The 72,089-nt window shown below is 37.4% G+C and overlaps 1 pseudogene; it reads right to left on the bottom strand.

The window, feature by feature from the left end:
* Positions 1-23,236: 23,236 nt before the first annotated feature.
* On the bottom strand, positions 23,237-61,375 carry LOC127161405 (NACHT, LRR and PYD domains-containing protein 12-like; annotated as a pseudogene).
* Between the last annotated feature and the right edge of the window lie 10,714 nt (positions 61,376-72,089).

Raw genomic sequence — 72,089 nt, 5'->3', positions numbered from 1 at the left:
CTTTACCCAAATACTTTACCTTCGCTTGGGCAAACTCACATTTTATTAGGTTCACTATAAGGTGTGCTTCAGCTAAACGCTCAAACAATGCCCGCAACCGCCGAAAATGCTGCTCCCAAGTGTCGCCAAAAATAATCACATCGTCTAGATAGATGGCGCACCCCTACAAACCAAAAACTATGCGATTCATTAACCTATGTTTCTGGCGCATTGCGTAACCCAAAACTCATAACAGAGTAGGAGTACAGCCCGGATGGTGTGATAAAAGCGGTAACTTCTTGGGCACGTTTCGTTAACGGCCCGTGCCAGTACCCTTTCAAAAGGTCTAACTTGCTCACGAACTTTGACGCACCCACTTAGTCGATGCAATCTTCCACAGGAGGCAAAGGAAATGCATTGGGTTTTACTATATTTAACTTCCAGTAATCAGTACAAAATTTGTACGTACTGTCCAATTTTATTTTTACCAACAAACAGGGCGATGCCCAGCTAGAGAATGAAGGTTGGGCTATTCCATTATCAAGCATATACTGGGACCTCTGTTTCTAACGCTCTTCGCTTCTCCACAGGAACCCGATAAAAACGCTGCAGTATTGGCGGTGCATCACCCACATCCACAAGACGGATATGGGTGATGAGAAAAATAAGGTTTAAGCAAATTCGCATGACACAGCTGATTAGATTTCTTTTGATCAGGCATCACAATTATATAATCTTGCTCAGATACCTTACGTTTTACTGTATATGGGCCAGAAAATCTCCACTTCCTCAACAACAATTCATCTTGTATAAAGTAGCCATTCACTACACTCTCCACCTCCTGAGGGGTCTCACAACAGCAAACAGAGATTGCAAAACAGGATCTTCCTGCTCCGCTGCTACTAAATCACTACGAGAAATAGGAGAAAAAACTGATCAACCAGGAATCTGAAATTTGGTTACTTCAAGAGATTTTGATGGTAGAGCACAACTCATTGCGTGCATCACAGCACAAGAAAGAAACACCTCAGGGAACTCTTGAACCAATTCATCAGCTTTCTCTTTCAAATGAGTAAACTAAACTATGGGTGGAGGAAGAATATCCAGCCATACTTGCCCCCCTGCCAAGTTATTACCCAGAATTATCAAAACACCCTTCACAGGTAATGATAGGTGCACGCGTCGGTCCAAGCATTACTTCTCCTTGAACCAAGTCAGATTTTAAGTGAACTGACAAAGTCTGCAATCCTTTCCCCCGTATTAACCCTCTGGGGTCTGAGGGTGTTTTGGGGCCCTGGAGAAGTTTTGACATGCCCTCACATTTGTGCTTTTTTCAGTATCTTAAAAACATATTAATGGCTAAAGTTTGATTACATTGTAATCAGCACAAACTGGTATACAATAATATGTAAGTAACATTAATGTACATGTTTGTGTTTTTGAGAAAACAACAAAAAACTAAAACCTTTAAATCACTGAAATAAGACCATGAAACACATTCAGAACATTTGTGCACAAGACTTTTGAGAACTGGATGTGGTTGTCTAGAGTTTTTTTCTACAAAAAGATGTGAAAATCATCTCATTTACGCATTTACAGAAAACAATATATTGATTTAAATTTTCTAAGACATGTTTTGTGACTGAAAGGGAATATGCGAGGGAGTGACAACGACCATGAATATTTAGTGATTCACACCTGAGAGACAAAAGACCCTCCTCTAATGGCCCATCAATGAGACCATGACTGTCAGGTAGAAACAATGAGAGATTCAGAGAATGGAGTTTTAGACTATTTGTATTTTATTTACAACACAGTATCATCAAAACATACATAATGAAGGTCAAAAGCACATTATTGACTACACTGATCAAACCATAGAGACGTGAACAGACTTTGAGTCATTCTTAAAAACTGTTTTCTGGATTATGTTCAACAAGTGAAACAAGTAAATTATACCTTATACCTTCTTTCCATGGATTTAAGAAACAAAACTAGTAGTCCAGGAAATTGTTTTACAATAAAAAAAAAAAAAATCAGTGTAGTTGAACATCTGATGTTGGTACAGCACTCTTCATGTAGCATTCATCTGTGGTGCAGGAATCAGATCACTAGAGAAAACAAAACAAAACAAAACAAAACAAAAAACATCTGTAAGCATATTAATATCAGGAGCATCTATAATATATACATATAGTATGTTTTTGTAGTCATAGACTCACACATGCTTTATACTATCTTTAAAAAATAGCATTTTATATCTGAGAAACTAATTATTATTGTTTAGCACCTTAAACATCCATTCATTAACATAGTATTAATAATAAACTAATAGTATCCTATTGTTATACAATAAATAAATAAATAAATATGATTTTATAGACATAAACACAAGCATGCTTTGTATGTCTTATACAATACAAAGTCATTTTACGTCTGAGAAACTAATGTATTATTATTAAGCACGTCATAAACATCGATGAAATGAAAAAAAGCACGTCATTTCGATGAAATGAAATGAAACATACTTCATAACGTTTCACTCGACTGCACGTGTAGTCAGGAATATCACGGTAACACAACTAATGCAAGTAGGCTAATGAAAGAAAGACTTACTCTTTCAGTGGATCTCGCTGTGCCTCACATCGCGCTCTTCCTTTGAGGGAAATATAAATCTTTCTCCTCACAGCGCGTCTTCTTCCAGTAACAAGATGAAGTAGCCGAGATGAACACTGAAGTGAAGTCTCCCGCTTTGTTGACGTGGGCGGTTTGCCGCGCGCGCTTCCACGTGGATGATTATAATAAAAAACCGAAAGTAGCTCGTGGGCGTGATCAAATTAAAAATAATTAGGTCGGACCCGAAAGACTGGACATGGGGTTGGTTTCATACAGATTACTTTAACACATGATATTTCCCAGCAAACATGCCCACGCGAGCCCGCTGCGGGTTTACTGTGGGACAGTGCGGGCAGAGCAAGCCCACGCTAAACCCGCTGTGGGCCCCCTGTGGGATAGCCCATGCGGGCCCACAGCGGGTTTGCCCTTTTGGGCCCTTATGATGGTTTTCTGTGGGCAAGCCCACAGTGGGCTTGCCCACACTAAACCCGCTGTGGGCCCCCTGTGGGCCATACCAGTTTGCTCAATTGGGGCCCAGTGGGGATTTTCTGTGGGCAGCCCACTGTGGGCAGTCCATCTTGTTAACAGCAAAGGGCAGCTAAAACTAAACTTTTTAAAAATGTTTTATGATTAGATTCTAATCAAAATTGTTGTTGTTGTTTTTTTTTTAATTATTTTTATATCTACATGCAAATGTTAATTAAAATTGTATTTCTGTGACAATGGCAGTAAAATGTAAACAATAAGTTGTCCATAACAAAAATGTAATACAGTTGTACTCATGAATTTACATACCCCTTGCAAACTAAATGTTAATAATTTTGACAAAATAAGAGGGATTATGAAAACTGTGTTATTTTTTATTTAGTACTGTCCTGACTAAACTATTTAACATGACAGATGTTTATATATACTCCACAAGACAAAAAAATTATATAATATTATATAACTGAAATTATATAAATGAGCCCATTCAAAAGTTTACATACCCTTTAATCTTAATACTGTGTTTAGTTTCCTGAATGATCCACAGCTGTTTTTATGTTTTGTGATAGTTGTTCATGAGTCCCTTGTTTGTCCTGAGCAGTTCATCTGCCTGCTGTTCTTCAGAAAAATCCTCCAGCTCCTGCACATTATTTGGTTTTTCCAGCATCTTCTGCTTTTTTGAACACTTTCCAAAATTGACTGTATGATTTTGAGATCCATCTTTCCACACTGGGAACAACAGAGGAACTCATACATGACTATTTCAAAAGGTGAAAACATTTACTGATGTTTAGGAAGGCAACACAATGCATTAAGAGGCAGGGGGTATAAACTTTTGAACAGAATAATGTTGTGTAAATTATATTTGTTAAGTATATTTTATTTACAGCTTTTGTTTTCTTCTTACATTTACTTCTGAAAAGGGTTCAAATATGCAGATGCTGCTGGAAAACCAAATAATGTGCAGGAGCTGGAGGATTTTTCTGAAGACCAGCAGGCAGCTAAACTGCTCAGGACAAACAAAGGACTCATAAAAAAACTATTACAAAACATAAAAAACAGTTGTGGATTATCCAGGAAAAAACACACAGAATTAAGATTCAAGAGTATGTAAACTTTTGAATGGAGTCATTTTTATAAATTAAATTATTATTTTGTCTTGTGGAGTATATATAAACAGCTATATAACATGAAATTTCCATGATCCCTCTTATTTTGTTAAAATTATTAATATTTTGAAGTTAAAAAATCCAACAAAATTACAAAAACTGTATATATGTGTATATATATATATATATATATAGAGAGAGAGAGAGAGAGAGAGAGAGAGAGAGAGAGAGAGAGATTTTGTTGTAATAATGTATTTATATTTGTAAATAAATACATTGTAGGCTATCATTAAATGAAATTAATGTATCTAAGACAATTAAATCATGTCACTAATCAGATCATTGTTTGTTATTCATTGTTACTGCTGGTATTGATTAGTATTAGTGACATAATCATTTATTAAATATTTCTAAAAGGAAAAATAAATATTTAATGATATAATACGTTAAACGGCGCGTTAGCTCTTCAGCACGTGATTAATTCTAGCCAATGAGAACTCGAACTGCTGGAACTCTGCATCGTTAATGAGCGCTCATTCAAGCTTCGACTGGTACCGCCCAGACTCAACTCAATCAGGTAAGATTTTAAATTTCTTGGTTAATTTCTTAATTTTCTATTAAAATTCGTCAAAATGTTGTGAATTAATTAATAGGAATTAAATTACACCCGTTTTAGTGGTAAATTTGATTACGAGTGTATTGTTGTCACTTGTTTAAACGACGAACGGTCATAATGGTCGAAAAGCCATTTTCTGAGGTAACCTTAATCTCTGAGGTAATATATCCTTCAAAACTGCACTTGAATTCACTGAATTAAGTTAGTTTACGTCCATTTTGGTGTTCATTTGGATTATTGTCGTTTTCCGTTGCCGTTTACGCGATGAATTAGTAATAGCCGAGCAAGAAGGAGCTAATTTGTGTTTTAAAGTCTTAAACAGCAATACAAACGGGGATTTATATATAGCACAATACAATACCTCGGCTACACGCTTATAAAATGTCGTTACATATCATTAATGTATCTGTTTATAACTGATAGACATAGGTAAATTCTCCGCGCTGACCGGAAACTGTTAATGTAGGACAGTGTGGCAAACAATATACATTTGCTTAAAGATTATTACAAAGATACAGCCATATTACTGTCATGTTATTGTTACTTAAAAATGATATATCATACGATTATATCAATACTATCTTTGTAGGAGTTGCATCTTAAGCTATGGCGTCCACCGAGAGAGTTTTCGATAAGACTTACTTCATTTAAAAATAGACATATCAGGCTTTCTATAGATATCTCTCTCATGTCTCTGTGTATGGCAAGCCGTTTTAACATTTAATCTATTTCCCGTAATAGTATCTATTTTCATGTTACTAGTACTTATTTTTTAGATACTAGTATCTTTTCCCTTAAGTACTAGTACTTATTTATTAGATACTAGTACTTATTCATTAGATACTAGTACTTTTTTTAAAAGATACTAGTACTTATTCATTAGACACTAGTTCTTATTTATTAGGTACTAGTACTCATTCATTAGATACTAGTACCTATTAAATAGATACTAGTACCTATTAAATAGATACTAGTACTTATTCATTAGATACTAGTACCTATTTAATAGGTACTAGTACTTATTCATTAGATACTAGTACTTATTAAATAGATACTAGTTATTATTTATTAGATACCAGTACTTATTTTAATAGTGACTGGTAACAATTCTGTTGTTACTAGTAAAAAAAAAATAATAATTTGCCATTGATTTCTATGGGATCTGTCATTGAGATATCAACTATTCAGTTTTGACTAGTATGTATTCCAGTTGTGACTAGTAGTTAATCATTAGGTACTAGTACTTATTAATTAGATACTAGTACTTAATTAATAGATACTAGTACTTAATCATTAGATACTAGTACTTAATCAATAGATACTAGTACCTATTTAATAGATACTAGTACTTATAAAATAGAAACTAGTACTTATTAAATAGATACTAGTATTTATTTAAAATATACTAGTACACATTTATTACATACTAGTACTTATTTGAAATGTTACTAGTAAGATTTTTTATTTTACTAGTAAAATGTTTAATTGAACTCTACTGTGGCCATTCGGACTAGTCATAACATAAGACGAGTAAAAAAGCTAATCTGACTAGTAAAATAACAATTGTTACTAGTAATAATTATAAAAGATACTAGTGTCTAATAAATAAGTACTAGTAACTAATGAATAATTACTAGTATCTATTAAATAGTTACTAGTATCTAATGAATTAGTACCAGTATCTATTTAATAAGTACTAGTATCTAATGTCTGCTTGCTAGTAATATCTAAATAGATACTAGTCACTATTGCAATAACTACTAGTCCGAAATTGAAAGATGATATCAAAAACAGAATAACTACTTTTCACTGTTCGTTTGGAGATATCTTTAACCTCATAAAGAACTAGTAAGAATTTATTTGGAGATATCTTCATTTAAACAGATCATTACATAAACATGAGTTCCTATCCACTGTCCAATCAGAGTTCACATGGTAATACAATACATAAATATGCTGAATTAATTTGATTGTTAAGTAGGGCTACATGGCTTTGTATATTAGCCTACCTTGCTAACTGGTTACCATGAAAACACAAGGAAAGATGCCAAATCTTTTGCCCAGCAAAAGTATTTTGACATGTTTTTACTCCAAATTCACTTCATAACATCAATCGAGCATTGGAAATAACTTCCTTTTGTGATCTGATATGGCTTTATTAAACAGAATGAGGCATAAAGCATGTCACCTTATAACAGTGTTAAAGGCTATGTCGATTAGCACTGTCTTTTAAATATATATATATATATATATATATATATATATATATATATATATATATATATATATTATTTATTCTCAAAAATACCAGAGATGGCTTGAAGAACACAGATAAAACCATAGGTTTTATCTTTCCAAAAGGTTCTAGTATCTAATTAATAAGTACTAGTATCTAATTAATAAGTACTAGTATCTAATTAATAAGTACTAGTATCTATTTAATAAGTACTAGTATCTAATTAATAAGTACTAGTATCTATTTATTAAGTAAACCATAGGTTTTATCTTTCCAAAAGGTTCTAGTATCTAATTAATAAGTACAAGTATCTAATAAATAAGTACTAGTATCTAATTAATAAGTACTAGTATCTATTTAATAAGTACTAGTATCTAATTATTAAGTACAAGTATCTAATAAATAAGTACTAGTAACTAATGAATAAGTACTAGTATCTAATGAATAAGTACTAGTATCTAATAAATAAGTACTAGTATCTATTTAATAAGTATTAGTATCTAATTAATAAGTACTAGTATCTATTTAATAGATACTAGTACCTAATGATTAACTACTAGTCACAACTGGAATACATACTAGTCAAAACTGAATAGTTGATATCTCAATGAGAGATCCCCATAGAAATCAATGGCAAAAATTTTAATTTGTTACTAGTATTAACTGAATAGTTACTAGTCACTATTTAAATAAGTACTAGTATCTAATGAATAAGTACTAGTACCTATTAAATAGATACTAGTATCTAAATAATAAGTACTAGTATCTAAATAATAACTACTAGTATCTATTTAATAAGTACTAGTATCTAATGAATAAGTACTAGTATCTAAAGAAAAAGTACTAGTATCTAAAGAATAAGTACTAGTATCTAAAGAATAAGTACTAGTATCTAATGAATAAGTACTAGTATCTTAAAAATAAGTACTAGTAACATGAAAATAGATACCAGTACGGGTAATAGAATTAATCTAAAAACGGCAACTACTAGGCTACATAAACACGGAAAGTTTAAGAGATTTCGTAGTCTCACTTGTGGAGTTTGTGCGTGAGGGCGCCCTCCAACGACAAGTATGAATGAAAAAGATATTACATTAATTGAGTACTCAAAAAGGTTAAAAAACCCTAATTTGGGTCAAAATAGCAAACATAATTAAGAACTTTAAGGTAATCATTTGCAAATCCTTACATTACATTTGTATTTTATCTTATGCACATTAAAATTGATAAACAGAAGCTCAAACATTCATGCCTAATGTGAGAATCAATTATTATTGTTTTCACACACATTTCTACATCAGTTATGACTTTCATCAGGTACATTTCTGGCTTTACAAGTTCACCATCTACCAATTAATAATGTTACAAATACAAAGTTTAAATAAACATTGTATGTTAAATGAACTGTAATTCATGTTTAGTGATGTTCTTATCAGGTGGTGGATAAGTTGTATTTACAATATGTCATTAAATGATACATTGAGTAGGAATTAGGACTGTCGGAAAATATATTTTTAATCTTAATAATTACATGATTTCCCCATTAATTAATCAAACTAGTCAAAAAATTCTAAATGCTCCAAATAAACAATTAAAAGATTAATTATTCTTCTAGACAGTGATGTTAAATAGACAACACAAAAAAAAAGTGGCCTTTCAAAACTTTAATGTTGTATGTTTTAATTCCATTAATTTCTCTGTCTGGAATATGTTTCTAGCCTCTGCATCACATCTTGCTCTTTCACCCAAAAGTGACAATTCTCTCATCATTTACTGACCCTCATGTTGTCCCAGATGTTTACGACTTTCTTTCTTCAGATGAACACAAGCAAAGATTTTTAGTCCTTATAATGCAAGAGGACCACTTCAGAAACCACATAAAGTGAACACGACAGTCAAGATTAAAATTTTTATTAATTATTTATTGGCCTTTTTTCTAAATAAAGAAAATGTTTGTCTGACGATAAGGTTTGTATTTTATGTGCCCTGTACAGAACATTCATGTAAAAACATTCAGTCTCTGTGCTATATAAAAAAAAAAAAAAAAAAAAAAAAAAAAAGTTTACGTACAGCCCTGATATATTTTTTATTGTTTTTACTGGAGGAAAACCAGGAAAATAATAGGTAATAAAATTGGTGTCTTATCTCCTTCCTGCCACCAGAGGTCACTCGATGAACCTCTTATTCTTAAATAGCCAAATAGTGTTATGTTTTTAATGTTTCGCGGTATCAGTAGTAATAATAATAACAACCATACTTTTTTTTTAGTTATACTGGTAAATAAAAACAACTCCAATGAATTACCAACATTATGAAACATGCGAACTGCCATTGAACTATGACAAAAAAAAACTAAATAGATGTCTTATCTGCATCCTGTCAATAGAGGTCACTCGTACAATGACCAACAAACATATTAGGCATCAGCTGTGCGCTTCCAATGTTTACCTGGTTTATCGATCGTTCAACATATTTGCATTTTCTACATATTTGTTCAAGTACTTCTGCCATTTTCACCTTCTGTCTTTCCCTTCTTCTTTCCGTCTTCTTATTTCCGTTTCCTGTGTAATCTCTTTCCCATATATGTTCCTGGTTCATTAATATTCAACATACGATTAGCATACTGGGCTGAAATGCAAATTTCAAAAGTACTAGTATCTATTAAGTTCAGGATATCTCTGGTCTAAAAAGGTATTAGTAACTAAAAAATAAGAACTAGTTCTATTTTTGCCATACAAGAAAAGTATAATTGCATACTAGTCACTATTAGAATACCTACTAGTATCTAATAAATAAGTACTAGTAACTTTACAAAAGACACTAGTACCTAAAGAATAAGTACTAGTATCTAATGAATAAGTACTAGTATCTAATGAATAAGTACTAGTACTTAAAGGAAAAGATACTAGTATCTAAAAAATAAGTACTAGTAACATGAAAATAGATACTAGTACGGGAAATAGATAAAATGTTAAAACGGCTTGCCATACTCTGTGTGGAGTATTCGCTGAGTTTTAGATCATTTTAGTGAGGCATTTCTTAATGACGATAACAGAAAACAACGCAGCAGATTACATACCCTGTTTGTTTGCTTTATTTCACAAAACCACAGAGTACTGTTGTTATTATGAGTGTACACAAATAAAAGTGAATTCCTTACAGATTCCATTGATATATTGCTCTTATCTGTACGATCAGACAGGGGCGTCGCTAGGGCTAATCAATCGGGGATCGAGCCCCGAAAGTTTTTACTCCAGCCCCGAATGTTTTTTTTCCCCCTATGATTTTCACGGAATTTGTCAAAGTTTGAATGAATTAAACAAAGGTTTGTCATTAAACTTATATCAAGTCGCGGTATATCTGTAAATATTGTGCCGCAAAAGACTATTTAATATGAATCCTCCATGTTCTCTGTGTATTTTTATGAATGAACGGCCAGGATGCGAGGTTTCGTTTACTACACGTGTAATACTGACGCGCATGTGACGCTCGTAGTGATTTCAGTGTCTGCTGTTTCACTAAATGAGGACATAAATACATTAACAACATCTCCAGAACCGCTCTGAGAGTCACTTTATGAGCATTTCACTGTTTAATTTTAGTAAAACAAGCGTCAAATATACACACAGAAACCCGTCTGTTCGGTATAACTTTTTTAATCATTCAGTATAATGTACGTGCCTACTACTACTACCACTACTACTACTACTATTAATTAATACGAATTTATACAATTTTTTTTTCACACAATAGTTCTTCCATGTTTTACATTTTAATAGTAAATCCCTTTAATTTCAAAATAAGATTTTATACCTTCATTTGATAAACAGAAAAATACACAACGACTCCATAAGGCTATTGTAAAAATAAATAAAAGTTTGTTTTATGCATTCAAATAAACAAACATGCTAAAACATATTTGGTGACAATAAAATGTAAAGTCAGAAAAAATAAAACATTTCGTAGGGTCCTAAACATGTCATTTTTCTGAACTATTGATAAATTGATGGTAAAAATAGGGCCCTATTTTTGCATGCAACTATATATTTGATACAGTTATAAATACATTTTCAAATGTATTATTTTTAATATTTTTTATTTTTTTTTGTCTAACATATTTTTGTAATGTGATAATTTTGTTATAATACTTTGATATGTTTGCTATTTGCAGTGATTATTTACTATTGTTCATAGTGTGACAAGGTCTTAATGCTCCTGGACCCCCTAGAAGGATCCAGGTTAAACCACTTGTGTAACAAAATCTGAGCATGATGTGAGCTCCCTCCCACCACCACTAGCCCCTTTTGTTTTGGCACCATCCCCGGATGTTTTAAAATCCTAGAAACTCCCCTGCAATCAGAAATGACGGAGAAATTGAAGTTCATTTGGCGTCATTCGGCGCGTTTTTCGACCCCAGAGGGTTAAATTCTGATTCTGGCAAAATATCAGTGCTGGTATTACTAGATCTCAGTGCTGCGTTTGACACTGTCGATCATAACATTCTTCTAGAGAGACTGGAAAACTGGGTCAGGCTTTCTGGGATGGCTCTCAATTGGTTCAGGTCATACTTAGAAGTGAGAGGTTATTATCTGAGTATAGGAGAGCATAAGTCGAAGTGGACGTCCATGACATGCAGAGTCCCTCAAGGGCTCAATTCTTGCGCCGCTCTTGTTTAGCCTGTATATGCTCCCACTAAGTCAAATAATGAGAAAGAACCAAATTGCCTATCACAGCTATGCTAATGATACCCAGATCTATCTAGCCTTATCGCAAATGACTACAGCCCCATTGATTCCCTCTGCCAATGCATTGATGAAATTAACAGTTGGATGTGCCAGAACTTCCTTCAGTTAAACAAGGAGAAAACTGAAGTCATTGCATTCGGAAGCAAAGAGGAAGTTCTTAAGGTGAATGCATACCCTGACTCTAGGGGTCAAACTAAAAAACAAATCAGGAATCTTGGTGTGATTCTGGAGTCAGACCTTAGTTTCAGTAGTCATGTCAAAGCAGTAACTAAATCAGCATACTATCATCTCAAAAACATTGCAAGAATTACATGTTTTGTATCCAGTCAAGACTTGGAGAAACTTGTTCATGTCTTTATCACAAGCAGGGAGGATTATTGTAATGGTCTCCTCACTGGCCTTCCCAAGAAAACCATTAGACAGCTGCAGCTCATCCAGAACGCTGCTGCCAGGATTCTGACTAGAACCAGAAAATCTGAGCATATCACACCAGTCCTCAGGTCCCTACACTGGCTTCCAGTTATATTTAGAATTGATTTTAAAGTACTTTTACTCGTTTATAAATCACTCAATGGCCTAGGACCTAAATACATTGCAGATATGCTCACTGAATATAAATCTAACAGACCACTCAGATCATTAGGATCGAGTCAGTTAGAAATACCAAGGGTTCACACAAAACAAGGGGAATCCGCTTTTAGCTATTATGCTGCCCGCAGTTGGAATCAGCTTCCAGAAGAGATCAAATGTGCTAAAACATTTGAATTTGAGCTACATTAAAATCTAGACTCAAAACTCCTCTGTTCAGCTGTGCATTTAATCAATGAGCACTGTGCTATGTCCGAACTGATTGCACTATGTATAATCCTTTTCCAATTTTAACTGTCTTAAATTTTATTTTAAATAATTTTTTTAATCATTTTAAAAGTTTTATTTATTTTTCTTTTATTGCTGTGATTATTGTTTTTATGATTATTTTACTGCCTCTTTGTGAATTATTGTTTTTATTATTATTATTGTTTTTATGATTATTCTACTTCCTTTTATGTAAAGCACTTTGAATTACCTTTGTGTATGAAATGTGCTATATAAATAAACTTGCCTTGCCTTGCCTCATGGTTTATGAGGACACATGTCTATTGTATGTAATTCAGCAGTAGACTATAGTTGTACAACAGCTGTGTGCGTTTACTCATGGTTTATGAGGACTCAATAATTTCAGTATACTGTTAACACACATAAGATTAAACAATAGGGTACTGCTAAAACACTTTTTTAAAAAATAAACAAATTTCACTTCAGATCGTGTAATAACAAGTGTGAAACTAAATTGACAAGTCTTAAACCTCTTCAGCAGACGTGACTTCAATGCCTTTCTTGGCTGGAGCGACGGAGTCATGGGCAAACTGGAAGACGGAAACAAAGAGAAAAGAGGAATAATGTGACTCAGCAGTAGACTATAGTTGTACAACAGTTGTGTGTGTTTACTCATGGTTTATGAGGACTCATGACTATTGTATGTGACTCAGCAGTAGACTAGTTTGTGTGTGTTTAAAAGAATTTCACTTCAGATCATATTATAACAAGTGTAAAACTAAATTGACAAAAGCATTAACAAACCTTTTTAGCAGACGTGACTTCACTTCCTTTCATGTCTGGAGCGACAGAGTCATGGACAAGCTGGAAGATGGAAACAAAGCTGATGCAGCTGGATAATATTAGTACAATTACTTTAATAACTTGGAAATATTCTGGAAATATTTTACCTTGCACATTTCCTGCCCACAGCGAGAACACCATGGCAAGTCATGTCCTCCATAATCATATGTTATCTCTTCACCTTTATTGATGTCTTTGATCGCAAATAAACAAAGATGAGGCTTTCCTTCCAGTTCAGTTTTTTTCATTTTGCCATTTGGCTTTTGACTGTCATTTACGAGTCTCCCAAGAGAGCCGTCATCAAAGGAGGCATCAATGCTATACGGAAAAAAAATGTAATTGTTACAAATGTTCACTAAAGACATGCTCTAGAAAGGAATACATCATTAGTACATCACTTTAACATGCCCCAAAACTGTCCGTGGTATTTGGTTTCAAGGTTAAGAAAAACATTTCAAAAGATGCACAAGGTTTTACATACAGTAAAATACAGGCTACTCACCAGTAGTCATGCCCTTGGTGTTTGAAAAAGTATGAATAACTATTTATTTATTTTCAATTTTCCATTTTTCCAATAAAGTTCCTCTGTATTCAAGAATAAAGGAACCTTTTAATATAGGCGTTTCTGCAAACACACCCCGACCTAAGTAAAATAAGTTAAACAATTTAAACTACATAAAGGTAGGGTGGACAATTTCGCAATAGCAAGCTAGCTTTGAAAGCACAAGATCCCCGCCCTCCCTGTATAATCACGCTGTAAAGGAACGCCTCCTCCAAAACACTTGAGCGTGCTCATGCAGACCAGAAACTAACCAATGAAATGATGAGAGACAGCGCTGGTGGAGGATTGAATGCAACGCTGAACAGCAGCTTTAATAACTAACCGAATACAATTTCTGTGCATCAATAACATCACGTTTCCAATTCCGTGCTCGGATGCAATTAGCGCTCACACTTTGGGCTGGATGATAAATCGATAATGATAATTATCGCGATATAATTTTTCTCAATAATATGATATGAAGAGTAAGATAAATGTTTTATATAATTTTTATGCGACATTAGAGGAGGTTATTCAGATGTCAATCTAACGTTACTATTTTCTTTAAACTTTGATAAAGGATAAAATGAAAAAATATATTGCAGAAGTGTGTCCTTTTTTAAACGCAATGACCTATTAGCAGTGTGCTCTGCCCAAGGCCCTTTTATTTCCTAACAATATATTTAATTTAAATTGTACTTCTTAATGATTACCACATTCATTGCGATTTACATTATCTTTGCTTCTAAAGAGCTGATTCTTCAAGCAGCGCTCCTCTCACGTGCCATTACTACAGTTTTAAGTGGTTACATTACTTAAAATGAATATTTAAAATCTGAAATTAACGTTGAAGAATCACGGATTTCATCTATATGTAAAAAATAAAAGATATTAAGTACTTTTTCACCATAGATTCTGCTGGTGCGTTGTTCACTGAAGTGCTGCAGTGCTACATACCCTGCGTGTGTGGTATTTACCGCCAACCGCATATGGCGGGAATATGTTTAATTTGGCGTCAATGTGTGTAAATTGGCGCCAATGTGTATACCTTGCAATACCAATTCCCACCTACAGGGACTGTTCCGACTTCACATATACACATCATGGTTTAAGAGAACACATTTGTAAAGGTTATAAAAAAGGTAGGGAGTGTCAAAACAGTAAAATAGCAACATTAATGAATAAAAGCAGTAAATAAGTAATCATACAAACATTAATAATTATAGTAATTATTATTAGTCAATAATTATAACAATTTAAAATTCCCAAATTATGAGACCACTAAAAGTGGTCTCATAAACTGGTCTTGTAATGCTGGTGTGTAAACCTGAAAATTGGTCTCATAAACCACATATGCCAACACAAACATACACTTTATGGTTTTGGCTGATGTTTTTGCTTATTTGGATTTTGCCTGGGTTTGTTCTGTCATAATGTTTAGTACATTTAAATAATTCCATTTGCTTTTATGGACAGGTAAGATCCTCCAGTGGCCAGACGAGGACAACCTAAGGCAGGGCTTCACCGCCACTGTGCACCTGCTTTGAAAGTGTGCTGGAAGGTGTAATCTCCCAAGATCCAGTGAGAAGTGCTTGAATTTGTTGCAGAATGAATAAGGTTGCTGAAAGATCTAGTAAGAATCATTCAAATTCACACAATCTGTAGAACTTGGTGGCGCTGGTGCTACTGATCACAAATGTTACTCTGGAGCCCTGTAATCCTTTTTTCTTTTTTTGTAGCAAAAAAAATTTCAAGAATTTAGGTTATTTGCTCTGTTGGAATCTATGATGAGGATAAAACAGGAAAAATCAAGTGAAGGCTTACGATTTCTAGTTATACATTTTTAAGCTGAATTATTAGCTCTCTAAGAGGATTCTTAAAAGCTTGCATAAAAAAAAGCTTTTTATGCATTTTTTTCATATTTCTATTTCTGTAGTGGTGGACATTGTAATAGGGATCAAATGAATGAATTCAGCTTTAAGAATGAAAACCAACCTGTTTGTTCTTCAGTATCTTTATGGTTGACTCTGAATGTTTCTTCAATCCTTATGTCTTCACTCTCCTCTTTAATAAATGGCATCTTTGTTTGTTCCTCAGTATCTTCATGTTTAACCCTGAATGCTTTTATATGGAAATTAATATGATTAAGATACATAAATACTTCACAATTTGTCATTTAGTTTAAACTAGAACACTAAAATAAGAGTAGAATTTTTGTTTTCTAAATTCTGACAGTTTAGATGTAAAATTCCTACTAACATTCTAACAGCACTTCAAGAAAAATATATTACTAAATTTATGTTTAAGTTGCAGGAGAGCAGAAAGTGTACAAAAAACACCTGGCAAATGACAAATGAATGGCAAATAAATTGAGAAAATGTACAGAACAAAATAGTTCAGCTTTGAGAATGAAAACTAATCTGTTTGTTTCTCAGTGTCTTCATGTTTGACTCTGAATGTTTCTTCAATTTTCATGTCTTCACTCTCCTCTTTAATTAACAATATTTTTTCTGTGTTTGTACACTTTGTCCTGTTTAAGATCAGGAGAATTAACAGAAAGTAAATTATTCTGTTATTCTTAAAAATAAATGTAAGCTAAATCTCTTAGCTCCCTAGTTTTGCAGTACAGGAGTCAGTCAGAGTGATAATGGATATAAATGATCTGACTAAAATATATACAAATAAAAGTTAATATTAGGTATTTCTGATTTATATTTGATATTCTATTATTTGTACATAATATTTAATAGATTATTACTGTCAGGAAAACATTTTCAGCTGGTTTGTAAAGTTATCATTACACATGTTTGTGTTTGTACTCGTTTGTCGTCATTATGAGCTGATTTGAGCGCTTCGAATCACTGAATCATTTTACAAATAATTCGGTTTACATGATTCGGATCAGTTTCACTTCTTTCTAGTACTTGAACAATGTACTGATTCACATATGGGGAGCAAAATGAGACACACTTTTTCTAATATTAATTTGAGGCTGAGCTTTACTCACAAAATAGTGTTAAAGCACTGCAATGTTATATTTAAGATTGAGTCATTTATATTACATAGCTTGTAAAAACGTTTAAATTCAAAGAACAGTTTGCATTAATTTAAAAAACTTATAAACACCAACCTTTCTTCAACAGTAAAAGAGCACGGCGCAGATTTATGACGTCACATCTCTAGAGTAAAATAAAAGTCCCATTTATACACTGCTGTCTAAAATCACATTTTTAGAAGCACGGTAATTTTGAGTAGCTCCAAGTGGAAAATAAATAAACATATTTATTTTCTGACTCAAGATTATGCAAAGAACATAAAGGTGATATATTCTCCTTATGTTAATTCAAAAAGACAATGCATGAGTAGGGCCAGATGGAATTCTGCCGATATTTTTGGCAATTTCTGCACAGAATTTTTGGAGAAAAAACTGAGAAATGTGCAGAATGATTTTGAAAGTATAGGAGAGTACAGAAGCTGCAAACATTACAAATAACATTAAAAAAAATTCATTAAAAATCATTCATTTAGTTTACAATACAAGGCATATTGGAACAATTTGTTAAACAAAGCTAGGTCTCTCTTATAGTAAATCCATTAAAAGGTGCAGGAAATATTTCTTAATAAATTTTACACAAATCATCAAATAAACATTTGCATATCATCACTATCGAAATACTCTGATATCATTCAACAATAAATACAAAATATGCACACACATATAAATACATATAAATAATAATTTTAGTAAAAGTCTAAATAAAACAAAACAATGTGGCAATGAATTAAACACTTCAACAAATGCAGTACATTAGAAAACTAATTTAGAGGTAATTTATAGTAATTTAGTGGTAAAAATCGTCATTTACTCTCAGTAGTATTTTTGCAACAGAAAAAAGTTATGTACATTATTTACATCAGAAAAACTACTGGATGTGAGTGTAGTTGGATGTGAGTTAATCTCTAGTGTTCAGTTTGGCACTCAGCATCATTTTAATATTTTCCTCTGTTAGGCTGCGTCTGTGAGAAAAAAGCCTCTCCATATCCACTGAAGTAGTAGGGAGATGCAAGTACAGTTGTTGGCATTTGATCTTCCCTGGCAGCCCACCAATCCACTGCACTAACCTCACCTGCATCACTCGTCAATCCGGATCTAGCAATGCCACTCTTTTGTGGAGACGTTACTCAACACAGGGACAACTTTAACATAATTCTTAATATCAGGTCTTAAACCAGATACCTTGGCAGGATCAAAGATTTGAAGGGTTTTGAATAGTTCAGTGCAAGGATTTCTCTCCATCACTGCTTGTAGCTTGGAGGAAGATTCTGCCATTGTTTCTTAAAACAGCTGTACCTCTCATCATCATCCTTCAGATGCTCTCTAGTCTTGGGACACCAATCTTTAGCCTCTGTGGTGTGACCATACTCAATCAACATGCTGAGGTCCTCCAGCTGGCTGCAGATGGTGGCAGCTGTGGGTCTTGAGGTTTCTTTCAGTTTAGTTCTGTGTCATACATACACCATAGCCACACTGTAGGCTGGAGCAGTTTGGGGTTCAGTGTCTTGCTCAAGGGCATTGAACATTGCATTGAGGCACAACTGAGTCCCTGCTGATACTGAGTCTTGAACCCTTCAGGTTACAAGTCTGACTCTCTAACCATTAGGCCACAACTGCCCCTCATCTGTGACATCAGAAACATTCAACATCAGTGAACAAAAACGTTGTTAATATCAACTCTTGAAGTACCTGATGATAAAAAGATACATTCTTTGAGCACATCCTAAATGATAAATGATCTGGATTAAATTTTGCATACATTACTAAGTTCTATTGGAGAAACAAATTAGGGGTTAATGAGAGGTTAACATTTAAAAAAATAAAAAAAAAAAAAAATTACCCCCCTATAAAGACCACCCTACTGTGCATAGTACGCCAAGCCTACGGCGTAGTCTGACGTGCACCCCTTCCCAAAAATGTCACAGCACGTCAATTATACACAGACCACAAGCACTGTGATTTGTCTTCTAGAACCCCTCCCTCTGTATGTACAACCCCAATTCCAAAAAAGTGGGGACGTTTCGTGAACTGCCGTAAAAAAAAAATCAAAAACATGTTATCTGTTAACCTTAATTTAATCGACTTGAAATAGAAAAAAAAAAAAATTCCAATGTTTTCAGTGGCTAATATTTAATTTTATGTTGTAAATATAACCAAATTTAGATTTTCGTGGCTGCAACACTCCAAAAAAGTTGGGACAGAGGAAATAAAAGTAAAAAGGTTATGGAATATGATAGTGTAAAAGCAATAGAAGTCTATGGAAAGTCCCCACAATTCACAAAAACAAACCTGTGTGTGTGTTTGCAACCTGTGTGTGTGTTTGACAGTTTTTGGTGGTACCTGCTAAAATTAAATTGGACATTTTAAAGGTAAAATTTGTTTATTGTGTTCAGTTCAGGCATATAACAGTATCAAATTTTCATGTTGCAATTAATTGCTAATGCTTTTATTACGGTATGTGGTATTATGACAGTTTGAAATGTTTGTCAGACTGTTTGGACTGTTTTTGTGTGTTTTCCCCTGTGTTGCCCTTATTTGGATTCCTGTTCCATTTGTAATTATGTCGTCACTGTTTCATTGTTCACCTGTCCCCCCCTGATTGGTTTGTCTGTGTATTTCAGGTTGGTTGTGTTCACGTTAGGTTGTCAGTGATTATATTGTCTTTATGTCTAGTTCACGGAGTAACTAGACATAAAGTTTACGCTGTGTTGCTGGTTCCCTGCTGTTTCCTGTCCGTTCCTGCTTCCATGTGGATTATTCTAATAAACTCTGTGTTTTGCACCTCCTCGCTCCTCCGGCTCATTCCCCGCACACAACAGCGTGACAGAATCACCGACCCAACAAAATGCTCTGGGCTGAGGAATTTCTCTTCAACATCCAACAGGCGGAGAGATCGTTGGAACAATACGTGGAGGAATTTCTGAGCGTTGTTCATTTGGTGAGTTGGAGCGATGCTACCATTAACGCGTGTTTTCAGATGGGGCTAAATGATGACAGATTGTTCCGTTCCATAACTCCTGACGATTGTCGCAAACCTGTAGCGGAATTCATTAATTATGTCCTTGCCCTTTGTAACTCCAATTACTATGTCGATGTGGAAGATTCCACTCTTCCCCCCATCTGCAAACACGCGGCCGCTCCAGCTCACCATCAGCCAGCGTCTTCCACGTGCTGCTCCAACGAGCTCGCTCCCTCCGGTCCTCCCTCGCTCTACCCCGTTCTCCATAGCTCATCCTCAACCCAGAGCCCGCGGCCGAACCTCTGACTCCCGCCGCGCCCGCGGCCAGCTCTCGGATTCCCGCCTCGCTCGCGGCCAGCTCTCGGACTCCAGCCACACCCGCAGCCAGCTCTCGGACGCCACCCGCAGCCAGCTCTCAGACTCCAGCCACACCCCCGTGCTCTGGATCAGAGACCGGCAATATGGGAAGCCATTTTAATATTAAGGATTATGTGGCTTTATATGAACTGTTGTCTCTGCTGGTTCCGTCCAGCTCTCCTCCTTCTCCGCTAGTCCCATCCAGCTCTCCCAAGCCTCCACTAATCCCATCCATTCCTCCAGAGCTTCCTCCAGAGCTTCCTCCAGCGCATCCTCCCGAGCCCGAGCTCTCTCCAGCGCACCCTCCAGAGCCGGAGCTCTCTCCAGCGCGCCCTCCAGAGCCTGTGCCTCCTCCGGCGCCTCCAGAGCGCCCTCCAGAGCCTGCGCCTCCCAAGCGCCCTCCTGTGCCTGCGTCTCCTAAGCTCGGCCATCCTGTGCTCTCCTGGGCCGACTATGCCCTAAGTTTCCCCAACAAAATTTGGGCGGGGGGCTACTCCCCCGATCCGCCTTGGCCTGATGGACTGTGTACTCGGCCATGGCTCCCCAAACTCCCTGACCCGCCATGGCCTTATGGACTGTGTGCTCGGCCATGGCTCCCCGAACTCCCTGACCCGCCATGGCCGTATGGACTCTGTACTCCACTGTGGCTCCCCGAGCTCCCTGACCCACCCTGGAGGCGTACCTCCTGTCTCTTCTGTGTCTGCCCCGCATGAGCCTCCAGGGCGCCCACCCTCCCTCCCCAGTGTAGTTGTTACGGCGCGAGTCGCGCCTTATGGGAGGGGGGGGGGTAATGTCAGACTGTTTGGACTGTTTTGGTGTGTTTTTCCCCTGTGTTTGTAATTATGTTGTCACTGTTTCATTGTTCACCTCTCTCCCCCTGATTGGTTCGTCTGTGTATTTAAGGTTGGTTGTGTTCACGTTAGGTTGTCGGTGATTATATTGTCTTTATGTCTAGTTACTCCGTGAGTTTACGTTGTGTTGCTGGTTCCCTGCTGTTTCCTGTCCGTTCCTGCTTCCATGTGGATTATTCTAATAAACTCTGTGTTTTGCACCTCCTCGCTCCTCCGACTCATTCCCCGCACACAACAGCGTGACAATGTTATGTTACAGCTGAAATTTAGTTGCAGAAAAAGGTTACTGTGATATATGCATTACTGAATACAAGCACATGTCTAGTTTAGTTGGACAGGTTTATGTTGGATAGGTTTGCGCAATTTGTTATATTATTCAAATATTCAGGAGTATTATGGCAGGGACCATATTATTTGATCAGAAAATTGAAAGGCTTCAACGTTCAGTGCTGCTGTGGTATATTTTGAACACAGACCTTTAAATATGGAATGATTCATTTTTAATATGTATTCATTTTAACAATAAGGTGAGCAAATGAGATCATGTTTATCTGTATTAGTTTTCAAATTATTTGTATGTGTATTTGTTGGCTATGGCAATGGCAATGGCATGAAACTATGAAACAATGAAACAAGGCAATGAAAACAGGAAAAATGCTTGGTAGAGTCCGCATTAGCAAAACAATCCTTCGCAAAGGCCTGTTTGGTGTAGGCCTCCTTAAATGGCCACCAAACAGGAAGTAACCCATGAACCAGCAGAGGGAGCGGTAACAGAGAGTCAATGGGTGAGGGCTCCCTCTGCTGGCGTGGCGTCCATTATTATTTTCTAGTATTTAACTAATGTAACTTTATATATGAAGAGTTCAGATGCAAAACCAGCTAAAAGCCATCTCGGTCAAAAATGAGATAATGATACTGATTGAATGCTTCTGACACATCAGAAGTACCAGTACTTACATAGAAACCTATACAAAGTTGCCAGAAAGAAATGCTCATTTTAAAGAAATACATCAGATGGATTTAGCTGGTTTTGCATCTGAATTCTTTATATATATATATATATATATATATATATATATATATATACAGCATGAAGGATTGGATGAATGTGAGAAATATTCTGCAATTAAGAAAACATACAAAAGAAATCACTTAACAGTGTTCTTTTTTTTTTAACCTAAAAGTTAACTAGTATTTGCATTCACATAATTAATTTCACTAATTTGTTTCAACGAACAAGGAAATTAAAAAAACTACAGAACCAGTGGCTATCTTTGGGTTTAACTCAAAAAAGGGAAGTTATGGTAATATACAAAGTGAACACAATTAAGTAAAGAAGGGACCTATTGATAAAGCACAATTATTAATAAACAACGCACAATTTAGAATTAATTAGAGAATGGGGGATGGATTTATACTATGCACAAATTATTTTCGTGTTCACGTTTTATTAATTTATGTCCGCCACATACATATTTTATCCGAAGAACAATGCACAACCATACAAAATAACAAATGTTAAACAAAATTCTTACAAGATAAAAAAAAAACATTCTTGGTTTTTACCCGTATTTATTTGAAATTTACAGCTTTTAAAACTTATGCAACGTAAACTGTAATGTTAGCTTATATGGCGCTTGTTTTACAAAGCTACCTCAAGAACACGCTAAATTTTTCAAAGGTACAGTATTAAGTGATGACAACACAATTATCTAATGAAGAGACATTTCTTGAATAAATTAAAATTAAATCTAAGATTTAATTTCGTAAGATTTCTTTCCACGCATGCGCTAATATCTCTTTCTTCAAGACGGCATAAATTTTACATGATTTTTAAAAATTAGCTTCTTAAGTACTTAAGTAATTTGAGTAAATATGCCAGAGAGTCACAAGTCAAATTTACTTGTCTTTCAGATATTTAAAAAAAGAAATTCAGTATAAATTTAGATTTTACTTAATATTCAGGAGTTTTTCATTTTACAGAAATATTCTTAGCAAAAAATGCATGATTTTTTTTCCTGTTTGATTTACTGAGCCATAAATTTTTTTTACAGTGTGTGATTATTGTCATTCTGTAATGTCAAAAGCTCATTTCTGTCTTGTAAGGAATTGATTATATTCATGATACAAACATCAATTAAAATCTAATTTCAAGTTTATTTGTCATTGTGTTGTATTATTTCTGTACAAAAACAAGAGAGAGAAATTAATTACATGTTCTTCATCAATCATGATTGTGACATTTTTACATTACATAGAAACAAATATAGACACACACACACACACTGATCTTACTGTCTATATGAGGATTTATGACACATTTATTCTGACTGTTGTTTAAGTGACAGAAGTTGAGCTGCAGTATTAATGTCATGAAGAGACTCAATAACAGGTGTGTTCGACTTCATCTATGGCTAGACCGTGATCAACAAGTGTAGCTGAGAGCAGTCGTGGGCGGGGTTGAAAACGGAGCTGTCAAGTCGGACACTTTCTGCTCTCGTTAGTGAAGCTCTCGCTGTGTTTGCATGCTCTATCACAGATGAAGTGAATTAAATGCAATATTTATCAAATACACAGACTTTTCAAAAGCATTTTCATGAGCAAAAGAAACATGTTTCATATACTGCTTAATACAGCGCCATCTGAACAAGAATAATGATTAACGTAAACATATACTATTTAAATACTAATAAAGTGGGGTTATATATGCTTTTATCAGTGCTTTATGTTAGATCTGACTCAATATAACATTGTGACTACAGTAAAAACACTTTTATTGTTCTAAAAACACAGATTTGTCAGCATTATCGGACTTGAGGATGTTAGAATAAACCCAAAACACACATGATCATTGTCATGCTGTGAATCTGGCCAATCGTGAAACAGCCATGTGGTCATCAGAGCTCCTGCAGCCGCTCTGAAGAAACTGTGCTGCTTGAGTCAGCTGGCTGCTCTCAAATCGCTATCGCGGTACTTTGATGCCACACATGACAGTCACAAGGTATCGGCGCTGCCTCAAGTCGGACAAAATTTCTAACCGGCATGCACTGCTTCAAGGCAGAATTTGATCGAGCTGTGCAGCGCTGCATTAAGTCGAACACACCTACCATCTCACTGTTACTGATTCATAATGCAGCTCAAAGTATTATGGGTAGAATCTCTTGTCAGGCTATTCTGATTCATCAGCACAGTTTCACTGATCCATAATAATTAAACCCAAACCCAGGATAGAGCATCTGAGTGAATGTGGTCTGGACTGTGTGGATGAGGCTCATTGTGTCAGAGATGCTGTAGAAGGACAGAGTTCCTGCACTCACATCCACATACACTCCTACTCTATAGATATAATCATCATACACTCCTATTCTACGACTGATGGGCACAACATTGAGATCAGTCTGTATGTTATTGTGTATGAATGAGTAAGTAGAGCGAGAGCAGATCAAACTCCAGGACTGATCATTAGATCCAAACACACATTCTTTACTCAGTCCCTTCCTGCTGATGCTCTTATATGACACTGATATAAACACACCAGTCTCTGCACTCCACTCAATCTCCCAGTAACAGCGTCCACACACACTCTCTCTACACAACACCTGACGATACACATCAAATCTGTCTGGATGATCAGGATATGACTCAGACTGAAACAACACCCATGTCACTCTTCTGTTGTCCTCAGACAGAATGAGTTCAGTGTTTACTGTGTTTGGATCCAGTGTGAGAAAACAGATCCCTAAAAACAAGAATAGAGACATTTATAACACAACAATCACTATAGCTGTGTGTGTGTGTGCATGTGTGTGTATGTGTTTGTAGACGTACATTTCTTCAGTCCTGCTGCGATCCTGGATTCTCCTCCATTATTAACACTAGAAAACACACACACACAGTCACATACATCAGTAAACAAACTTTTGCTATGCAGTAGTCAATTTACTCAGGGTGGTTCCTAAGGTACTTGAGGTGGTTGCTATACCATTGTTAAGGTACTTAGTGTGGTTGCTAGGCTGTTGCTATGCAGTTGCCAGGGTACTTGGGTGGATGCTATGCAGTTGCTAAAAACTGAGGTAATTCATACAGTACAGTTTCTCTCGTAAATGAACACTTGATGAATTACACTTTTCTAAGATTAGAATATATAAGTAGAGATCGCTAAACTGTGAGTTTACTGATGTTTTCAGAAAGCAACACTTTTATCCACAGTGGAGAGACAAAGCATGCACATGACTGACAGAAATACTGTGTTTACTGTTTTCTGTTTTAATCTGTGTATTGTACTCAAATTAAGTGCGGTTCACATCTGCTGCAGAATCGATACAGAAATGGCCATATCCATACCCTTATCGTCAAGTAATATGTGACAGTACACTGTTGTATCCATGTACTGAACACAACCCTTGTTCCTAGGGTCTTGCTATGCAGTTGTAAAAAATAATTAAAAGTAGTTAAATATATTGTTGTGAAATATTATTTTTCAAATAACTAATAATAACTAATAATTGTAGTATATAATACTCAAATTAAAGAAGAACAAGTTCTACTTCTCCATCACTCATCTCGATCCTTCCTTTACTTAACCCTTTCACTGGTGACTTTAAAATATTCTATCTGACCCCCCAGAGTGAGTTTTTTTTAGGCGACCGTTATTTTAGAACGTTCGCTTTATTGTTTCCATGGCGACGCGTCATGATTGTCACGTGACACACCACAGCTACTATAGCACTGTATGGCAGACGTATCGCTTTTATTTAGTTTTTCCTTTTTTTATTCAAAATATTCACACAATTGCTCACCATGTCTTCAACTGTCTGATATTCCGATTCATGAATACGTGTAAGTGAGTGTAATTTGCCGTTTTAAAACCTTTAAAAATGATCTGGATCGTGATCTATAACGATCCATATGAAATGGGTGCTGCCATGTTTGTTCATGCTGCCGTTCAGAGTCCTGTTAGCCGGATTTACAGCACGCAAATTCACCAGTTTCCCCCAAAATACATGCAAGTAAGTGGCTGGTGAAATGGAAAGGAATGGAGTAAATTATGTGTATCTGATATGAATCAAATGGATTGTTATTGCTGCTTCCATAGACATCCGTGTGTATTTTACAAACTCTAAATGTATTGTTTTACTAGTACTTATGTATATTTAAATGTCTGAAACCACAAAATAAACATTATGTGGTTGAAAACACTGCACAATTGTGATTATATGACAAGCGCAGCGCGCATCTCTCTCTGGCTCAACGCCAGCCAATCCGCGAAAACGCAGTTTAAATTTGGCAGTTGCATAACTTCACTGACCGTACTCCCAGGGGCACAGAAATAAAAATCCCATATGTGGGGCCGTACCGCTCAAAGGGTTAATAAAAACACAACTATTACTTGAAGTAACCATATCCTTGAACTTGGCTGGTTTCTTCACAAGACGACCACTTCTAGTTGTGAACGTTTCTCTGAGGGCATCATCATTTTGCATTTTCTCACTTTGCACTTGTTCATTTTGCACATGTGAGCCTATGCTCTCCTTCTGAAGTTCAGGAAAGGGAAAATCTACAAACAAAGACACGTCTCATGTGTTTGACATTTCTTTTGATCGAGGACCCATCTTCTGTATTAACAAGTCCAAATGAGCTATCTGATGATTTGTTCTGCAGGACATATCTAGTGCTTTTGAACCCTGAGTCCAACTTGTTTGCTCCATATTCACAACGTGCACTATATCCCCAACTTTGAATGAGTGATCCTTTGCTCTGGTTGTTTTATCTGCATCATTTTCTTCTTCTACATCTGATGATCTATTTTGACTTTTTGTGTGGTCTGTTCTTGTAATTGGTCCAGACTTGGCAACTTTGTTCTAATATCTCTCAAAAACATAAAAATGCTGTAGTTTCTCCTGAAGCATGATGAGGAGTAGCACAGTAAGACATCAGAATTTTCGGAAGCTCCTCTTTCCACTTTTTATTTTCACACTTGTATGCTCAAAACGCCTTTTTGAGATATTGATGGAACCATTCAATCTCCCCATTACTTTAGCTATCATTGCAGCTTTAGGAAAAGAAGAATAGTAGTTAATGACAGTCAGAACATATTCACCTTGAATTGGTCCTACTAATTCAATTTCCAGTTTTGTTCATGGCCTTGGGGGCAGCTCATGAGGTAGAGGTTGGTTTATAACACACGCTGCACAATCTCTGACTACTCTCTCAACATCCAAATCCATGTTGGGCCAGTAAAACTTACACTTCAGGTACTGCTTTGTTCTCACTATTCCCTGGTATATCAGAAAAAGCCCTTTTACTAAAGATGAGGGAAGCACAATGCTACTTCCACAAAGTACAAATACATAATATATTGACAATTCAGCTGCACAGCACTGATATACAGTAGAATTAACACTTCCGGAAATGGGTTGGGCCACTGGTTTGTTTGGACCACTGGAATCAATCTCAAATCATGTCTTCACCAGCAATACTTTCTACACATACACCTCAACATATTCAGTGGTTTCAGTCTTTGGTAAGGGAAGCCTGGACAAAGAATCAGCAACATTTGTCTTACCAACTATGTGCTTTATTTTATAATCATATGGCTGTAGCCTACATCCTAAATGCTGGATACATGGTGGAAGCAGTGTGTCTTTTACAGGATTAAACGTGTAAAATTATCAGTCTGTAATGTAAACTCTCCTCCTCACAGATACGTTCTGAAATGCTCAACAGCCCAAAAACAGCCAAGAGCTTCACGCTCTATATGGGAATATTGTCTCTCTGTGGCAGTTAGGGTACGACTTGTATAAGTGACTGGCTTGTGTCCATGTTTTTGGAGCAGAATAGCCCCTAGACCAGGGGCTAGAATCGCCCATTTCATATATTGGCGTAAGTTGAAAATATGCAAGACAAGGTTCACTTGTTAGAGTTACTTTCAATCTGTTAAATGATTGTTCGGCGAGATCCACCGAAAGAGTAAGTCTTTCTTTTATTAGCCTAGTTAGGTTAGTTGTTGTGTTACTGTGATATAACTTGTACACATTATAGTAGTTAGATTTTTTCCAAACTATAAGTTCTGACTACATGTGCAATCAAGTGAAACATTGTGAAGTATGTTTCATTTCATTGCATTGAAATGTTTCACGACGCCAGGATGTTTTTAATGTTCTATAAAATTAAAATGACGCAATATAAAGGTAATAGTGTTTACACTGTAACACTGAATGATAAAGTCTAACATTGTTTAGGCAAAACTACTGTCATATACTGTACTCTGTTCACGAATAGATGTTTATGATGTGCTTCACAATAATAAATTAGGTTCCCAGACATGAAATGGTTTTGCATTGTATAATACATACAAAGCATGCTTGTGATTATGACTATAAATTCATATTTATTTATTTATTTAAATATTTATTGTATAACAATAGGATAATATTAGTTTATTATTAATACTCTGTTCATGAATAGATGTATAACGTGCTAAACAATAATAATTAGTTTCTCAGATATAAAATGCCATTTATTAAAGATGTAAAGCATGTGTGAGTCTATGACTACAAAATCATACTATATGTATATATTACAGATGCTTCTGATATTAACATGCGCACAGATGTTTTTTTTTTTTTTTTTTTTGTTTTTGTTTTGTTTTTTCTAGTGATCGGATACACAGATGAGTGGTACATGAATGCAACATGAAGAGTGCTGTACCAACATCAGATGTTCAACTACACTGGGCTGCGTTTCCCAAAAGCATTGTAAGCCTAAATTGATTGTATCTCCATTGGTTTCAATGGGTCTATGATGTACTTAAGCTTACGATGCTTTTGGGAAACGCAGCCCTGATCTTTTATTGTAAAACAATTTCCTGGACTACTGATGATGAGTTTTGTTTCTTAAATCCATGGAAAGAAGCAGCAATCACTTAAATATGAGGTATAATTTACTTTCGCTTAATTTAATTTCACTTGTTGAACAGAATCCAGAAAACAGTTTTCAGGAATGACACAAAGTCTGTTTACGTCTCTATGGTTAGATTGGTGTAGTCAATAATGTGCTTTTGACCTTTTTTATGTATATTTTGATGATACTGTGTTGTAAATAAATGTTTGGAAATGTAAACTAGCTGGTGAAAATACTAGTGTGTGTGTGTGTATATCTATGTAAATATGTGTATAAGTGTACAGTGCATATATATATATATATATATATATATATATATATATATATATATATAAAATCATCTTATATTTTATATATACATACTTCAGTTTGTCCAATGAGCAGGCTGAATCCAACAGTTTTTCAGTGAGTAGTTTGACTCCTGAATCTCCTGGGTGATTGTAGCTCAGATCCAGCTCTCTCAGGTGTGAGGGGTTTGAACTCAGAACTGAGAACACATAACGACAGCTTTTCTCTGTCACCATACAGCCAGACAATCTGAAAACACAGCAATAGTTCATGTGATGATCAGACAAATGTCTTCCACACATTTATACCAATTTCAGCCATGAATTATTCTTACACAGTCATGTCTTAAGGTCCGTGTTAAAAATAAATGTATATGAAAACATCTGAAATGCCATGTACATATGTGACCCTGGACCACAAAACCAGTCATAAGTGTCAATTTTTCAAAATTGAGCTTTATACATCACCTGAAAGCTGAATAAATAAGCTTTCCACTGATGTATGGTTTGTTAGGATAGAGCGATATTTGGCTGAGATACAACTATTTAAAAAAAATTCAAAATATTGAGAAAATCGCCTTTAAAGTTTTCCAAATTAAGTTCTTTGCAATACATATTACTAATCAAAAATTAAGTTTTGATATATTTACAGTAGGAAATTTACAAAATATCTTCATGGAACATGATCTTTACTTAATATCCTAATGATTTTTGGCATAAAAGAAAAATCCATAATTTTGACCCATACAATGTATTTTTGACTATTGCTACAAATATACCCCAGCGACTTAAGACTGGTTTTGTGGTCCAGGGTCACATATCATAAATCATATGATGGAAATGTCTGTCCAGTGGAGCTGTGTCACTGGTGGTACTGGAAAAACATTTCTTAAAAACATTGTTTTAACATTGCTTTCTGTTTTCATCTATTTTATGTAATTTCTTACATTTTCTACCTATATACATACAGGTGCATCTCAATAAATTAGAATGTCGTGGAAAAGTTCATTTATTTCAGTAATTCAACTCAAATTGTGAAACTTGCCCAGGTTTGTTTGACAGTGGCCTTCAGCTCATCTGCATTGTTTGCTTTCTTGTTTCTCATTTTCCTCTTGACGATACCCCTTAGATTCTCTATGGAGTTCAGGTCTGGTGAGTTCGCTGGCCAGTCAAGCACACCAACACCATAGTCATTTAACCAACTTTTGGTGCTTTTGGCAGTGTGGGCAAGTGCCAAATCCTGCTGGAAAATGAAATCAGCATCTTTAAAAAGCTGGTCAGCAGAAGGAAGCATGAAGCGTTCTAAAATTTTTTGGTAAACGGGTGCAGTGACTTTGGTTTTCAAAAAACACAGTGGACCAACACCAGCAGATGACATTGCACCCCAAATCATCACAGACTGTGGAAACTTAACACTGGACATCAAGCAACTTGGGCTATGAGCTTCTCTACCCTTTCTCCAGATTCTAGGACCTTGGTTTCCAAATGAAATACAAAACTTGCTCTCATCTGAAAAGAGGACTTTGGACCACTGGGCAACAGTCCATTTCTTCTTCTCCTTAGCCCAGGTAAGACGCCTCTGACATTGTCTGTGGTTCAGGAGTGGCTTAACAAGAGGAATACGACAACTGGAGCCAAATTCCATAACACGTCTGTGTGTGGTGGCTCTTGATCCCTTGACCCCAGCCTCAGTCCATTCCTTGTGAAGTTCACCCAAATTCTTGAATCAATTTTGCTTGACAAGCCTCTCAAAGCTGCGGTTCTCTCTGTTGGTTGTGCATCTTTTCTTCCACATGTTTTCCTTCCAGTCAACTTTCTGTTAACATGCTTGGATACAGCACTCTGTGAACAGCCAGCTTTGGCAATGAATGTTTGTGGCTTACCCTCCTTGTGAAGGGTGTCATTGACTGTCTTCTGGACAACTGTCAGATCAGCAGTCTTCCCCATGATTGTGTAGCCTAGTGAACCAAACTGAGAGACCATTTTGAAGGCTCAGGAAACCTTTGCAGGTGTTTTGAGTTGTTTAGCTGATTGGCATGTCACCATATTCTAATTTGTTGAGATAGTGAATTTGTGGGTTTTTGTTAAATGTGAGCCAAAATCATCACAATTATAAGAACCAAAGACTTAAACTACTTCAGTCTGTGTGCATTTAATACACAAGTTTCACAATTTGAGTTGAATTACTGAAATAAATGAACTTTTCCATGACATTATAATATGAATTCTCTTTTAATGAAGTTAGAAAAAATGCCATTAGAAAGATACAAAAAAGCCCCTGTAAAACACTTTAAGGGGTCTGTAAATGTGCTGCATGGAACCGACCCGGACCCGTATTTTATTTGAAAGTGGGACCCAAACCCGTGAAGACCACAGAAATGCCTTAAATGTACTACCCGGACCCGACATGGACCCGACCATTATTCGAAAGTTGGACCCGAACCCGGCTGCACCGATCAGCACATATTGCATAGCAAACTGCTATTAACAAGTCAATAAACAAGCTGAAAAGAAAACATAAAAACTTTTTGGCTTACCTACTGTTAGCCTGACTGCAACGCATATCTTTCTTGCCAATAAATTTCCATTAAGCTGTTCCCCTCTCTTGCCAACTGAAAGAGCCTTCTTAAGCCACTCTTTATTGCAGCTTCAAAAGTCTATTAGCTGTCACAAACCAGATTTCCATCCAAGAATTTTTTGTGAAAAAATGGCATTTCAAAATAGTTGATGGAATTGCAATTTTTTGCTAAAATTTCTCATGTGTCGAATTTTTTCCATTTATAGATATAGGTAGTTCAAAAGCGCATTAAATCATATTCATATTATTAAATTGTATCTAAAATAATCTTATATATGGTAAGAACAAGACGAGTTACCTTTTAAATATACATATCTTAATTTGATGTTCCTTTAGTACGCTGCAAGTTTCATTCTTGTTTTGTTCTCAGTTCTGTTATACCGTTAAATTTAAAGGATTTGTTGTGGAGTCAGGGGAAGTAAAATAGCATTTTTCAATATGATTGGCTGACTGTAATTTATTATGACAACGAACAGGCTGCATTGTCGAGTTAACTTGCTTAACTGCGTGCCAGAGGCACTGGCGCGATGGAAACAGCTTGCAATTCTCCTTCATTTGTGGTCATAAAAGAGTAAGACATTATTCGAGACTACTTTAAATATTTATTTTATTTGCGTACATTCACAATAAAAACAAAACATTCTGATTTTGTAAAATAAAGGAAACAAACAGGATGCTGCTTTCTCAAGAACACTTCACAAAAATGAAACAAAATTCTGCATATAGGCTGCTATTTGTTGCAGGTTTGTTTCCCTTTCATTTTAATTTATTTATTATTTAGAAAAAAATATATATTGCATATAAGCCTATTCATTTCTTTTATATATAGCTTTATTATGTTTTTCTCCATTCGCAGATGTGCTGCAGGTGCATGATGTGTTTACTCCCGACATCTGAGCTACTGAAGATGCAGTGGATTAACTTATGGTTGTTTGTGAAGGAAATGCACCTCCCGATCTACATAAATGCGTCTATGTTTGTGCAAATCATTTGTGATCCAGCTTTACCTACAGCAGAAGTGATTATAAGGGTTTTTTATGAATCTCTGCAATCACCTTTCCTAATAACATGCTAGTTAGCAAGTTTCGTGGCTAAACGTGCTAAATGCGGCTAAAGTAAACAGGCTCGTCACTCCACAGAGAGAAGAGAGGGGTGGGGCGAGCAGAGCTCATTTGCATTTAAAGGAACAATCCATCAGAATGGGTTGATTTCTGCAGAGCTCATTTTGACAAGGTAAAAAAAGTGTTGTTTTACACTACTATTGAGAATTTTTAACCAAAGTATATTATATACTTTTCATTAAAACCCTAAAAAATCATATCAACTTGTGGAAAATGGGCATCCAATTATTATGTTTTTCAATTTCTAATAAGAATGAGGCAGAAGAGTAGTCTCAAGAGTCTCCACCTATATATAGAACATATAAAAGAAGCTACACAGGAAATTTACGAGCTGGCTTATCATTATGCGGAAGTTCTAAAGAACGCTCTGTGCATATGGTCAATTAGCCTATAATAAAGTTGTTAAAAAGGGCCAGTGTATATGAAGAGTTCAGATGCAAAACCAGCTAAAAGCCATCTCGGTCAAAAATGAGATAATGATGCTGAGTAAATGCTCCTGACACATATTATACATCCATCAAATACTTTTACTTCAAACTCGCTATATTCCAGCCTCAGCCCAATTAGAAGTACCAGACCTTACATAGAAATCTATACAAAGTAGCCAGAAAAAAATGCTCATTTTAAAGTAATACGTCAGATGGATTTAGAGGCTTTTGCATCTGAACTCTTCGTATGGACTTTTATTTTGAAGTTTTCTGGTGATCAGCCAGGGTTTGAATGCGCTGTTGTTGCAGCAACGTACAGATGCTATGCTCTACCCATTTTCAGCAGGTGGCTGTGATTAGCATTTGTAGAAATAGAACTGCATGGAATGGGTGAAAGAAAGGGGACTTGATGCTTGCTTCATGTTTGGTGTTGTGTGTATAATATATTAACCAAACCACATGCACAAACAAATAAAAGGCATCAAAGAACTTTAAGTTGCATCTATATGTCTCTGATTGGACGTCTGTGGTGAACTGGTCTCCCACCAGCAACCCCCACTGGTTTAATTCAACCCGTTTTCTTTAAAAGTTTTGTTTCAAATGGATGAAGAATAGTCTTCTAGCCTATGTAATTTGCACAGTCGGTGAAATTCTGAATGGAAACAGCCATCGCTCACACCATTTTACTGGTAAAAAGCCAGTTAGATGGAAACAGGCTATAGACCGCTTTTTTTTTTTTTTTTAGTTTTTTTTTTGTTGTTGTTGTTTACGCATATTCCCTTTGTCTATAACAAAACATCCAAAACACACTTTGCTTATTTATTGTATTGAAATAATTTACCTCAGAATCTCCAGCTGACATTTTGGACTCTTCAGTCCATCAGAAAGAAGCTCCACTCCAGAATCCTGCAGGTCATTGTTACTCAGGTCCAGCTCTCTCAGGATGTTTGAGTTTGAGGATTGTAGAGCTGAAGACAAACTTTCACAGGACTGAGTAGTGAGGTTACATCCACATAGCCTGTGTAAAAAAAAAAACAAAAAAAAAAAAACAACTACATTGAAAACAAGTAAATGACCCTTCTTTAGATTTTAAATGTATGTCTCAGTAATTCAATTCTTCATAAAGCACCTGTTACAGCAATGCAGGGAAGGGAAGAGTGGAACCAATTACAGAAGGTTTGTATTAACCCTCTGGGGTCTGAGGGTGTTTTGGGGCCCTGGAGAAGTTTTGACATGCCCTGACATTTGTGCTTTTTTCAGTATCTTAAAAACGTCTCAGGTTACGTATGTAACCCTGGTTCCCTGAGAGGGGAACGAGACACTGCGTCCTCTAGGGGGCGCTAGGGGGGGAACGCCGTCAGCGTGACCCGTGTCTGAAGCCTACATACAAAACAGCAACACAGTTGGCGCTGCCGGCGCGTCACTACCGGTGCGACCACAGTATAAAAAGGACACCGGTAGAGCAGGATGGCCGCTTCTTCGTCTGAAGCTCACATCCTGAAGCATGGCCCCGAGCCTAGAGGACGCAGTGTCTCGTTCCCCTCTCAGGGAACCAGGGTTACATACGTAACCTGAGACGTTCCCTTTCGAGGAACTCGAACTGCGTCCTCTAGGGGGCGCTAGGGGGAACGGTTATACCCACGCTGCCATGCTGAGGGGAGTGCCTGACTTCCGGAGAGACAGGCACTAAGTACCAACTCCCTAGGTCTTAAGGGAGTCGCCCCTGGGATAAAGTGACGGCTGTCAGTGACATATCCCCTACGGCCAGAGCTTAGGCTGCATACCCAACTTACCTGTAGGGCAGATATCGGCCCGGGGTAGAGCCCAAGCTTGGAAACAAAGTATTCCTTTAAGGGGATACGGCCAGAGGCCTAGGATACCCAGGTTGGCCTGTCACACAGGAGCTACTGCAGCCCTGCACGACTCCCTCAGAAGTCGTACACAGAACGCAAGTGGTAACTCCTTGCTCAACCCGGTTGAGTGAGCATAAAATGCGCACCGGAACTAGGGCGCGTAAAAAACGTTCTTTTAGCCTGGCAGAAGCTCTAGAGATGGACCCGAGACGACCGGGTTTTAGACCACCTCGAGAAAGGGTACGGGCAAAAGCGCGTGAATCCCTACCATAAAGGATTTTAGAATGGACGCAGAACACCGGTGCCTTCCATACCACAGCGTGGATTTTAGAAAAGTGCCCAAAGGTTAACGTGTGCACTTACCATATACATGGATTTGAGAAAGCGCCCACAAACGTGTGGGCCTACCATAAAAATGGATTTTAGACGTACCGTTGAGAAACGGTGGAATAAGAAGACCCTCAGGGTGAGGGGAGCACTGCCGGCTTAACAAGGCTCTAAGGGGAAGGCAGTAGGGGCGCATCTAGCCGCCCAATTAAGTAAACTCACAGCAAAACCCTCAGAAGAGGGGAGCACAAAGATGCCAAGCAGATAGAGGCCGCGGCTATCTATCCACTAGAACTGCCAGGAGCCGATACACTTAGCCCCACAGGATAAGGCAGTGTATCGCAACAGGCTTCTACTCCCAAAGACAGGAGGAGCCACCGATCCCCCCAGGGGGACGAGCTCAGAGACCCTTTCCGTAGAAAGGGGAGCATCACCGCGCCCTGTACAGAAGCCTTGGATGAGATCTGATCCGCGAAAGTTCCCCCTGGCCTGGGGAAGGCAGTAAGGGCGAACCTCAGTTGCCCAATGGGGCAGTGCTCAGGTAAACCCTCGATGGGAGGGGAGCACCCTCTGCAGTAGCCACAGCTAACTGTCTAATAATACTTCCCTGATAGCTGATATACGTACCAAGAAAAGGTAGTGTATCGAGACCGGGTTCCACTCCCGAGACACGGGAGGGACACCTGATCTTTCCAAGGGAGACGAGCTCTAGCAAGAAAACCCTTTCCGCAGAAAGGGGAGCATCGTCGCACCCTCCCAGGAAGAGCTACGGGGATCAGAAATGACGGGGAGCAGAAAGCAATCACATCCCCAGCCCTCAGGCTGTTCTGTGGGTAACCTCACAAGGGGCATAAGCCCTTCTCACCCCCACAGACCTAAGCTTACCTTCTCGATGGAAGCATGGGCCTTGCTCTACCAAGACCCGCAGAGCCTTGGGAGCAAGGGCCGAGAACGCTTAGCTGAAGGCTCCTCAGAGCACTCAGAGGGTTTCCACAGAAACAACTCTGACTAGAGAAACAGTGAAAAAGCGTGACCAAGCCCACTCCTCGGAGGGGCGACCATTAAATCACTAGATGGCATAGGTAGGAGGTCTGTGTGAAGGGCGGAAACCCCGCAACCAAAGCCCCTCAGGGCGGGACAAAGACCGAGGGTCTCAGTCCGGTGGTCAATGTGTCTATCCAAAATGTCCAGGAGCTCCCTGTGAAAAGAGATTCTGAAGAGCTTACCCAGATGCAGGACTGAAGTCCTAGTTTTTCTCAGTGCTGTAAAGGGAACCTGAAAGCTTCCTATTCGAAAATGGGAGGCAGACCCAGGCAAGCAGCCCATAACCATGATTGAAGATCAGAGGGGGGTGCTCGAAGAGGACCTACCAAGGAAGGCACAAAAACAGGACCCAATTGTATACAGCATGGTAGACACATTAAACATGAGTCGTACTCACCCCACCATGGTTCCTGCGCATAACTCCAGAAGCCTCAGAAGATCCTTCTGAGAAACCGTCCAGACCATTATTTTGACCTGACAGGGGAGATTAAAAGAGACTGGTTATAGGGGAGTAGACCATACAGCACATCATAAAAAATGGGCTGTCTACCTTGCTTGGATCGAACTCACCCATCCATGGTTCCCGTCGCATCAAACTGTAAGAAAAGGCAGAAAGGCCGAGCCAGACCATCAGTAAAGGTTGCTTTTTAACACAAAAAAGTCAACCTAAAACATCATAGGTCCGGCGGGGGTGCGCAGGAAAAAGTACCACGAAACCTCAGTCAGGTGGAGAGACTAATATTAGGGGGAATTAAGAGGAGGGAGACAGGAGCCCCCAAAGGAAGATAAGCAGAAGCTATCTTCTACTCTGACCCCGGCGAGCACGCTGTCTCGTCTGGATCACTTCCCTCAGGTCCTGTCTACCTCCTCTAGACCCACGCCTCGTCCCGGAACCACCCGCAGGTGGGGGGGCGCGAGTGGCCACACTAGTCTTCTGGGCCTGTCTTCGTCCCTCGGAACGAGACGGGCCAGGACCCCCATACTGTTCGGGCTCAGATCTGGACCTTCGAGGAATGAAGGTTTTGAAGGCCGCTGAGCGCGCTCTCGCCTCCCTGAACTTCTCAACCACCGTCTCAACGGAGGTACCAAAAGTTCGGAAGGCGAGACTGGTGCGTCGAGAAGAAAGCCCCTCTCTTTCTTCCCGAGGTCAGCCAAGTTCACCCACAGATGTCTCTCCGTTACCACCATGGCCCCCATAGACCTGCCCATGGCAGTGGCGGCCTGCTTGGTGGCACGGAGAGCGAGATCTGTGGTGCGGCGCAGCTCAGCAACCTCGTCTGGGGAAAGACCCTGACCCTTATCCAGATCTTTCAGCAAGTCAGCCTGGTAGGCTTGAAGCACCGCCATAGTGTGCAACGCACCCACAGCCTGACCTGCTGCTGCATACGCCCTGCCATTCAAACGAGATGTTACTTGAAGGGGAATGGATGGCAGGGAGGGAGTCTTTAGGGAGGATGCCTTACCTACAGAGAGATAGCTGGCCAGCGTCTCTTCTACAGGCGGCATCCCCAGCCGTGCTCACGCATCCCCTCAATATTCGCATAATTAGAGTGCGGAAAATTATGGATGCGTGAGGAAAACGGCCTCTTCCATACCTTCTCGATCTCAGTATGCAGATCGGGAAGGAATGGAAGGCTCACCTGGGCTGGGAGGTTATGATCAGAAAGATAGCACTCATCGAGACGACCCCGAGGCGCCACCTCTCTGGCTCGCTTCCACGGCAAGTCAAGCCTTACCGTGGCACGATCCATAACCTCCAGCAGCTCCTCGTATGCAGGGCAGGAGATTAGAAATGGTTCAGCCTCAGCTTCTTCACCTTCCAACATGTCCTGCTCTTCTTGGGAAGGACCCAACAGAGCACTAGCTGCTGGATCGGATGATGTGAGAGAAACAACATCATCGTCAGCCAGCAGCTCGTCCTCGCCCGCGACTGACGCGCGTGAAAGGGAAAGTCCCTTTTTAGCTCGTCAGCGAGGTCCACCTGGGATCCCCACAAGCTCATTTTTCTCCGTGCCTCGGCAGCGGAGGGTCCTGAGCCGCGGGGAACAGGTGGCTGTCCCTCTTCCCTCGAGAAGAGAGACAGACGAGAACGGAGCTTTCTCATGGGAAAAAGCTCACAGTGCACGCAGACTGCCCCCTCGAGGACGTCGCGTGCATGCTCCTCGCCCAAACAAAAGACGCAAAGATCGTGCGTGTCATCGGGTGTTAAATAACGAAGACACGGTTCCACGCACTTTCTAAACGCCTTACTAGTGCTAGCCATATTTTCTCCAAGAAAAAGGTCTTACCGTTTTGCTGCACACTCCAGACAAAGAGTCAATGAAGACGAAGAAGAGGCCGTCCTGCTCTACCGGTGTCCTTTTTATACTGTGGTCGCACCGGTAGTGACGCGCCGGCAGCGACGAGTCGCGCCGGCAGTGACGTCATAGGCTGTCGCCGGCCAACTGTGTTGCTGTTTTGTATGTAGGCTTCAGACACGGGTCACGCTGACGGCGTTCCCCCCCTAGCGCCCCCTAGAGGACGCAGTTCGAGTTCCTCGAAAGGGAACATATTCATGGCTAAAGTCTGGTTACACTGTAATCAGCACAAACTAGGCTACAATAATATGTAAGAAACATTAATGTACATGTTTGTGTTTTTGAGAAAACAACGTTTATGCGTGGTTAGAGAAAAACAAAAATTTTTAAGTCACTGAAACAAGGACATGAAACACATTCAGAACATTAGTCCACAAGACTTTTGAGAACTGGATGTGGTAGTCTAGAGTTTTTTCAACAAAATGATGTGAAAATCATCTCGTTCACTCGTTTAGAGAAAACAATATATTGATGTAAATTTTCTAAGACATGTTTTGTGATCGAAAGGGAATATGCGAAGGAGTGGCAATGACCCATGAATATTTAGCAATTCACACCTGAGAGACAAAGAGCCCTCCCTAATGGCCCATCAGTGGCCCATTGTGAGTGTACTCAAATAAAAGTAAATCCTCTACAGATTTAAATGATGTATTACTCTTATATGTACGATCAAAAATGAGTGAGCATTTTAGGTTCTTTTTGCTCGAGTCATGAAAATATGCAATTTGGGCCGCCGGCGCCACCGTCGACCCCAGGAGGTTAATTTAAATTCACAAAGAAAATGTCCAAAAGGGTCCAAACACAGATAAAAATATAAAGGAAAGGAAGTAGGTGACTGTGGCCAAGTATGGTGACCCATACTCAGAATTTGTGCATCTCACCAGTGAGCAGTGAACAAACACACCGTAAACACTGCTGTAGTGCCCGGGGAGCAGTTGGGGATTCGGTGTCTTGCTCAAGGGTCTCACCTGAGACTCAAACACACGACTTTTGGATTACATGTCCAACTCTCTAACCATTAGGCCATGACTGCCCCCAAAACAAAACAGCCAACAAACATGCACCATGACCTGAAGAAATCAATGAGTATAAATAAAGAAGATAATGAAGAACTAGACTAGACATAGGAGACCAACTAATCAATAATTATGAAAACATATTTAGGAACCAACAAGATAAAGGACACAGGAAATAAACATAAGAAACTAGAACTCAGATACAACAGTGTAGCATTTGGACCAATCAGACACACAACTGTTCATTAGATTTACCAAATCAATTATTCATTATATTAGCAAATAATGGCAGACCCCTCACCCAACAACTATACTGGGTGTCAGCATGTACTATGGCAACCAGGACACCTTGGCCAGACCAGATAAACTTTATGACCTAAAGTATGTAGAGAGAATCTCCCCCTACCTAATTCTCTCTAAAACAGACACGTACTACCATAAGAAATGATTTATTTCGTTAATTAATGACAAACCTTTCTTTGAATGAACACAAAGGTCATTGTGTGTATTATTACTGTTCTTTATACTGTATATTGTCTTTTGTATTTTATACTGTTTTATGAAAGCTTATGATAGAACCACTCGTTCATCTCACCTATACTATGTTTGGTTTCTTTGAATGTGTCTTCTGATGATCTAAATGAGTGGATATTACATGTTGATACCTATGCAACATATTAGTGTTCCAAGTATCTTTAGTAGTTTTTAATGTCTCTTTTACAATTCTGATCAAACTACATGCTCTAATGCTTTAGTACTCTAGGAAAGATATTGTCTGTGGCCAAGAAAATTATAATTTCTTAGAGCTGATATGAAATTATACTGAATGTTCGCTGGACGAGCAGATTTGTTTTTAATTTAATTATGCTACAATTACTACTGGCTGCTGATGTAAATAACTGTAATTAATCAAATTAATTCTGTTTATTTATATACATTTCCCTTTTGAGCTAATTTGTTACAACAGGATGAAAAGAATATCAAAATAAGAGTCCCAGAACAGAAACAGAGGGTCACTGTGACAACACCAAACTTGTACAATTTACCCAATATTTTATACCAATCAGTTTCCTTAATGTATGATACAATTCCAAATAATAATCTGGGTAAAATGTGAGTACAACAAAGCAAAAGCCCTGGTTTGAAATGACCACTGCTCAGAGCACATATTGTTTCAATCTACAGATCACCGTTGTATAAAAGGTTTATTGTGGATCAAAATCATTCATTAATTCACTGTGGTTCATTATTCAGATTTAAAGATTTACATTACCAAATCCAAATTACAGGTACTCTAAATGAAACCACATATTACAATGTAGGCTACATATATATAAAGAACAAACAAGAGGTTCCAACTGCAAGGAGCTGCTTTGTGCTACATGTGTAACATAAACCCTGAATGTGCGCATGAAATTGCATTCACTCTTTTCTTGCTCTGTTCTCTCCAGAATTATGAGATTATAATAATAATAATGATAATAACAATCCAGTGATTAGGTGATTAGGATGGCCAATCAAATAAAACTATAATTGATGCATGTTGCAATTCCAAATTCAGAGATACACTGAAAACACTGGATCATGAGCTGTTTGCATATAAATTAACATAGGCTTTAAAGTTGGATAAACACTAAATATTTTGTTAATTTATTTGATTGAAAACCATTTACCTCAGAATCTCCAGCTGACAGTTTGGACTTTTCAGTCCAAGAAGCTTCACTCCTAAATCCTTCAGGTCATTGTTACTCAGGTCCAGCTCTCTCAGGACAGAGTTTGAGGATTGTAAAACTGATGATAAACTCCCACAAGACTGAGCAGTGAGATTACATCCACATAACCTGTTTAAAGAACAAAACAAGTAAAGTACCTTCCTTTAGATTTTATACGTATGTTTCAGTAATTAAGTTGATAAAACACCTGTTACAGCAATGCAGTGAAGGAAGAGTGGATCCAATTGCAGCAAGTTTGTATTATCTTAAATGAACAAAGGAAATGTCCAAAAGGGTCCAATGATGAAGAAAAATATAAACACAACAAAAAAGCCAACAAACATGCACCCTGACCTGAAGAAAACAAGGAGTATAAATAAACAAGATATTGAAGAACTAGATTTAGACATAGGAGACCAACTAATCAGTAATTATGAAAACAAATGAAAACATACTTAGGAGCCAACAAGATAAAGGACACAGGAGAAAAACACAAGAAACTAGAACTCAGATACAACAGAATGAAAAGCACATCAAAATAAGAATCCCAGAACAGAAACAGAGCATCATCCTGACAACACCAAACACTGACAATTTACCCAATATACCAATCAGTTTGCTTAACTTATAATACAATTTAGAATAAAAAATGGGATAAACTGTGGGTTTTAACTGGTTTTAAATTAACACTGCTCAGAGCACATATTGTCTCAACATACAGATCACAGTTGTACAAAAGGTTTAATGTGGATCAGAATCCTTCATTGATTCACAGTGATTCATAATTCAGATTCAATCAAAGATTTACATTAGCAAATCCAAATTACCAGTACTCATTATAGCAAACTAACACTTGTTGATAATTCCAACTCAGAAAGGAGAAAGGTCAATTTTGGGGCAAGAAACCCAAGAATAATGGTCAAAGACACAGCAAATCATGACCATCATATGATGAAAATCATTAGTAGAGACTTTGTTGGGTGGTGTCCCCCACCCAAGATAAGGACCAGACTGAGATTCCTTCTATACCCTATACTTATACCTATGCATATATATATATATAGGTAATAGAAGGAATATATATATATATGCATATATATATATATATATATATATATATATATATGCATAGGTAATAGAAGGAATCTCAGTCTGGTCCTTGTCTTGGGTGGGGATGTATACCCACATATTTGACATATCTTAATTACTCATTGTGTATGTATTTTGAATAACTATTGAATAGTTTATAGATTTGTATTCATGTTGGGTATGGATGAGTTTGAATTTTCATGCTTTCAATTCTAAATCATTCAATTCTATGTAAAATATATTATATTCATGTTATAGAAATCACGTTCAAATTATACTCTGCAAGAGTGGGAAAATTCAGACCATGTGACTGATAAGATAACATGTTAATGTATGTGTTGAGAGGAGAAACATGGCAATATCCTGAGCTAAGACCATATCTAATTGGTCAAGACACCATTTGGGATGTGTCCAACAGATGAGTTTAAAACCCCGGGACACCATAAAATTTACCTTTTACTTAAGATTTCTTAGCAATTGCTTTTAGTCATGCTTTTAGCCATTGTTTCTGGCATTACCGCTTAGCCATGCTCGCTTGTCGCTGTTTTTGCATTTAAGTTTTGCGTTCATCCAGATTCAAGCTGAACTGGTGCATTTAACATAAAGTTTAATAGCTTCATTGAGAAACTCAATGAGAGGGTTAATTAGATGATTGATGATTGTTCAGGTCTAAGCAATTGCATATATTGCTATAAAATTGGGATTTCATATTTTTACTCTTCTTAAATCATTCTTTCCTCACTTTCTCTCTTTCTGCAACCTGTGTGAATGTTTTAGGTTAGTTTATATGTCTTTGATTTATCCAATAAAGCCTTATTTATAATGAAAAGAGAAGTATCTTGTGTTTGTGCTTACAAGTTAATGTCTTAAACTGCGATCTTGTTACTGTGCTAATAAATAGTGCTTTCACTATATCCTGGATATTAAAATCCATTGCAGAGTTTATGTTATAAAAAGTTTGGATTCTAAAAGACCATAATGCATTTTGTAATATGAAACATGACACTTCATGTTTCTTGCTTTATTCTCTCCCGAATGGTTAGATGGTGATGATGATAATAATAATAATAATAATAATCATCATCATCATCATCATCACCATCATCTAGTGATAAGGTGATTAGGATGGAAAATCAAATAAAATGATGTTTGATTGAAATAAAACAAATGTTTGATGCATGTTGGATTTTCAAATTCAGAGAGACACTGAAAACACAGTATCATGAGCTGTTTGCATGTAAATTAATATAGGCTTTACAGTTGAATAAACACTAAATATTTTGTTCATTTATTTGATTAATAACCATTTACCTCAGAATCTTCAACTGACAGTTTGGACTCTTCAGTCCATCAAGATGCTTCACTCCTGAATCCTTCAGATCATTGTTACTCAGGTCCAGCTCTCTCAGGAAAGAGTTTGAGGATTGTAAAACTGATGATAAACTCCCACAAGACTGAGCAGTGAGATTACATCTACGTAACCTGTTTAAAGAACAAAACAAACAACTATATTGAAAACAATAAATGGCCTTCCTTTAGATTTTAAATGTAAGTCTCAGTAATTCATTTCTTCATAAAACACCTGTTACAGCAGGGGTGTCAAACTCCAGTCCTGGAGGGCCACAGCCCTGCAGGGTTTAGATGCAACCCTAATTAAATACACCTGATTCAACTAATCAAGTCCTTCAGGCTTAATTGAAAACTGCATAGTATGTGTGTTGGAGCGAAACTCTGTAGGGCTGCAGCCCTCCAGGAACTGAGCTTGACACCCCTGTGTTAAAGCAATCCATGACAGGAAGAGTGGATCCAACTGCATTAAGTTTGTGTTCATTTAAATGACAAAGAAAACGTCCAAAAGGGTCCAATGACGAAGAAAAATATAAACACAACAAAAGAGCTGACAAACATGCACCATTACCTTAAGAAACCAAGGAGTATTAATAAACAAGATAATGAAGAACTAGACTAGACATAGCAGACAAACTAATCAGTAATTATTAAATCGAAAGAAAACATACATAGCAACCAACAAGATAAAGGACACAGGAAATAAACACAGGAAACTAGAACTCAGATATAAAAGGATGAGAAAAACATCAAAATAAGAGTCCCAGAACAGAAACACAGCACCATCCTGACAACACCAAACCTGGACAATTTAAACAATATTTTATGTACCAATCAGTTTCCTTAATTTATGATACAATTTAGAATAATAAACTGGGTAAAACTGTCTCAACTTACAGATCATGGTTGTATGAAAGGTTTAATGTGGATCAGAATCATTCATTAATTCACAATGATTTATAATTCAGATTCAATCAAAGATTTACACATAAAGATTTATTACATCATTACCTCTTTTCTTGCTTTGTTCTCTTCAGAGTGATGAGGTAATAATAATGAATAATAATAATAATAATAATGATAATAATAATCACCATCATCTAGTGATTAGGTGATTAGGATGGCCAAAGGATTAAAAGGATGTATGTGAAATAAAACTGATGTTTTATGCATGCTGCATTTTTAAATTCAAACTGAAAACACTGGATCATGAGCTACTTGCATGTAAATTAAGGCCACCGTGATTTTGCCAAGCAAGACTAAGATCTTTCATTAATCCTGGATCAATATTACTGTCCAAAAATATAGACTTAACCCAATCTCTACCGCTAAACCTAACCCTACCCATAATTTATTTTTAAAATCAAAGGGAAATGATAGCTGATTAACAAAGGTATAGAAGCACCTCACCCTGATCATAAGCCTTAAATGAATATTTCCTGAAAAGTTATCCCTCAGTTCTGATTGGTTGATTGGAATGTTGATCCAGGATCAACAAGGATGTTCATCCAGGAACATGTTGTACTTGGTGAAGTCACGTTCACCGTAAATTAACATAGGCTTTACAGTTAGATAAACAGTAAATATTTTGATAATTTATTTGATTGAAAGCCATTTACCTCAGAATATCCAGCTTACAGTTTGGACTCTTCAGTCCATCAGAAAGAAGCTTCATTTCTGAATCCTTCAGGTCATTGTTACTCAGATCCAACTTTCTCAGGACAGAGTTTGATGATTGTAAAACTGATGCTAAACTTCCACAAGACTGAGCAGTGAGATTACATCCACATAACCTATTAGAAGGCAAAACAAAATATTGAAAACATCAGATTTTAAATGTATTTTTCAGTAATTCAGTTCTTCATAAAGCACCTGTTACATCAGTGCAGTGATGAAAGAGTGGATCCAATTGCATGAAGTTTGTATTCATTTAAATGAACAAAGAAAATGTCCAAAAGGGTCCAATGACAAAGAAAAATATAAACACAACAAAACAGCTGACAAACATGCAGCATGACCTGGGGTCCGTTTCAGAAAGGAGGTTAAGTGAAAGCTCTGAGTATGTTAAACCTAAAATGAGGAAAACTCTGGGTTTTCCATTTCAAAATGGAAGAGTTTGTCAAACCTGAGAAAGCAGGGTAAGTTAAGCCTGTGTCTGAAGGAGAGTTAACTTATACACTGTGTGCAGAATTATTAGGCATGTTGATATTCTGGTCATATTTTTTTTTCCAAACACATTTTACCAATTCCAAACCACATCAGTCTTAATAACTACTATTAATTTTGTATTTAATCATTTGTAAGTGATATATAATTGTCCGTGAAGGCTGGAAGTGAAAAACTCCTTATATTCAGGTGTGCAGAATTATTAGGCATGTTTTCGTTTACAGCTAAAATGAGCCAAAAAAGATATTTAACCCAGACTGAAAAGTCCAAATTATTAAATGCCCATGAGAAGAATGCAATACTAATGCATTACAAGAATTTGCAAAGTTAAGGCTTGACCATTGGACAGAGAAATGCTTGTTGAGTCTGCATGGTCAGAAAAAACAGGTGGAGAAGAAAAGATGCATGTTAACTGCAAAAGAATTAGGAATTAAGGTGAAGAATTAGGTGTGACACCATCAGGAACCGTTTCCAGTTCTCCAGCGCCACCATTTTCCAGAACTGCAACCGACCTGGAGTCTTCAGAAGTGCAATGTGTCAGGTTCTCAAAGACTTTGCTTGGGAAAAAATCCTAAAAAATGCCCCTGACTTAATAAGAATAACAAGCTGACGTCTTGTGAAATACATGAAGACAGTTTTTTTATATGCTTTAGAGACAGATAAGTTGAGAGTGACTCTTGAAGGACAAGCATCACATCCTCTTGTACCTCTGATTCAAGAATTTATCTTCTAAAATCTGGCAGTAAGTTTTGGGAGTTCATGTTTAGTCTCTTATCCTGAAAAGTCTGACTTGCAGAGATGGACTAAAATGAACTCCCAAAACTTACTGCCAGATTTTAGAAGATAAATTCTTGAATCAGAGGTACAAGAGGATGTGATGCTTGTCCTTCAAGAGTCACTCTCAACTTATCTGTCTCTAAAGCATAAAAAAACTGTCTTCATGTATTTCACAAGACGTCAGCATGTTATTCTTATTAAGTCAGGGGCATTTTTTAGGATTTTTTCCCAAGCAAAGTCTTTGAGAACCTGACACATTGCACTTCTGAAGACTCCAGGTCGGTTGCAGTTCTGGAAAATGGTGGCGCTGGAGAACTGGAAACGGTTCCTGATGGTGTCACACCTAATTCTTCACCTTAATTCCTAATTCTTTTGCAGTTAACATGCATCTTTTCTTCTCCACCTGTTTTTTCTGACCATGCAGACTCAACAAGCATTTCTCTGTCCAATGGTCAAGCCTTAACTTTGCAAATTCTTGTAATGCATTAGTATTGCATTCTTCTCATGGGCATTTAATAATTTGGACTTTTCAGTCTGGGTTAAATATCTTTTTTGGCTCATTTTAGCTGTAAACGAAAACATGCCTAATAATTCTGCACACCTGAATATAAGGAGTTTTTCACTTCCAGCCTTCACGGACAATTATATATCACTTACAAATGATTAAATACAAAATTAATAGTAGTTATTAAGACTGATGTGGTTTGGAATTGGTAAAATGTGTTTGGAAAAAAAATATGACCAGAATATCAACATGCCTAATAATTCTGCACACAGTGTACTCCTTGATAACTTACTCTCTGAAACTAACCTTCTCGGAAGTAGGTTTTCAGTAAAAACAGAGGTTATTTCGGGCTCCTCCCCCTTTTTAAGGCATACGCATTGTAAAAATGCTTTTCTTAGTGAGTATTTTTGTTTTAAATATGACATAAGATGTTTAAGTCTTGTTAGGGAAACAAGTGCATTTAGGTGCATTTTATGTAAAACATGTAAAATTGTCTGCCATAAGGTACAAGAAAAATAATTTTAATGCAAATCGAAACAAGAATAATTTTAATTTAAATATTTTTAATTCTTACCCCATTGGCAGAAAATTTTCAAAAATAAGAAAAATGCACTTAAATAATTTTTTAGCCTTCATTAATGATTATGATTTACGTATGATTTATCCCAGTATAACAAAAGGAAAAGTATAAAGACATGACATTTTAAAGATAATTGTTTTACCAAGTTCAAGATTGAGGATGATTCCAACAATACTATATATTTCTGCAAGCTTTTTTTAAGAAAAAAAAAATCACAGTTGATGTATATTGTGCAACAGCAAAAACTGTGAGAAAAAAATAAATGTTACATTTGTTTAGAACATTTTCCATTCATATATAAATAACTACCAAGTCAAGCTGCAATACCAAACAGTAACACACAGAGTATATAAACACTATAAAACCATTGCAAACTCCTATAAAACACGCTTCTTCAGCGAGTGTCCATTATAAAACACTTGTCAGATATGTGATCATACTGAAATGTGCGCATAAAGCCATCAAAGAGCACATATACCCGGTCTGTTTATTTGCATACTAATAATAACAGACTCACGCGTGTCTAATAATGTATGATTCCTGTATGTCACTGTAATTGTGTTTACCTCCATCACAATTGTCATCCATCAAAACTTAACTGGTAAGATACTGGTTTGCCTTATTCAGCCCATAAAGACTAGCCCTGACTTCATATTTCTTATCAATAGAGGATTGGTCCCACCAATCACTGCACAAGTTAAGATTACAAGTTAAGGTTATTCTCAGACAGATTGAAATCACCCAAAAAGAACAAAACAATCATAATAGGGTGTTTTCCCATGATTTAAGTGTTCAATTTGAAGTTACTAAAGGAAGGTTTCATATGTAATCGTGGTTCCCTGTGGATTGAAACAAGACAATACATCTGGGATTGACACTGTGAGGAACATCATTAGTGCTACTGGTGTCTGAAGCATTTTATTTGATTGAAAACCATTTACCTCAGAATCTCCAGCTGACAGTTTGGACTTTTTAGTCCCCCAGAAAGAACCTTCACTCCTGAATCTTTCAGGTCATTGTTACTCAGGTCCAGCTCTCTCAGGACAGAGTCTGAGGATTGCAAAACTGATGATAAACTCCCACAAGATTGAGCAGTGAGATTACATCCACGTAACCTGTTTAAATAACAAAACAAACAAGTAGAATAAAAACAAGTAAATGTCCTCTCTGTAGATTTTAAATGTATTTTTCAGTATTTATTAAATTCATCATAAAATCAAGCCATTCTCAGATGCCTGTTATTGTGGCATCACACAGACAGAGGCCGCTCCCACGATAGTTGATTGACATGAGCGTTTTACCTCTGATCAGCTGTAACAGTCCGCCCTCTTTGTTTTGATGCCGGAGCAGGGATGTAAGTTAGACAAGAATATCTCAGATTGAGCAATTGAGGTGTTGTGTTGCTCGTTTAGCGGCTAAACAAGGCTAAATGTGACTAAAGTAAACAGGCTTTTCTCTCCACTGAGAGAAGAGAGGGGCGGGCGAGCAGAGCTCATTTGTATTTAAAGCAGCCTTGACCAGAATGAGATGATTTTTGCAGAGCTTAAAAAGGGTGTTGCTTTACACAACAATTGAGAATTTTTATTTATCTATGAAGTATATTATAGACTTTTCATTAAGACCCTACAGAATCATATCAACTTGTGGAAAATGGGCATCCGATGACCCCTTTAAGTAAGCCGATTAGGTCCATACCACGAAGTTGTGTCCTAAACAGGTTTTGCTGCAGGGAGGAGCCAAGCCCCGTATTGCTCTTCTTTATGGATAAACTAACATAATACTAAGTCCATCACGGGAAGAACATCTTTGTGAGATTTTGTTAAAATTTCAATAAACTGTAAACGCAAGTATGGTACATAATACCAACTTCAAATACTTTCATGTCAATGTTCTGGGAATACAACGAGCTTTCATTCAACATCAAACTCAAGTATCTTGTATATAAGTCGTACATTTAGTACATTTATCTACTAAAAAGGGAATTAATGGATAGGTTAAATTCCACAGGTTACATAACACACATCAAACATACAAGAGGTATAAAAACATACTACTCATGAATATTGTTGCTTCGAAAATCATCTATGCAAGTTTGTGTGTTCCTTTGTTGGGGAGAAAGACAATGAGATCAGAATGTATAGAGGAGTGGGAGTATCTGTTCCAGAGGGTCACAGGATGTCACGCTGCATAGATCCTCTGTGTTTTCAGGCTGGGGAGTGTCATGGCAAATCCGTCTTTCCTGTTTATTTGATTATCAATTTATCACAAAATAACACTGAATGCTCTGTTGCTTAAATAAGTCCAGATGAAGAAGTTCTTTTCTCTTGTCGATTGAGTTAGGTTTTTAGCACTGTTTTATCCCCAAAGGTGATAACGAGCCAGTTGGTGTCATGTAGGTCCTTGATCAGATTTACGATCCACAAATGGCTCAAAGAAGACTCTTTAGATTCTTTTTGAAATGTGGTGATTCGTTTATTTGCAGCTGTTCAACAGAGGCCACACGAGTTTACCCTCAAATTAAAGCTGTTAGCACTTTTGGACAGGGGTCAGAATTGGCATCCTTACTGGTCTGTGGCTATGCAGCCCCATACGCAACAAACTGTGATACACTGTGTATTCTGACACCTTTCCATCAGAACCAGCATTAACTTCTTGAGCAATTTGAGCTACAGTAGCTCGTCTGTTGGCTTGGACCACAGGGGCCAGCCTTCACTCTCCACGTGCATCAATGAGCCTGGTTCACCACTGTTCCTTCCTCGGACCACTTTTGATAGATACTGACCACTGCAGACCAGGAACACCCCACAAGAACTGGGATTGTTTAGAGCCCTCTGAAGCTGCATTTAAACTAAAAGTAAATTTAAACTGCATTTTTGGAAGTTCAAACTTGGGGGCACCATAGATATCAATTGGCAAGGGGGCCCCTCGCTGACCACAATAGCAGACAGAGGTTTGCTGCATTTTAATTGGATCTTGGTGAACTAACATAAGCAAACTGTCCAACGCCAGCAGATAAAGATGCCAGGACAACAGCCAGGCACCTCTTAGGGGGGCAAGCCCAGGAAGGACAGAACTTCCTATTGGTCAAAATGCAGTTTCTGCCCTCCACCCACCTTGAGACTGATTCCTAAGGTTTGGCCTGTGACAGACCATAAAAATTTGTTAGGACCTCCAGATGCAACAGCAGTGGGTGAAACAAGAGAGATCACAAAGATCCATCCAAATCCATTCATAACTATGTTTTTAAACCTTAAAACTGATGCACACTACAACACACATCTTATACTTATTCAGAGAAATAAGTATACCTAGTGACAGCGATGTGTAATGGAACATCTTACACAAACTCAGCTGTTAATGGACAAATAAATGCATGCATGACAGTTCAATCTTTTCCCATCATGTTTGGACTTAATGTGTTCGTAACATTTCCAAATGCATTCTAGTTAGGGTTTGGAAAGTGAGAAATGCACCAGTAAAACTTTAGTGACATTTTCTAACTTCGTGTTTGAACAATGCAAATAAATTCCACAGGAGGAAAGAAGGGTGAGCCACCATGTGTCTCCCCTTCCAAAAGACACTCCCTGTTCTGAGTCTCAGTCCAGTAAGAGAAGAGACAGAAACAGATCACCTCTGTTCTGAGTCTGAGTCCCATAGAGGAAAGACACAAACAGAGCAACAAAGTTCTGAGTCTCCCATCCGGTGAGACGATAGCAGATCAACCTCAGTTCTGAGTCCGAGTCATGCGAGGGGATGGACAATAACAGCTACACCATTTCTGAGTCTGTGACCCGCAAGGGTGAGACAGCAACAGATACCAAGTCAGAGTCTCCAGCTTTTGAGGCAGCAACAGATCCTGATTCTCCATCCTAGGGAGACAAAGCAGATTGACCAAGTTCTGAGTCTCTAGCCCAGAGAGGCAGGAGACACACAGACATTTGCAACAAGGTTAAGCTCCGGTGAGCAAACCTTCACTTCAGGTACTGTTGCTTGCGTGTTCAAAGCTAAGGATCTTCACATCTGTGTGTTCCAGATCTTAGGACCCTTTGGTGCTCCAGGAGATCAGCATCCTACAACGCTTCATGTTCAAGGCTGTCGAAACGGATTCCTGCTCCTTTTCCCCACTGTACTGCCACCAGCACAACCAGTGGAAGAAGTCGCCACCACCGGACTGCTCACTCAACCACAGCGAATGTAAATATCACTTCCAAACCTCTTCCAGAGACCTTGGCATTGTTGTATATTATCAGTATACGATTTTCTAATTTACATTTGATATTATATAGCTGATTGCAGTTGATAAATCTTACGCATATTTGTTTGATGCATAATAATGTTCATTACCTTATTTGTTTCAGAGTAGCAACAGTTTATCTTTCTAGAAAATGTAGCTCTGACATAGAAACACCCAACATAATCACTTGGATTTTATACATCTTATGCACTTTATTCCTTTCTCATTCATGGTATTCATTTAATAGTTGTTGATTACTCTTGTCTATCTTTTGTTAATAAAATCTATTTTATTACAACTTACAACTATTGTCTTCCTTGTGTTGATAATACAGTAAGAGGTTCTACAAGTTAGAGATCCCACCAATCTTTCTTATGTGATGTACTCATAATCACACATTAACTGACACGTGATCCAAAAATCATAACGTCAGCTGTGACATGAGCAGTGTTGGGAAGATTACTTTGGAAATGTAATAGGTTACAGATTACAAGTTACTTGATTTAAAATGTAATAAGTAGTGTAACTTTTCAATTACTTTATTAATGTAACTTATTACTTTTAATTACTTTTTGATTACTTTTCTAAATTTCTAATATTTTCAAATGTTAATCATTTTAAGATTATAATAAGTAAGGGATAATATACATCTTTATTTTGCGATAACAATTGGCTGAATGTACATTATCTCACTTATTACACAGCTGCTTGATAGATTATTTAGATGTTTCGTGTCAAAATTAATACACACGAAACACTGATCTGAGTTGAAATATTTGAATGCAAAGCTTCCATGAAGAAATCAGTTGCTAGCAAACGGCAAGTTCAAACTAGACATTTTAGGGATACAGTGCAGTCATACCAGTTTTCTTACACCACATAAATAATTAAGTAGTAGTACTAGTTTGTTAGTTATCTTATAATCCATTACAGTGTACAAAGAAAAAAAAAAAAAAGCAGCAGCTGCGTTTGTATGAAACAACAGAGCAAGTCCACGATACCAGGATGACAGAATTAAGAAACTGTCCTTTAATATTTTATTAGCTAAGCAAACACAATGCTTCCGCCAAGAAAAATTATCAAGCATATAGCACTGACTTAAGTTGCCCCGAAAGAGTCTGAGCTGTGTAATAATTTAATTTAAAGCACAGCCACCAAAAATTCAGACTTTTTTTTTTTTTACTTATATTTTTGGGCTTTTTATTCCTTTTATTGTGATAGGACAGTAGAGAGATGACAGGTAAGAGCTGGGAGGAGAGAGGGGAGCGGGATCGGCAAAGGACCTCGAGACGGGAAGCGAACTCGGGTCACCGTGAGTGCAGTTGCGCTATATGTCATAACAAGATCATAACATAAATAACGTCATAACAAGAAATAGTTTAATAGCTATGATACTGGGTTTGAAATGAAATGTTTGCATAGTTATGACAGAAAACACAAGCATCTAACAATGCCTGGGAAAAACAATCTTAAAAAATAAAGTTTATGCATAAACCCAAATAGGAAATAGAACAGTTATCGAATAAGCATGTGTCCTGAACTCCTGAAACATTGGTGTCTCATTTTAGAGCAGTCAATGCAATTTAAAAAAAAGTCAATTAAATCTGTAAGTGGGGGTGGGTGTGTGAAAAAATTCAGATGTAATCCCCTTTGTAATCACTGGCATTTTTCAAAAGTAACTAATTTAATTGCATATTTTTTCTCAGTAACTGTAACTAATTACAATTACATTTATTTTGTAATTAAATTATGTAATTCCGTTACATGTAACTAGTTACTTCCCAACACTGGACATGAATACCCATCACTACCCTATTTCGCCTCCCTAGGTTGGCGAAAGTGAAATTCACTACACACTACAAAATGGAAGACATCAAAGTCAAAAGTTTCCCAAATGAAAACAATAATCAGTCCGCAAATCCAGTTTCCAAAAAAAAAAAAAAAAAAAGAAATCCTTGAATGTGATGTAATTCAACATTTGATCCAGGATTAGGACGGAAAAAAAGAGAAAATTTGTTTGTTGTGCAATTCTAGTCCTACCGTTCAACGACAAGCACGTCCAGTTCCAGTGTTTTTCAACAGGAGGTTCTAAGGATTCACTCACAGGTGGCAAAGGTGCAATACAGAAAGTGCAGGAAGGAGTTGAGATAATTCGCGAAGCAGATTCACACTTTGATCAATCCACATCCAGATCAGGCGACATTCGCAGCTGAACTCCACAAACTCAAACAGACATCACAGGAAGAAAAAACACCCTGGCCAAGGAACACATTCACATGTACATCAGCCGAACAAGGAAAATCCCAGAGCACACGTGTTCCAATTTGTCACTCTCCGACACAATCTGCTTCTCTTTGAACCATTACTTCTCTCCAATTATGGAGCACTGTATCTCCCAGGATTGGAGAAACGTCCGCTCGCATCAGAGGTTCATGGAGCAAAAACAAGATCTCAGACGTGCAAAATTAGAATAAAGCCGCAATGGCAGAGATTTAGTGACGTGAAATCAAATTGCGATCTCATTGGATACTTCACAAGGTGAGACCATGTTATTGGAGATATTTATATGCTTCAATATCTTATAACTATATAATTTAATATAATTAGTAAACTGATTACATCATTATATATTTTATCAGCCTCTTTCATGCTTTCAATCTGCCATTTAATTTTTTTTTTTTTTTTCTTCTCAGTCACTAACTGCTAGTAACCTGGGTTACATTTTCCTCAAAATACACAATTTCTTTATGACTGAAGAAGGAAAAACATGAACATCTTGGATGACAAGGGGGCAAGTAAATTATCATTAAATTTTTGTTCTGGAAGTGGACTTATCCTGCTGGTAATTTACAATAAATGACCTGCTTGTATTTGCCCATTTAATGGCAGAGAATCATAACTTTCCTTTTTTTTTTTAATGTGTCATATATGCAACTCATGCCTTAGTTTATTCCTCTCTCTCACCTTTGGTTTGCTCCCTTTATCAGGGGTCATCATGATTTGGCACGTTTTACGCCAAATGCCATAGTATATTCCAATTATTTAAATGAATTGTCCTATTAATTATTATTTTTTTACTTTTACTGTTTGATGAGATAACAATGAGAAAAAGATGAAATGTAGCTGCAATAAACGGGTTGAGAATCCGTACAACTGTAGCAGGGGACTGTTGCTCTGCTTTGTGAAACGGCTGATGGCACGGTTTGATGTACAGCTGACCAATCAGCAGAAAGGGTGTTTTATTCTCACCTACATGTAGAAATTGATAATCAAGCTATTTATTAATTTCTCAAAAAATCAAGGTGAAATTGTTTGTCATTTGTTTCGAAAAAAAAAAGAAAGAAAAAAGGAGCCGTTTTCTCATTTTTCTTCTGTCATTATAAAAAAAAACGATTGAATGAATGATACACAGTTTTATATTGGTTTTCACATATCCTTCATTATTTGTGGTGATGATGCATAGTTGGCATTCTTTAGAGTGGATGAATTACTTGCATAAGTTGATGCATTGGTTGCATTTTTTATTGATGATACAATGCTGGCATTCTATTAGTTAACTGTTTATGTCATTTTAAATAATTGTTTTATAATTAATCCATTGTTTGCATTTGTTAAATTAATGTGTTGTTGGCATGCTGTAAAATTGATAAACAGCTTAAACTGCAAAAGACAGATTAACAAAACAAATAGTGGACATTTTAAAATTTAATATTAACCTGTTGAGCGGTACGGTCCCACATGTGGGATTTAGAACGTTCGGTGACATCACACAACTGCCAGATTCAAACTGCGCTTTTGTGCTTTGGCTGGTGCTGAGCCACAGGAATGGGGAGACGACTCCAAAAGAGTCAGTTCCTCGCCTCTGAATAGCCCTATAGTCAGATGCGAGTGCAGCATTCAAATCGACTCTCTGTGTCAAATCTGAAATCATGGATGTCTACACTGATTCTTAAATCCTTATATACAATAGTGCGTGGCAGTTTAGTGCTGTATATGCAAATAGTAAACAAAATTCAAAAGGATCTGTTCGCAGTGCAGTCCGTGTGCGGTTCGTAGCCTATGTGGTGCAAAAGCAGCACGGGCTCAGTGCTTTATGTACACAAGATGCATTTGTAGTGCGCTATGATCCTCGGCTGTTTACCACCATTTCATTTTTTAGTTTATATATTAGGATGCTCAAGCAAGCGGGAAAACACGTAAACAGCCTACAGTCTACTTTTCTTACATTAAAATGTAGTAGGCTATCACAATTTTATCACGCATTTTGCATATGCCTCATTAAAAATGAAGTTGTTTTACCCACGATGCCTTCAAACTAGACACTAAAAAAATCATAATCAATGTTCATATAGCGGAACGCATCGAGTGAATACTCAACAGCAGACGGAGTGTGTGAAACAGGTGTGGAATAGTAAATTCAGTTTGTAACTATACATGCTTATGTGACAGCTTTGTATAATTGATGTTTTGTTATACAATGTTAGTCTATGTTTAATGCAGTCGATAATAGGCTACAAAGCAGCGCAGCACCTGACTTTGAAACTTGCAGCGCTGATATTTAATCAATTAGACCATAGCCTTTTGAAGTGTAAGCTATATCTCAATTGACGTGTTTCATACAAGATCTGGCAACTGGACAACCTTGGAATATGTTGCAAATGTAGGAAACATAAAATACGCCCAGATGGATTTTTTTTTAAATAGAAGGATTAAAAATATGGGAAAATATTTAAACGGTCGATAGCGGGATAAAATGATAAAATACGGGAGAATCCCAGGAAAAACGGTTGGGTTGACAGATGCGTCATTAAACTAACCTTAAATCATTAAAAACTCACATGTGACCCTGGACCACAAAATCAGTCATAAGTAGCACAGGTATATTTGTAGCAATAGTTAACAATACACTGTATGGGTCAAAATTATCACATTTTTTATGCCAAAAATCATTAGGATATTAAGTAAAAATCATGTTCCATGAAGATATTTGGTAAATTTCCTACCGTAAATATATCAAAATTACACTTTTAATTAGTAATATGCATTGCTAAGAACATGCTAAGACAACTTTAATGAGTGAGTTAATGAGGGTTAATAGTGATTTTCTCAATATTTTGATTTTTTTGCACCATCAGATTCCAGGTTTCCAATAGTTGTATTTTGGCAAAATGTTGTCCAATCCTAACAAACCACAAATCAATAGAACGCTTATTTATTCAGCTTTTAGATGATATATAAATCTCAATTTCATAAAATTGACCCTTATGACTGGTTTTGTAGGTCACATATAATAAACAAGAATATGCGTTTAGCACCATCTCCTGACCATTATAAAGTGACGAATTTATTAAAGAATATCGTCTTTCTTACTTAATTCTGAGATAGTATTCCACCACGGCTGTTTTTTGTGACTTTTCCCTCTGTGAAATTAGGTGTCCGCAACAGAAAACAATAGCTCATTTAAAGGTTACCGCTAAATTGGACTAATTTGGACAGTCATAAAAACCTAACACCCCTAATATAAATCACAAATCTGCAGTGTTTTTAACCAAATAACATTTATTTTCTGTTTTAGACATTTAAATAAAGATAGGTACTAGATTCACATAGTGTAAATAAAGTTCACTCTATTCCACTTCCAGTTCACCAACCACATACTTGCATGTATTTCGGGAGAAACTGATAAATTTACATGCTGCAAATCTGGCAGGACAAGACTCTGAATGGCGGTAAAGGCTAGAAGGGAGACAGCTCTGGCTAACAGGCATGCACACATCAATATAATGTTATTTGTGTCACGCTGTACAACAATAATACTGTTCTGTATTATAGTAAGGACTAAGCTTAGGGTTGGGGTAGGTGTAGATGTTAATAAAACACAATCTACTAGGTAGAACAATTAATTTCATTGTTAGTTTCCGGTCTGAGCTGTATCCTCTCTGGCCACAACCCTGAACGGCAGTGTGAACAAACATGGCGGAACCCATTTTACATTAAAGATCACGATCCAGATCCTTTATAAAGGTTTTTAAATGACAAAATACACTCACTCACATGTATTTGTGAATCGGAATATCACATAGTTGACATGGTAAGCAAGTGTGTGAATATTTTGAATAAAAAAGGAAAAAACTAAATAAAAGCGATACATCTGTCATACAGCGCTATTGTGGCTGTGGTGTGTCATGTGACAATCATGATGCGTTGTCATGGAAACAATTAAGGGAAACGTTGTAAAATATAGGTGTTCATGCCGTAATTACGAGATTCCAACTTGTAAAAAGTGTTTACGTCCTCATAGAACTCTTAATTACAACTTGTGAACTGGGAGTCTTCTGAGAACTACGCCTTGTACCACATGACTGCTGTACCACCTGACCAATGTAGGCTCTGTTTAGGCATTGATAGCATTGCAATAGAAAAGCATATTTCCGAGTCTGAGGATGTGAACAGCTCAGAGCAGAACGTCACATGTTGTCATCTTGAAATTACGGTAATTACAATATGGCGTGAATGCAGCATAATGGTCACCTAAAAAAACTCACTCTGCGGGGACAGCTAGAACTCACCAGTAAAAGGGTTAAAGAGTTTATATTAATTATACATTTTATTTTGTGTTATGAAGTGAAATGTTGAAAATATATTTATTATCAGTTATCATGTTATTTTCATATAAGTTATATATGTTACGTAATATATAAATTACAGAGCCCAGTGTTTCTTGAGGTCAGAAAAATATGATTTTAGAAGAATGTTTAAAAAAAATCCTGGAGGGACTGTTACACAGTCCTGCATTGCTATAGTTTCTGCCCTCAGCAAGTTGTGGACTGTCCTCCATTTTCTCTACCACCGATAATATGTAGCTCATTTGCATTTAAAGTGATACACAACAAAACAGTGCTTCTTTAGACACACCTCAAAAATGACCAGATGTTATAATAATTGATCTGTGAGGTATATTGTGCTGAAACTTCATAGAAACATTCTGGGGACACCCAAGATCAATACTAAATCTTGTAAAAAGGGCATAATAAGTGCCCTTTAAAGTGTAACAATTGTTTCAGTGTTACTTACCGAACTGATCTGGATTCTTTAACCACAAGTAACAGATTCTGAAGAACTTCATCAGCTTTTGTTTGTTCTCCAATAAACTGTTTTAGATCAAAAACATCCATCTTCTGTTCTGATGTCAGCAACACATAAACCAAAGCTGACCACTGTGAAGAGGAGAGTTTGGTTTCTCTTATTTTTCCAGATTTCAGATAACGTTGGATCTCCTGCAGCAGTGAATCATCACCCAGTTCATTCAGACAGTGAAACAGATTGATGGATTTCTCTGGAGAGTGATTACCCCAGATCTTCTCTTTGATGTATTGAACTGTTTTCTCCTTGTTGTAGGAGCAGCTTCCTGTCTGTGTCAGTAGTTTTCGTAAGAGAGTCTGATTGGACTCCACTGAGAGACCCAGAATGAAACGCAAGAAAAGGTCTAGATGTCCATTCTTACTCTCTAAAGCCTCACTCACAGCTCTCTGATGCAGCTTAGATATTGACCTCATCCTGTTTAAGAAAGAACTTTGTTTGGTTTTGTCAAACACATTTCTGTTGTTGATTGTAAATGAGAGGTGCACATATAGAGCTGCTAGATGTTCCTGGAGGCTCAAATGAACAAAGCAGAAGACTTTCCCCTGATACAAGCCCAACTCTTCTCTGAAGATCTGAGTACATAATCCTGAGTAAACTGATGCTTCTGTCACATCAATGCCACACTCTCTCAGGTCTTCATCATAGAAGATCAGATTGCCTTTCACAAGCTGTTGAAAAGCCAGTTTCCCCAGTTTGAGAATCATGTCTTCATCCTTCACTTTCTTCTCATAGTCCTTGTCATGTTTGATGTTGGTCTGAAGGATCAGGAAGTGTGTGTACATTTGAGTGAGAGTCTTGGGAATCCCTCCACTCTCTGCTTGACTCAACATCTTCTCTAGAACAGTGGCTGAGATCCAGCAAAACACTGGGATGTGACACATGATGTACAGGCTCCTTGATGACTTCAGGTGTCTTATGATTTTTTTAGCCAGTCTCTTATCACTGATTCTCTTCCTGAAGTATTCCTACTTCTGTGGCTCACTGAAGCCTCGCACCTCTGTCACTCGATGGACACACTCAGAGGGAATGAGATCAGCTGCTGCTGGTCTGGAGGTGATCCAGATGAGAGCAGAGGGAAGCAGATTCCCCACAATGAGGTTCATCAGCAGCACAGCCACTGAGGCTGATTCACTAACATCACACAACCTCACATTGCTCTGAAAATCCAGAGACAGACGACACTCATCCAGACCATCAAAGATGAACAATGCTTTACATTCAACACAGGATATTGTCATTTCTTTTGTTTCGGAGAAAAAGAAATTAAGAAGATCTAAAAGACTGAGTTTTTTGTTCTTCATCAAGTTGATCTCTCTGAAAGGAAGTGGAAATATGAGCTGGACGTCCTGATTCTCTTTCCCTTCAGCCCAGTCCAGGATGAACTTCTGCACAGAGACTGTTTTTCCAATGCCAGCGACTCCCTTTGTCAGCACAGTTCTGATGGCTTTGTCTTGTCCAGGTAAAGGTCTAAAGATGTCATTGCATTTAATCGGTGTGTCCTCTGTTGCTGTTCTCCTGGATTGTGTCTCAATCTGTCTCACCTCATGCTCATTATTGATCTCTCCACTCTCACTCTCTGTGATGTAGAGCTCTGTGTAGATCTCATTCAGCAGTGTTGTTTTTCCTTGCATTGATGTTCCCTCATACAGACACTCAAACTTCTTCATCAGATTTGATCTAAATATGTTGAAGACGTCATGACTGTAAAATAAACATTCCACATTACTACATTAGCTAATGAGCACAATGTCTTATATATTCTGTATAATATTTTCAGATCATATCTCTTACAGAAATGTTATACCTGAGACAAGGCTGTGTGTCTCCACTCTTAAAATCTAATGGTTGTATCACAGACGAATCACTCTTCATAGACACACAGCTGGACTCTGCTTCTGATCTCCTTTGCTGAACTGGACTAAAACAGAGAGAGATTAAAGTTCATCTGTAAAATGACTGTATGAAACAAATCAACTATACAATACATTTATCATGATCAAATTCACTTTAAAGTGCCCCTTATAATTGTTATAATTATATACAAAAAGTGTGAACTGAACTCTCATAATATGATGATATAAAATATTGTGCTATAATCATATTTTTATACAAATTTTATACCTGAGACAAGGCTGTGTATCTCCACTCTTAAAACTGAATGGTTGTATCACAGACATGTCACTCTTCATAGATACAAAGCAAGACTCTGGTTCTGATCTCTTCTGCCGAACTGGACTAAAATTAAAGTTCATCCGTAAAATGACTGTATGAAACAAATCAACTATACATTTATCATGATCATTTCATACACTGTGTTTATACAAAAACTGTGAACTAAATTGTGATAATACGATAATATAAAATGGCACGCTATAATCATATTTTTATACAAATAGTATATCTGAAACTAGGCTGTGTATCTCCACTACTAAAGTTTATTGGTTGATTCATAGACGTGTCACTTTTAATAGACACATAGCTGGTTAATCAGGTCCTAATTTATATGTAGTGTCTTTAACTACTATGCATTACATCAAAATAATAAATTGTTAGATACTGTCACAAATCCTGTCCATGGTCTCTGGTCTGCCCGCCACCAGAAGTTGCTTGTGCATCATATTAACTCTCACACTACACAGACTGCTGCACTACACCCTGGACTAGATTTCCCATGCTCCACTTCACTGATTATGCTCACAGCTGTAGCCAATCACACTCTGTATAAATAGGAGGTCCTAACCACCATCAAAGAACTTACATTGACAAGAAGTGAAAGCCAATAGAACGCCCTGCACTTCTGCCATTTTGGAGTGAAAGCAACTCGGCAGTCCACTATCTTCTTGCTGTCGCTATGGCAAATATCAGCTGCTTTGTTTAAAAAAAAACATACATTAAATCTAAAATACACAACCTGAATGATGACAACGTTTTTAATATAAATATTTTTACTCCTTTGTTTATTTCTCTTTTTTTGTGCTTTTTTGTACTTGTTAACTATTAAACCATAAGTTGTTTATTATTGAAAGGATTTTTGTATGTGTTGTTTGTACTATATTCTTTGTTATTACTGGAATAAAAAAAATTATGACAACACAGAATAATGTGCAATCACTAGACTAGTGATGATCAAAAACAGACTTTGTTTTTCATTTATTTTTCACAAAATCTTTGCTCTCTAGAAACCATGTCAGTTTTGGTTGAAATTCCTATTTTAAGTGCAAGTATTAGCATTATAAATGCTGAATTAATACCAACATATAAAATTAAATTAAGGACATGGATCAGAAAATTGCAAATGTTAGACAATAAATACATATACATAACAGCTTCACAGTGAACTGTTTTTGTAGTATTGTCTTATATTAATGCCCGTTAAAGCATGACTGTAAACAAACAAACAAAAAATATATGTAAAAAAAAATAAAAACATAGCCACTGTCTCCAAAATTATTTCATTATTCATTAATGACAGACACAGCAATGCATCATGTTCTGTAAGATCATCATGTTTGTAGTGTGTTCCAGGGAATTAAAACGTACAATATAATGCATAAATACAATATATATATATATATATATATATATATATATATTAGACCTATAATAGTTACTAATAATAATAATAGTAATGTGTAACCTTGCATAAAATGAAAATACTCAAAGCAGGCTAAAACTGCCTCAAATGTATAATTAATGGTTGGATTCCACAAGTGATAACATAAAACATATATAATAATACAATACAACATTTACTGTAGTTTTTTATTTAATTTAATGTAATTTTTCAATTTACTGATTTGAAAAATTTTCTATTGTGCTTCTGATTTGGCTGAGATTCACCAATTTTGAGTGTGTAAGATGTAATGATTCTGATCCGTAAAAAAAAAAAAAAACTAACCATGTAGAGTGACTTTTTGCACTTTTTCATGTCGCACACTACTTCCCTGCAGTCATTGCATTTTTTTTATTTAAACTTTGACTTCTCTTTTGATGTCATTCTGCTGCTTCTATGCTGTTGTCCCGTTGGTATTTTCACCCCAAAATGGAGGCCGACAGAAGCGCCACCTAGTGGCTGTTACCAAAAAAGCATCAGAGTTTCACCTCTTGGTATTCTATACTCTTTGCCACCGTTCAGGGCCAAGTATTGTCTAGCGTTTATCACTCTCCAAGTGTTAGCTACATTACGGAGAAACTGTAATGTATTTCCTAGTTCCCTCTCAGTCGTACACTACGACGTCACGCCAATACTGACGTATTTGGGGTCTGACTTGGGAGCCCAATCAACTCTGAGCTTAAGAAAACAGGCCAATGAACATTGGCGAGTGGAATTTGCATGCCAAGCCACTCCCCCGTACACACGGGTATATAAGATGGCGGCGTGCATCCACTCATTCAGATTTTTGCTTTGTGAGTTGCTTCTACAATGAAGAAAGAAAACTTTATCACTGCAGGAGTTTCTCGGCTGTGTGGAACATCCCTTCTTTGCATTTCAGCGGAGAGATTGCCCTGCTGCGCTTAGTTGAGTGCTGCGGTCCTCCCTTGGGCAATCTAGCCTAAAAGAGCAATTTCTTACAGCATACACGATCGCAAAGGTGTTGGTACCGTCCCTTTGACCCTATTTTTTGCAGGCAGGAGCCCGGTTACTAAATCTACCTAGACTGTCTGCTGGTCGATTTGGTCGGTCCATACTTCCTGAAAAGAGTGGTGGGTTTCGCCCTATCCTGGTTCTTGAATTCCAATTCGGTCCCCTCTCTGGGGTACCATTCGGGTGGCTGAAACAGAGACATACGTTTCTAGTTTCAGCACTAGGGTTGGGCTACAGCTTTCGACCTGAAGAACGTGTCAAAGATCATTTTTTGGTCTGCTTCAGGGGTCAGACCTATCGGTACAGATCTCCCCTCGGGTCCCTGCTTTTCAAAGTGATCCATTTCCCTGCACTTTACAAACTTGCGGGGTGTGCTTGGGATACAGGCACCTGGATCCTCAACTATCTCGATGACTGGAGTAGAAATACCTCACTCGTGAGATTTGTTGGAGACAAATACAGGGACTCAGCTGCTGGGACTTCGGGTCGACTGAGAGAAGAGTGAGCGCTAAAGAATAAAAATATGCTCTCTCTTCTCTTAGTACGGAGCTGGGTCCGGTCGAGACATGTCAACGAAATAGGTCGGTGCTGAACTCCCTGATTCTTTCAGGCACATGACAGCGTTCCATTTAAACTTTCTGAGGCTCCTGGGGCATATGGCAGCCATAGCCGTGGTTTGGCCACTCGGCTGCTCCATATGAGATTGCTTCAGCACTTGCCACACGAACGGGCAAGCAGCCTCGGGCTCCTGAACAGGACCTTGACTGCAGCGACAGTAGTCGCCTAGGGTTGCTAGCAGTGCTTTGTCCTCCGCCGGTTCCTACCAATGCTGCGGGACAAGCGCACGCTAGTCCATAAGGACACCATAGCCACGGTATCGTACACCTACTACCAAGGTGGTCTACGCTCCCATCGCATGCTGCAACTCGCCCGCCATCTCCTCCTCTGGAATCTGATGCAACTTAAATCGCTGCACGCCATTCACCTTGTTAGAGAGAGTTGAGTTGCGCTCTCCCCGAGAATGGCAAGTCCAACCCCAGGTGGCCCAGCTCATCTGGAGTCGACTCGGCGAAGCTCAGGTAAACCTGTTTTGCTTCCTTTGAGTCCTCCCTCTGCCAGCTTCTTCCTGTCTGAGTGGAAATGGCAGGGACGAGCTGGCACACAGATGGACCCGGGGTCTCCTCAAGTATCTTTTCAATAGTCCGTGGTAAACATTACCACTCAGGCTAAGGCCCCCTCTATGAGGCTTACGCTCTGAGGTGAGGTTGTTTCATTGTATGGTGTTCCTCTCACTGTGAGGACACCCTGAGGTGCTCGGTCAGAGTTGTGCCTTCCTTCCTGCAGGAGAAGTTGGAGCGAAGAATGTTCCCTCCACTTTTAATGTATTCGTTACAACTATCAAGAGGGTAGGGACCTGCACGCATTCTCAACCACGAATCGTGCCTTGAATTTCGTGTCTCGGCTTCTTAAGAGCCAAGGTGAGCTGAGTCCACTCTACAAAGAGTTAGTCCTCCTAGGTGTGGTGCACAGCGCCTCTCTAGCAGACATATTAGAAGCTGCGGGCCAGGCAACACCATCACCTGTGCAAGATTCTTATTCCTGCGCTGAGCTGTTTCCTCCCATGCATTGTGCAACTTCGGGTAATTTGTGGGAGGACGGCTCTGTGTTGGCTTGCTGCGCCATTCCTTACTGATCCGTGCGCTTTCTTCCAGTTGTTCCATTCAGGGAACTCTGGGTCCTCCATTGCCCCGCAGTCCAGATTAGGACGGAGTAGTCTGTGATTGTGCCCCGACAGGGGGTCTCCTTCGCCCCCTGGAGGTTGTGGCATAATGTCTCAGTATTTTTCTCCATCGTTTATCTCACCGTGTTTCCCCCCCAATTTTTGAGGGGGAACGTCTAGGTTACATCTGTAACTCTCATTCCCTGAAGAAGGGAACGGAGACGTTACGTCCTCCTGCCACAATCCTGAACTGCGCTGAATGCCGGGGTGCGTCTCGGCTCCTCAGCATAAACCTGAATGAGTGGATGCAAGCTGCCATCTTATATACTCATGTGTACGGGGGGAGTGGCTTGGCATGCAAATTCCACTCGCCAATGTTCACTGGCCTGTTTTCTTAAGCTCAGAGGTGATTGGGCTCCCAAGTGAGACCCCAAATATGTCAGTATTGACGTAATGTCTCCATTCCCTCCTTCAGGGAATGAGGGTTACAGATGTAACCTAGACGTTCCCTAGTCAAGTTAAAGCTGGGCTCACACTACAGGATTTTTAGCCCGATTTTTCCCCAATTTTCCCCTCCCGAGAATCGGAGCAAAAATCCTGTCGAGTACGTCAATCGATCCCGATGTTTGGCGCAGATAATCCGGTAATGTTGCACCTCCCGATCTGCTCGCACACAAAACGGGCCACCCCGATTGATATCAAACATGTTGATTACATCACTACTTTCACAACAGCCAATGCGCGACCACGAAACAGCTGCTAAATGGGTCTGTTGGATAGTGGAGATGGAGGAAACTGTTTTTTGAGTTTTTGTAGTAACACTGTCTGTATATTGTGTCGACAATATAATTGTATGTAATATTGTATAATATAGCAATGTAACTGTATTATTTACAGATGCAATTACAGGGTATTTGCAATTACAAGGTATTTTTAAATATAAGTACAGTGTATAAAATGCATTGTATCAGATTAATTTTTGAATGTTGAAGGTTCGAATATGGTAGTTAAACAAACTTAAAATAAAGTGGGTGCGTTAATCATTTAAATTGCCGTATACAAGAAATCAACTTTACATTTATCAAATTCAGTGTAAAGAGCACTTTATAATTTTTTTAAACAATGTATTCATACAAAAATTGTGAACTAAAATGTGATATTATAATTTAAAAGGTCATGCTATAACATATTTTTTATACAAATAGATCGTTATACCTGTAACCAGACTGTGAATCTCCACTGTTAAACTTTATTGGGTTAGCCATAGACTTGTCACTCTTCATAGACACACAACTGGGCTCTGCTTCTGATCTCTTCAGATGAACTGGACTAAAACACAATAGATTTAATTTTTTATGATGCGAGTCATCTTAATATAACAAAAATAATTAATATACTTAATATAAGGTACTTTTTATGGAAAAACTCTTGTGGAGGCTTTATGGTCTTATTTACTTTTTAAATACACAACTTTAAACACACAAAAATACACTTCTTTTTATATAACACAAAAGGTAATTTAATGTCTTACTCAAAGTGCCTGTATCCTGGGAAAACATCTTCATCTCTGGATGTTTGAGTTTCATCCATGATGGATTTGAACAGTTTGATCTCCACCACTGACTCTAGATGGAAGAGACAAACAATCACAAAAACTACAGTAATTAAACAGCCTTATTCTGTATTGTGATTATTTGATTTGTCTGTATAAAATGGCAAAACATCAAGTATGTATATTTACATTCACTTTTGTATAATTCTCATCATTCAGCTCAAACTCAAGCCAAATTCACACGGTGGAAATTAAATTGCTGCAGTTCACTTAGTTAATGGCTTAGCAACACAGACAGTACAATGACAGACACTGATGGACTCATTGGGCCTCATTTATCAATCTAACGTAGAAACGAGCGCACAAATCAACTTACAACAGAGTTCACATATTTGTCGCAGAGTTTTTCTTATTTTAGTCTGTTAATTATTTGAGAGAAATATATTTAGTGTATGCTAGCCCTATTTATTAATTCTTTTTATATTTCTGTTTTTCTCCGTTCACCAAAGTGCGGCAGGTGGGTGAATCCTCGTTTATACTGCTATTTGAGCATATAAATTCAATGCCCTAAAAGAATAAAATAACTTAGTTTGTCAGCCAGGAAAATAATCTAAATGTACAAAATGCTGTCATTATAAAATTCTCCAAAATTCTCTATGCTGCAAGCAAATTCAGGCTAACTCAAAAACTTGCGTACACAAGCTCAGACCTGACGTGAGATTTGTAGTCACTGCTCACATCCATATTGATCAATTCCAAGTTTTGCATAGAAACGACAGTACGCCCAATTTTCTGTTGTACGTTAGTTTCATAATTGAAGCACCATTCTGTGGTTGAACAGTTCGAACAGGTCTGACGACTGTTCTGTACTGCTGCTGCCACACACAGGTGTGCTAATGGTGTCTTATTACAGACAAATAATCTAACTACTTAACACTCCTTTTGTGGTCTTTTGTCTGCTCACACTTGTTTCAGACAATTGTATTTACACTGTAAAAGTAGTTATCTGTTCTGTTTCCAGTAAAAATAACTCAACAACCTAAAATATAACTTTACTTTATAGGCAAAACCTGATTCATCTTGTTTGTTTAAAACAATTCAAAATGGCTCTGTCACTTTAGTATTGCCTTGTCCTTGTGTAAGCATGCGATCTCTAGTGTTCTCAAGCCGTGTGTCCTCTTGTCTGCATGCTATTCATGTTCAGAGTGTGGTGTTTGGATTCCGATTTCTACTTCCGATTTCGGTCTGTTGTCGAGATTTGAGCACGCACGCTCTATGTCTAGTTTCTGGTGTCAGTGCACGGGTTGTGCGTTCATTCACTCGCCATGCACTTGTCTTGTGTGTTTTGTGAGAGCTTGGTTTTTGTTTTCACTGTTTAGCATGTGGTTCATGTTTATCGGCTGCATGCTATCATGTTATGTTCTGTCCGGTGTTGTGTAGTGCACGGCTTTATCCCATGCTTTCATGTCATACTTTCTGTGAACATGTGGCTTACGAGTGTTCTTGTTAGCTATACAGTAGTCAACATTTGAAGTGGATCAAAAAAGTTCAAAGGTGTTCTAAGACAAGAATGGGTATTGTTTTGGTTGTTTTTGGACAACTTTGATGAAAGGTTTTGATCTACTTCAAATGCTGACTACTGTATGTCTGTGTCTTGTTCAACCGGAAACTAACAATGAAATGAATTGTTCTACCTATTGGATTGTGTTTTTTTTTAATGGCTGCATCTACCCCAACCCTAAACTTAGCCCTTACTATAATACAAAAACAGTTTTATTGTTGTAGAGTGTGACAAAAATAATGTTAGATTGATGTGCGCATGCCCAGTGTAACGGGCAATAAAAGATCCATACGCGAGCTTTTATTAAAGGGGCGAGACAAAGACATGGTCGTACAGGCAGGGTCAAAGCAGGAGCAGACAGGAATATCACAGGCAATCGTAGAGAATAATCCAATAACGAAAGATAGTCCAAAAGGCAGGCGGCTACACAGTCGAAAACGAGATAACCAGGCGGGAGAACAAAACACTGGGAACTAGGAACTAGGAACTAGGAAACGCTAAACAATGGGAAAACACTAACAACAATCCGTGACGTGAACTGGGAAAGTCCGGGGCTTTATAGGAAGCCTGATTGGTCACGGGGGCTGACGCAATCAGTGCGGTGGAGGATGGGAGATGCAGTCCGAAGTGCAAAGTAACAGTCAAAACACAAAAAATGTCTTAGACAACTTAAATCAGTATATTGTTTTCTGTGAACGAGATGATTTTCACATCATCTTGTGGAAAAAAACTCTAGCCTAACACATCCAGTTCTCAAAAGTCTTGTGAACAAATGTTCTATATGTGTTTCATGGCCTTATTTCAGTGACTTAAAAATTTAGTTTTTCACTAACCACGCATAAACGTTGTTTTCTCAAAAACACAAATTGTTGTGCAACACAATGTTGCTTGCATAATATTGTAGCCCAGTTTGTGTTGATTACAATGTAATCAGACTTTAGCCATTAATAAGTTTTTAAGATACTGAAAAAAGCACAAATGTCAGGGCATGTCAAAACGTCTCCAGGGTGCCAAAACACCCTCAGACCCCAGAGAGTTATTTTTTGAATTGGTAGTTTTTGCATTGTTATTGCAGTCAAACTTGGGCTCAATAAAGGCATTTTTGCTACCTATAATATATAGCCTATGATAGCAGCTTGAGCAGCCTCGAGGAAGTGATAGAAAGTAGCAATAAATGAACACGATAATATTGATATTTAATTAATCAAATGTGCATCACAAACAAAGACATGATCTGTGGTCCAGTTGTGACTCTCATCCTGTTTGAAAAACTGTAGCCTATATCAGTCAGCCATTCATGCTGTTTTGGCATGATAAATAAGCTTTATATTTCTGAAGTTTTGATAAAGCTCTGATCCATTGGTGTTGCACCCCAAGAAATAGTGTTGGTAAAACGTATCATTTTTAATAGTGTGTATTTTGTTGAATTCTATAATGGCAATATATTTCCCCGTTTGTCATAGAAATATGAACATATTCAAAAGTTAATTTATATTAGTGTTATAAGTTAAACAACTATATCTCTATATGTTTATGTTTTTAAACAGTAGGCCTATATAAAACGATAATAGTAGGCTTAAATAGTATCCTAATACGCTAAAGTGTTACAAAATGGATTTTCCCTCTTTGATGTAGAAGAATGTTCATATTTCTAAACAATAACCAAAATGTTGTAGGCCTGTTAAAGACATCCTTTAGCTGTCAAGCAGTATGAAATGGTGTTAAATGCTCTGCAAGAGCTAGTAACTGCAGCTCTGAATCAGCAAGCCTAGCAATTTGTGCAGTGAAATGAGAGTAGGGGGACAGTTTTTGGATCCTTTAAAAACTTAAGATCCTGTGTATAGTGGTACATACTGGTGTATAGTGGTAATATGTGTATTACACATAATTTCACATAATTTCTGATTTAAAGGGGTCATCGGATGCTAAGTTCACTTTTACATGTTGTTTGAACATTATTGTGTATTGTCAGTGTATGTACAAATCTGCCCTATAATGATAAAAATCCAGTGTTTTTCAATTAATCTGTAAAAATAATATCCCCTTTTTCAAATCTGGCCGTTCTCAGATGCCTGTTGTTGTGGCGTCTTTTACACAACCATTGAGAATTTTTAAACAAAGTATATTATAGACTTTTCATTAAGACTCTAAAGAATCATATCAACTTGTGGAAAATGGGCATCCGATGACCCCTTTAAGAAGTCAAAGGGAAAAATTGCTTTAAGAAGAGTATTTTATTTTGCAAGTAGAGTACTTTTATTTCAATTCTGAATCCAGATTATATTTTTCATTTATCTAAATGCTGTTAAAATGCTAGATTTTTTAATGATATCACAATTGACTGTTTTTCATTACGATATTCTGACACGTTGAGCAATAACAAATGTAAGATGGCATTATAACCAATAAATGTTAACAGCAAGCATATATAGTGGAGAGTGCATGTTGATTTGGTAGTTTGATTAATGGCTTTATATCAGATGATTTAATATGCCTAACCATTTGATCATGTCTGGTTGGATCATAACAATATGGTAACCTGTGTTAACTCTTCTTTATTCAAAGCTTCATAACATAAAATCATCCCATGTAATTATTAACAACTGTAGTGTGAAATAACAGAATCAAATTTGGCAAAGTAGAATTGTGCAAGTTTCAAAGTTGAGACATGATGTCTGCAGGGGACAGATTTGGCATTCTGCAGGCATTGTGCTCATCCCTAAATTTTGATCATTCATATAGTATGTACTTTTTATTTTTTTACTGATTTCATATCGCAATAATAATCAATATTATTCTGTTAATGATCAGGTCAGTTTAATATATGGTATCAGATACTTTCCATATGAAAGACATTGATTCGATGGAGCTGAACTGTCCTAAACCCCAACCCCCTCCAATTGGAATTACACAAATGAAAATTCAGTCACACTGCTGGAGGCTTTGTGGCTTCATGTAAATAGACATGTTCTATATAAAACAAAAATAATTATGGT

Source organism: Labeo rohita, unplaced genomic scaffold, assembly GCF_022985175.1.
Source record: "Labeo rohita strain BAU-BD-2019 unplaced genomic scaffold, IGBB_LRoh.1.0 scaffold_64, whole genome shotgun sequence".
In the NCBI taxonomy this organism is placed as follows: domain Eukaryota; kingdom Metazoa; phylum Chordata; class Actinopteri; order Cypriniformes; family Cyprinidae; genus Labeo; species Labeo rohita.
Note: the sequence above shows the minus strand (reverse complement) of the source record. Positions and strands in the feature narration are given on the sequence as shown.